General features: G+C 45.2%; 2 protein-coding genes and 2 pseudogenes across 2 annotated transcripts; 2 read left to right on the forward strand and 2 right to left on the reverse strand.

Moving 5' to 3' along the window:
- Window positions 1-3,714: 3,714 nt before the first annotated feature.
- Window positions 3,715-6,536, reverse strand: LOC143398925 (aftiphilin-like; annotated as a pseudogene).
- A 21,612-nt stretch (window positions 6,537-28,148) lies between these two features.
- LOC143398926 (olfactory receptor 2T29-like) lies at window positions 28,149-29,111 on the forward strand. The gene has a single exon (XM_076855634.1). The coding sequence runs from the start codon at window positions 28,149-28,151 to the stop codon at window positions 29,109-29,111; it is 963 nt and encodes a 320-aa protein (XP_076711749.1).
- Window positions 29,112-35,783: 6,672 nt separating this feature from the next.
- On the forward strand, window positions 35,784-36,737 carry LOC143398928 (olfactory receptor 2T29-like). Its single transcript, XM_076855635.1, has one exon. It carries the CDS (start codon window positions 35,784-35,786, stop codon window positions 36,735-36,737), a length of 954 nt encoding a protein of 317 aa, XP_076711750.1.
- Window positions 36,738-44,719: 7,982 nt separating this feature from the next.
- LOC143398929 (olfactory receptor 2T1-like) lies at window positions 44,720-45,639 on the reverse strand (annotated as a pseudogene).
- Window positions 45,640-72,089: the final 26,450 nt, after the last annotated feature.

Genomic DNA, 72,089 nt, shown 5'->3' on the forward strand with positions numbered 1-72,089 from the left:
TGGGGAGGTGCTGGGGGAGCCATGCTTTCTGCGTTGTGAGTACCTGTTGACATTATTCTCACCCAGGCAGACTACTGAAGAAGAGTAAGAAGATATAAAGGATAGATCATGCCTCCATAATAGCACTACCTTGACCACATGAAGATTTGACATCACCATCAGTCCCATCGTTTTTGCAAGAATCACAAATCTAAGTTATGATTTCGTCACTATCTTTTCCAACTTTCTTTCTCAAGTAGGCAGGCTAATGTCGGGCCAGGGCTGGGCTGAAGAGGATGCAACAGAGACAGACCCAGGGCTCACTTCCACTTTGGCTGTGCACTTGCTGCTCTACCCCTGGTGGCTCAGTTTAAAACTGGCATGCCTCTTTCCTTCTTCTTGTCCCTCTCCATCACCATGTGGGAGGTGATGCTAACTTTCTTCCCTCCAGCTCAAGGACCACCACAGTGAAGAGACACAGACTCTGGGGCTGGCACCAGCAGATCTGACCAACAGCTATGTCTCAAGGCTACAAATGAAGTCTGTCACCTGGCAGGAACTCAGGTTTTATATCTCCTGTAAATAGTGCACTGCCCACCCCCCTTGCAGAATCTCAGCATTTGGGGAGGGAGTCCTCTGTGACATCATCTTTGCTAGCAAGGCAATAAAACTTCTTTTTCCTATTTCTCAATTACCTTATTCTCGTTACTGGTTTGGCATCTGGGACAAGGACCAAGCTTCTGGGGTCATATTTGCTGAACTAGGTGAGACCTGAGTGTGTCCCTGTTCTGACTTTTCTGGGCATGTATGGCACTCTAGGTGACCCTCTCCTTCTATGAGGAGGATGCATGTGGCGGGTGAGCTTGCTGAGAGACATCTGCTAGAGAAATGGGAGGGCAGTTTCCCTGGGTCTGGCTGGAGGAGCTGTTCCCATGGGGAGGAACTGAGGGACTATTCCAGCAGGTATGGTTCACTCCATCATTTGGTCTACTTTGAATAAATCGAAACTGAATATCGTAAACTTGTGTCATCTTGGTCATCTGGTAACCCCCTCCCCCACTCTGCATTGTTGGAAAATCTGGTTCCCCTCCCTCTATGGGATCTTCTGGTAGTTCTTTCTGGAGTATCTGTGGCTCCAGTGTGTAGAAGTTATGATAAAATGGGAGTAGAGGATCTAGAGGATTCTTCCCCATCCATAAAGCTAACCTATTACAGAGGTTTCCATTGTATCAGCCTTGTTTTGAGAATTCACCCTGCTTTCCTGTCTTCATGTGCTTTTTTTTTTCTGGTTATTTTTATCTCTGTTACTGGTTCCTTAAGACACAGGCAATGATGCACTGATCCCTAGTCTCTCAGAAAAGATCTTGGCTAATTGGGTAATATAGAGCTATAAGCCTATAACTAATAAAAATATAACACATTACTCTAAAACAGTCTGGTCACTGAATGATATTCTGAATTTTTTATGTTCTTGCAATTAGTGTTAGTCTGTCAGAGCTTAAATGGATGGAAGAGATTGAGTAGGTGCAGGTATTTATGCAATTGCATGAAAGGGAGTCTGAACAGCTAGGATCTAAGTGGATTGTGCAAGAAAGTCTGGTGTGCAAGGACAGTGGAAGGAAAGTTGAGACATTTCCATTCTCTCAATAATGGTGCTGGCTGGCCCACCACTGGGTTTCAGCTTGATCCAAGCCACACAGACCTTCCTACAGGTCAGGGATACCAGCCATTGGCTGGAGAACAAATCCCAGGAAGCTGCCTGGGCTGCAGAGAAATGGGTGAACCTGAGACTGAGACCCAGAGCAATTGGTCACTGCCCCACCTTCCAGCCTTTTTTGCTTAATGGAGGAAGAGGGCTGCTGGCCAAAAAGGACATGTCAGTGGGTGTTGGAATGGCTAGATTGTGACCTAGGGAGGGGACTGGTCTCCCCTTTGAAGATCTGACAGGATCCACCATTTGGTCAAGGCTGCTGGAGTGGAGCCAGCATTCCACTGATAATTATGAACAAGAGGACTGGCAGGAGTGCAAAAGGGGCAAAACGACCCAGCTATGGCTTGGAAACCAGTAAGTAAAGAGAAAGAAAATTTTTTAAAACCTGGAGCTTCTTCCATTCGATTTTGAGACTTGGGACAAAGAAGTGACTGTGAAGCCAGCTGGGTAGCCACAGGGCCCCAAGTATACATGTTGAAAGCCACAGCCCTGGGCTGCAGAAGCACTGCAAGAAGTGAGGTCCAGACTGCGGGAAGATGTTGAGGAGCACCTGCATGGCCTTCTCATCCGAGACACATACCAGGCCTGGGCTGTAACCAGAGCACAGTGCAGCCAGGGAGTGGGGAGGGCCCCTGAGCATGCTCCTCCTGCACTCACTGCTCCCCAACCTCACAGCTCCAAACCAACAAGCTCTTCTCCTGCCTGTGGGCACTTCCAGTGGAGCCCTGCCTGCTGCCAGAACTCAGGAGGCACCAGGGCCTCCTGGAGTCCCTGTGCCTACAGGTTATCTGCCTCTTGGTCTCGCTGGTTTCTGCAGACAATGATCCCTTAATCTCTCAACATGGTCAATGTGATATTCATCAGACACAGTGTCTTGACATAAGAAGAGAGCCTCAGCAGGTGGAGGGGCTGTTGATAGAAACCCCACACAGCTGGTTGATTTTCTCTCTAAGGTATGTAATCCCTGGGAGGATCAAAGATAAGAGCCCACACGTTTTGTTGCAGCCCTTGCCAAAGGATCTTCCAGGAAGCCTCAAGCAAAGGATGGCAGGTCACCCTCTTTCAAAAGTCAATGTTCCTCCTGTAGGGAAAAACTGAGGGGGACCCCGAGTACAATGAGAGTGGGGACTCACTGAGTTGATAGCATCACGATTATAAGAGTGACCTGATAGACTCAGCAACAACCTTTGCTCCAAATCTTGAATGCAAACAGGCAGAAGAGAGATTGAGACACAGTTTCATGGATACAAGAAACCCATCTGCAGTGCTCCCAGTGGCTCTCCTCCAAAGTGGGTGGAGAACAGGCTTAACCTGAGCCCAGGAAAAAACACAGTATGTGGGAGACCCTTCCTGGTGCCCCCAGGGAGAGGGAAACTGTGGCTACAACCAAAGAATCTAGAATAAAAGTGTGCCAGTATTGGGGCAAAGTTTAAATACTGTACATGAGTGTGCTTCTCCCAGGTCACCAACAAGGTGAGAATCACGTGTCTGTGCATTTTAGGAAGAGTCCAGAAGATGATAAAGGACAACAGGTAAATCTTCCATTCCAGGACCCCTGTCATTGTCCATTTCCAGCAGGAAGCAACTTGGAGATGTTGTCATGCAGTTTTCCTCAGAAATGGAAAGTAGCAATTGACAGAAAATGTAATGGGAGTCCACTTCATTCTCTTAGTGCAGACCTTGCTGCTCTGCCACTGAGGTTATTTTACTTTATTTTTATTTTAAAAGTTTTGTAAAAAGGACACCACCAGTGTATTTCACAAAGATATCAATGTATATACCCCAGCAACACAAAAAGAATAAATTCTCAAAAATATTCACCCCCGATTATTCACATGTTTTCTAATATAAATTTAGGACTTCAGTATGTAAATAAATATACATTACTATGTATACCTTTTTAGTGTGGCTTACCAACAAATCAGCTGAACTTGAATTTTCTTTAATTAAAGCAGGTATGCTTTTGATGGTAGGGAAGGCAGAAGGAGAGAAAGCATTTGAAACTGTCCAGTTCACGTCAGTTATCAGTCTGCTTGATCCTGGGAGCTGGTGGAAGGTGTTAACGTGGCTGGGAACATCAACACCTTGGCATGCATAAATGTCAAGTCAGGAAGGCTGGCAATCACCTTGATAGCTTCTTCACTCAAGTGCTCTTCTCTTTTTGGTTTCCTGGTAGATGTGCTTGTCTTCTCTACTGTGGACATGAGTCTTGCAAATGCATCAGTCACTTTGAGGCTTGAGGTGGAGTTTCCAGCTTAGAAGTTGTTAATTCATACAACTCTGGATCCACACCTGGGATTGTGTTTCTGCTGCTAGAGCTACTGTCATCCACGGGCCCAAAGAAATCAAGGTTCAGAAGAGTGGAACCTCCACTAACATCTAAAGGGTAAGTAAGGCCACTGCTACTCCAGTCACACTGGACGGGTGGTAGAGACTCCTGGAATTGATCAGATGTACATGTGTTCATCTCTGGTGTCAGGGTGGTTGTCTGACCAATGGAAGCAATTTTTTTCTGTGGCAGAGAGGGTTTCAGTAGTTCCTTGGTGGGGCTCTAACATGCCCAATCCTGTTTCATACATGGGCACTATAACAGGCTGCTTCTTATTGCCCGTGAAGAGAATGTTTCGGGTGTCTATTCCTAAGGAGCACAAAAGCTTCTTGTTGCTATGGGAGCCGCCCCACTGATATCTCAAGCCATGTGCATCAGGGATATCCTGTAGATTGGTCCACACATCCAGCAGTTCTCTGCTTTCAGCTAAGGCCTCTCTTGTTTTTATTGGCAAGGTGCTTGTTTCCAGCAAGTGCTTCAGGAAAGAAACATCCTCTTTAGCATCAGGGACATATATGGAAGGAAAACATGCTTTGAAAATTTGTTCCAGGTGGTTTAGTAAAGCTGTCTGAATGGAAGTGGCTGATTCCTGTAAATGGCCACTAGCAACTGCTCCTTTGGGAGTTGCTAAAGGGATACTGTGCATTTTGGGGGTTCCTGGAGTATCAACATTTCCATCTGTCCTATGTGACTGCCAGACTTCCTTTCATTGATGAGCTTCAGTGGCCTGCTGATCTCCAAAAGCAGACCAGGAACAACCATCTATTTGTTCATCCCCAAAAGCATTCCAATCTACAACTTGGCTAGGATCAGCTGAACTGAAGTCCGCAAAGTCATCAGAGTCTTGAAAAGCACTGCAGTCATCTTGAATATTTGGCACTGAATCAAAATCTCCAAACTCACTGTCTTGCCCATTTTTCAGTTCTGAAACAGGTTCAGGGCCTGTTCCACTAGACTTTCTTGCCAATTGACATTTCTCTGATAAACTATCAGAAGTATGTTTCAGGTCTGAATCAGTAAATACCATTTCCTCCGGGTAAGAAGCAGCATTTGTATCTCCAAATTCTCCAAAGTCATCACTTAATTCACTAAAATGTGGAGAGTGCTCTGAGGACTCTTCAAAAGTGACATCACTCATTCACTTGAGTACCAATGATGAAAGGTGGAGTGGTGCCACTGGCTGTGCCAAAGTTACCAAAATCATCCTCATTGGTATCATCGCAAGTCACAAAATCATTACTACTATCGCCATTTTTTACACTTACAGAATCATCCAAAACATTTTCTTCTGTAGGACCAATGTTTGGGATTTGGGAATTAGTAAACTTTCTACTTTCTTCTTTGGAAGAACCAAGTTCTTCATCAGCATCAAAAGTTTGAATAGAATCCATGCATAGGTCAGCACATTTTGAAGTAACTAAATGAAGTTTTTCCTCAGTTTTACATTGTTCTTTCCTAATGAATTATCAGTCGAATCTACCAAATTCCAAGCCTTTGATTGATTATTTGAATTTAAAAATTCATCCTGTTGCAGCATTGGAAGGCCGTGTTTAAAAACATCCAAACTTGTGTTAGGTGCTGTGCTTATTTCTGAAACACAAACTGATCCTCTCCATCAGTGTCTCATTTTTCATCAAAACTTTTAACCAAAGTCACTTCTTTTACAGAATTCAGTTCATTGACTCTGTTATTTTTTTTTTTCCTGAATGGTTAGTGCATCTCTCTCATTTAAAACTGCACATCTTATTTCTTCTAGTTGTATCCTTTTGGGAAAATGTGGCAAAATCTGCAAATTCCTCAGCAGGACTAGGTGCAAAGTCTAAATTATACTCAATGCTATGAGTGCTCAGAGGCTTTTGTCCCTTTGAATCAGCTACACTGTCCAGGTCTGTTCCCTGAGGATTCACAGTTTCCAACCCTGCAAACCCATTTGTTAGAATCTCCAGACAAGGAGATTCTCTAACTGCTAGTTTTGATGAACAATGTTCATATCAGTTCTAAAATCCAGCTCTCTAACTGCTAGTTTTGATGAACAATGTTCATATCAGTTCTAAAATCTCCTGGAGTGAAACTTTCAGGTGTTCCAACATTCTGTCTCTGCTCTATTACTTTGTTTAAATCTCCTGGATTTTCCATGTCATCAGTAGAAATATCTAAAGTTTTAGATGAAATAATTTCTTTGCTAATGGTACAAAGTAAAACATCAGACTGACCTTTCATGGGAGTACAAAGTTCAGCAGTGATGTCCTTATTATTACCATGTTTAATGGACTTAAAGCTTGTAAGGCTATCTAATTTTCTGAGAAATCATGAATTGGCATAAAATGGTTTGAAGATACAAACTCTTCCTTAGGACGAGTATAATCTGGTGTATCAAAATCGACAAACCATATGCCAGAAGGGCTGACTTCTGAAAATCCACCAAATTCCCCCAAATTCATCATCATCATCATCCTCTGCTCTATTGCCTAGTGGTGGTGGGCATGAAGAGTACATTCGAATGATGTCTGGCTCCATTGTTCAGTTGCTTTCTAAGGATTAATTGGTCCGGGGCGGCTGCGACGGGCACGGCTCAGGGGCCCTGGGAGGTACTGGCTCCCAGGGAAGGACTGGCTATTCGGAGCTGGTGAGAGCAGAAGGCAGGCTGCTCCCAGCCCTGTCAACGCAGCAGCGCCATGGACGCCCTCCAGGAGTTTTAGTGCTGCCGCGGGACCCCCTGTCCCACTACCCTCCGCCCTCTGCCACCGCCCTCTCCTCCTCCGCCCCCTCCTCCTCCGCGGAGACCCTTGCCCACTCCACACACTTTCTCTATTTTAAAACCAAAATTTTATTCTTTCATTCTTGTCCATGTCCTCCTCCCTAATCACAGGAGAAGCCAGGTAAACATTTTCCCATCCTAGACTGTGTTCTGTCCTTAGCTCACCCACCACAGGCATGAAGGAAGCCAGACCCCGGACTGGCACCGGTGGGTCTCAGGAACAGCACTCTCAAGGCTATGGATGAGTGGATGAGTGTTGACTCCTGACAGGGCACAGCTGCATACAGCCTAGTTGTCCCCTCTTCAAAATCCTAGTGTGTTCCCCCTGGCAGAATCTCAACCCCCGGAACAGGAGTCCTCTGTGTGTGCTCCTTTCCAGGCAAAGCAATAAAACCTTGTTTTCCTTTTTCTCAGAACCTTGTCCTCATCACTGGATTGGAATTAGGGACCTACTTTTCAATATCAACCTCTTGAAAATTTCCCCAGCAGAAAGAGGCCAAGCAGGTTCCAGAGGAACTTCTCTTGAGGTTATTCAACTCATACCAGGGCTTTAGTGCACATCATGGTGTCCACCCATGATGGTCCTCTCTGAGACTAAAAATGTCTTCCTAAAGGGATGAAGTTTTATTAGTCAAAAAGTGTCAGCTAAGACCCATTATGGATCCTTCCCTTAGGTACCAAATGACACAAGATCACAAATCCCTTCTGGGGACAGTAGCATTTAGTGCCTGAAGTGTACAGAGTCAGGCAACCCCAGTCCTCTCACCCCACCAGGAGCAAGTCTAGTCCAGAGCTCACCATAGAAGAGGTTCAATTTGTTACCAATGCATCAAACTGAGCTGGTTAAGTCACCAACATGAGGATTGTCATGCCACCAAGGGTGAACTATGAGGACAGAAATGTGAAGTTATTAGGGGATCTGACATTCCAGTAGAGAGAGGGATGGCTTCCCATCCACCATTGCAGCTAGGAGAGCTTGGTCTCCAGGATCAAGTGTTAAATGCCTTGAATGGTCTTGTCTACCAAACATCCAGCACTGGAGGTCAACACCAAGCCAAACCAACGTTTCCTGCTCTGGCCTTAACAAACAAGCCCAGGACTGAGGCGAGTATGAGGTAAATTCAGGAGACAGCTGATCTTGTGGGGAAGACCTTGACAGCAAAGCAAAGCAAGATGGCTGGGAATCAAGCACTCAAAGCCCATAGACATCACAGCTCTTTTATTACACCATTAGCTGGTGAAGGTGAAAATACATATTTCTTTTTTCTTTCTGATTTCACACCCTCTTGCTCTGTCTCCAGCTGAGCAGTTACAACTCAGTAATTCCCAGGAACGCCCTTCTCTTGGGTCCTGTCTCATTGTTGGAATCTACCTGGAGTTTCTTCATGGTCACTAGATTATCTTCTATTGACAGAGGAGCCTTTAGAGACGCAGTGAGAAACTCGTTAGCTGCAGGGAGGACACACACACTGTCCACACCTAGCCCTGCTCCTCCCCTGGCTTCTCAGAACTCACCTGAGCTCTGTGTAGTCAGAGATTCAGCAATCAAGGCTCAAGGAGGATGGGTCACACTTGCTACATGCCTAGGATCATTGCAGCCCTCAGAGCCAGTCCTGTGAGCTGGAGCTGCAGCTTTAATGGACACACTGTGTTAATGACTCCAAGGAATGGACCCAGGCCAGACCCAGACCTCTGCCCACCAAGCTGGTTGTGCTTGGTAGATGGCACTAAAGGGAACCTAGCATATACCTGGTGTGATTAGGGACTGCATGCTCAACTGTGTTTACTAAATTGATTCAAATATGAAGAGACATATTGGGCTATTGTCACCAGAGAGGAGAATGTAATCCAAGAAAGAAAAACTTCAGGAACATGTAACCTTCCTTCCCCAGGTTTTTCCTTATGGGAAATTATTAATGACCTAGTGCAAGTCATATAATAGGTAGATATTTAATGAGAGCCTTGATAATTTCCTAGCACACCCAAGACCCTGAAGACACTAAAAATGTAAGGCCAACATCAAGGTCCTAGAGTAATTCTCAGCAGGGGGCACATTTCTACACAGAAGAGCTGTGCTCAGCCACCCCAGTGCTACACAGGATCAGAGAGCAGGCGAAGGAGGATGTGTCACATTGCTCTGTTCAGGAGTCCCCTCACCACCCCTGACCCTGGATCAGGCTCCTGGATTAGTTGAGCAGCATCCTTTTCACACCCAAACTGGACCAGATATTAACAGATTGTGTCATCAGTGCAAGATGGGCTGCTCAGGGCTGAGCTCTGGATGACAGGAATGATGAGGACATAGTATCTGCCTATGCAGTGACTACCATGGCCAGAGTTCCTCTATCCAGCAGAGGGAGGACTCAGAGTCTGGACCCAAGAAATTCAAGATGATTCATAGAAACCTTCAAACTGATGAACTCTATGCCAAGAGCAGCACCAGAACCAGCTTCACCCTGGGGTCTACCCTGTCTTGCTGAGCTCACCCAGCACTGGGTCCCTGCCTTCCCCACCTGCTTGAAAACTAGAATTTGCTGGGGCTGCCCTGGGTGAGCCCAGGAGGAAAAGGACTAGGTCTCTGTCTCTATCCCACCCTGTGATAAATCTCTTCTTGCCCTTTGGCCAGAGAATTACCCATCTGACCTGCATCCCCTGCCTCTGCCAATGGCCCTGAGGGGAGGAGCAGGAAGCAAGCTCCAGCCTCCAGGCTTCAAGGGAGACTTGCACAAGTGCTCACTGCAGACACAGGGCTGCCCCTGCTCCCTGTGCCTAGGGAGGGACCCAGTGTCCAGGCACCAACAGCCTGGGCTGGGGCAGGCCATGCTGTGCTCACCTCCTCCTCTTAGCACAGGGAACCCCCGCCTCCTCTCCCAGGCCAAGTGTCCTGCTGTCTTCCTGCTGCCCCTAGAAATCCTCCCTCTGCAGCCCAAGGCCAGGGAATGCCTGCAGGGGCCTCCATTTACATATCAATCCCACACAGCAGGGCCCCCCTCTGTGCCTCTGGGAACCTAGGATCCAGAGGAAAAGGATTTCCAGGGCAGTGTGGCCATGAGAAGGGAGCTGCAGATCTGGGCCAACGGGAGGCATTTCCGAGTCCAGTGGTCTCAGCTTGTGCTGACCCCTGCAGGCCATCGGGTGCTAATTACTATAATGTACTCCCCCAGGAATTGGCAATACAAAGGGAAAACCAAACCTGAGTCCACTTATATCTACATTTACCTGAAACACCCACAGTTCTTTGTTCAGTCCTTCAGAAGAGCCCAGGATGCACTTCCCCAGGGAGGCTGGACAGGGACACTGGGGACTGTCCTATCACAGGCTGAGGTCACCCTCCCTCCTACACAGAGCCTGCCTTTCCTTTCCTCCTCCCAGGCAGGAGGCCATGTCCCACCCTGACCCTCAGCCCCTGAAGGAGGCCTCTCTCCTCTGCTGGCCACAGTGTTTCTGGCACCACACAGACACCACGGTGGGTACCAGACATGGAAGAAACATTATCCACATGTGGTGACATTTCTATTTGGGGCAACATGAAGTGAAGAGTCACAGCTCAGGTGGGGAGGCCTGGAGTTAGCCTCCTCAGTCCTCCTCAGGCTCTTCCTCTCTCAGGTCCCCACCAGGGCTGGGTGGCAGGTGCTGCTCTGGATCTAACTGCAGAAGGAAGGAGCCCTGCCTAGCTCTCCAGGTGTTCAAGACCAGGTCAGGGCATTCTGATCCCTCCTGCAAAGCCACATTCAGGGAAAGAGGGATGAGACAGGTGTGAAGCCCCAGGGGACCCCACCACTGGATGCCAAGACTCAGTCTTGGTCCACGCCCCACATGGGGGGCCAGGCCACAGGGGTAAACATCCTAATGGGTGCTGAGCCCACAGCAGAGGTTAAAGTCTCCCCAGGAAGTTGGTTGTGGCAGAATGTGTAGGACTTGGAGGTTAAGACCTGACTGCAGCACAGTTCCCCACCCAGGTCCTGTGGGCAGCAGAATCCTCCAGCTCCCCTGGGCTTTGCTGTACCCTCTGAAGTAAAGCCTGATGTGGTGGCATACAGTGAACTCGTGATTTGAGTGTGAACTATGTGTATTGAAGTATGAAAGTCATCTGAAGTATGAAGTTAATTTGAAGTATACACACTCACTACACACCCACATTGTAATCAGGAAATCAGGATGTGGGATTTGCTTGTTTTACTTCAGGAGGAGAGTCTACCAATTTTGCTGTTAAAGTGAGATCTGAGCCTAGAGCATGTGCTGCTCAGGAGACACCACACAGATCCATCAGTGGAAATGGCAGGCAAACCCACATGCCTGAGGACTAATGGTCTGTTCATAGGGGCCCAAGGTTCCTCACCCACAAGGTGAGTTTTGTCCTCACATCTCGAGTCCTCCCCAGCTACAGCAAGCAGGAGGGAGGCTCCCAGGTCAGAACCAGCAGGAAAGCCCACCTTTCTCCTCACCTAGGGCTTCCCTCAGTGAGGATGGTTCTAGATCCTTCTTGCTTACAGTTGATCCTGAGACCAAGGCAGTTATAGGTAACACTGAGACTCAGGGGAGGCTGGGCACGGTGGGCCTAGGCCTGTGTTCTCTTGTCCAGTGAAAGGTCCCAAGGCAGGTGCAATGCCCCCAAAGAAAGACAGGGATGTCACCCTTTCTCATGTGTCTTGATGGAAAATTACAAGCCCCTTGATCCAGGAGAAAGATGGGGGCTCAGGACACATCCCTCCCACACAGCTGACAGGCTGGTGCTGCCATTGGCATGTCCCCTTGGCCCAGTGTCACATGATGAGAGAGGCAGTCCACTCCACCAAGGAAACCTCCATGTCATCTCTCATGTGTGATGTCAGATTTCCGTATGAGTTCATTTGAAAATAAGATAAACCAAGAAACAATTTCCCATCTTACCTCGGCATTAGAGGGGCCTCTTCCTGCAGCCGGGCCCCAGGAGGCCAGGAGGACACAGAGTACCTGTCAGCAAGCACATTGGTGAGGCTGATCATGAATTCCTCAGGGAGTTGCCTTCATGTGGACACAGGACCAGAGTAGACAGAGGAGTTTGCTTCACCAGCCTGGACGGAGCTGCTGCTGGGCCACTTTCCTGGGCAGAAGAAGCCTGAAGAGGGAGGAGAGAACAGGAACAGGGCTCAGGTCCTCAGCTGTGCAGCTAAAGGACACTCGGGTCAGCCTGAAATGTTGAGTCCACAGATGGCGCTGGCCTGTTAGCTGTGTTTTCCTGGATGCTCATGGCTCCCATTCCTCCTGGTGGCCCATACAAAGTTCCTAGTCCAGTGTTCACTGGTGCCCCATAGAGCCTCCTGAGTCAGAGTGGGGCTTCAGGGAGTTTATGGAGAGAGGCCCTCAGCACACCTGCGGATTGGGGTAAGTGGGGACCGTGTTCCTGTAGATGAGCCAGTGCAGAGCCAGAAGAAGAGCAGAGGGCCTGAGTGCCTGGGGGCTGGTGCAGAGGGCCTGGGCTTAGAGCAGCCTGGAGCCACATGGACGTATACATGTCATGCAATCCTGTGTCCTGGGTCCTCTGCATTGTCATTTGAGCACTGAAATGTGCCTCCTTATTGATATCATGAGGCTGAATGTAACCAGATGCAGGTGAAGCTTTAGCATAAAATGGCTGGCTCAGCATAAATGTGCATGGCCTTTCAATTTTAAATATCTGGGAGGAAAAGCCACACACTGATAGTGGCTGCCTCCAGGGAGGGAGTGGGTGGTTAAAGGCAGGGGATAGGGAAGGGCTCCTCTCCACTGTTGGGTGAGGTGATTGCAGCTTCTGGGAGCTTTTGCATCATGGCTTGTGATCTCCAAGTCGACCTGTGACATGGTCTGAGTAAAAATGCTGACACCTGCCTTACAGTTAAGGAGAGTGATATTTAGAGGAAAGAAGTGACATGGTACAGTAACAACATTAATAATCAATGGATCTGAGACAGTTAAGTTTTTGCTTCCCTGGATTGAGAGACCCCCAAACCCGAGACTCCTTTTGTCTTGCTATCAGCTCCCCCTACTCACTCAAACATTGTGACCAAAGATTTCTGCAGGGACAACAGCTGTCACCTTAGAATAGGTGGCTGAGCCATGAGGACTCAGGTCTTTGAATAGCCTCTGTCTCTATTTTCAGTCCCTGACCCCAAATGGGATGCATACATCAATGGAAGCTCCTCTGGAGGACCAGTTCACAGTGCCAGCTGCCTCACAGTAGACCTTCTTGGTGATGAGGACAGCACTCAGGGACCAGTGTCCACTGGGCTCCAACTGAATCAGAACACAGGACATTCCAAACCAACTGTCACTGCCAAGAGTCACTTCCGTTCAACTAACAAGGCTGGGCAAGCAGTTCCTGGTGACTCCTCTATAAGTAGCACTGGGCTGGTGTTTCTGTGGCTACTGAAGTAGGTCTGAGGTCCTCACTGAGTCACTTAACCTGGATTGAGAGCTGTCTGTGCACCCTGGACCAAGTCCTGCTGTTGACAGACACAGGCTGTGGCTGCTCTGAGTGTGCCGTGCTCACTTTTTCCCCACCATAGGTGTGCCTGCACACTCTCATCCCTCCTGAGACCCCTCAGTGGCAGGAGACCCAATCTAATCTTCTCCTGGAGGGGTCTCTCAGCAGCCTTAGCCTGAGACCTCACCCCAGGACAGGTTCTGGGGACCACCCTGTTCTTCCCTGTCTGTCTCCAAAAGTCTACTTAACTGGGAAGCACTGTCCCTTCTCTCTAATGGAAGCATCCTGGTCTCAAATAGTGGTGATCCTGTCCTTACAATTCTGTGAAGTTCCCATGATAAAAACATAGTTTTTAAATTTTAGTCTGTGTTTCATGATCATGCCTGTTTGGAACTGGACTTTGGCCTCATCCTTTAGAGGAGTCTAGGTTTCAGTTGTCATTTCTTCATCATATTTGGTACCACGAATCTCCTGACCCAGTGGAGCAGCGCAATTATTTGTCCTCTGTATCAAATCCCTGGAGCATCTACATGCCAGAGAAACATACTTTACATTTACAATATTTGGTGGAAGATGAGTGAGGGGTTGGATATCAACATGATTACACTCTTGCAATTATTTGTGTTATTCTTATTTTCTGGTTCATTGCACATGACTTAGAGTACATATTTTAATGAGAGTTTGCTGTCTTTTGAAATTTTTTTAAAAATTTCTTTCTTACATGACAATAGTGGAATGCATTACATTCATAATTATCCATTCACAGCACAATTTTTTGTAACTTGTATATAAAGTATGTTCACGCCAAATTATGCCATTATACATGAGCTCTCTTTTTTGCATTACAATTCTTAATACACCTTTATACCACAATTTATCATATCTCTGTTTGTATATAAAGTATGTTGACATCAAATTCACATCTTCATATGTGTATTTTTTATAATGATGAGGGTCTCCTTCAACCATCCATGCTATTCCCCTTCTCCCTCCCTTTCCCTCCCACCCCTATTCCCTATCTAGAGAGTTTGCTGTCTTATAAACTATGTATATTTCTATAAAAGTATAAGTGGACATAGACAAGAGTGATAATAGTAGATTACTTAATTCAGTTTCAAAACACTATGAATTTCCTTAATGAGAAAACAGTTTTTTGATTTTATTAATATATTAAAATATTATAATTTATTCATTTTTTTAAAAAGTTATAACTTTATATAAATCCATATAAAACCATCATTCAGAATGGTAAAACAAAATATAACAATAAAGACAAAGACATGTAAAACATTTTAATATGATAATAAGATATTTATTTCTACCTAATATTTAAATAGGGTGCACAAATTATGTCAGTGACTGATATTAAACTATAATTTTTGCACTACTCTGTGAACACCTTGGGGACCCTGGGACATGTCGTGGACATGGGGCTTGGTGGCTATGAATGACATCTCCATGGTGCAGCTTAACTCTGCCTGCAGTTCTGGAGTTGAGCCTGGGTGGCTTCATTCACGTTAAGCAGGATCATTGATTTCCACGGGGTTCCTGAAACAGAATCCAGCAGGGATCTCTGGAGCTTACCAATCCTATTTGTTCATATTTTTCTTCTATCTCTAAAAGGCTTGAATCCAGTTGAAGATGTAAGAAAAAGATAAAGCCACTGTTTTGTGGCTGGGAGGGTTGGTGGGTGGGCCAAGCTGGGAGAGATGCTTCTTCTACCTAGGGGTCTCTGCCAACTTCAGAGAGCAACCGCAGTGCAAGGTGACCTTCCCAAGGGCCTCTCAGTGAAAGAGTGGGCTCAAAGTTCCAATTTAATGTGCACACACAGGACATTTCTCTGAGAGAACGATCAACATACAGCATTGGAGCAACTCTATCTATAAAAGTAAACCAATAAAATTATACTATGCTTAATAAATTCCCTCAGTGACTTTGATAAGACTTCATGCAAATTCCCTATCGATGAGAGCCACCAGCCAGGGGAGGGTAGCTTGGTGCTCCTCACTGTCTCCATGGGGCTTATGGGCATGTCCATCAGCTTCTGGCTCAGGTGAGCTGGAGGTCTTGCCTTTGTGATGGAAGGTGGGCTTCCTGAGCAGCTTTGGATCCCTCAGTGTAGTGGCACCTTTCTCCACAGAAAAGTCTTAACTGGGCTTCTCCAGAAATCTACACCATGGCTGATTTTAGGACTATCTGCAAAAGAGTCTCTACAAAAGGGTTCAGTGTATATAAACTTCCTATTTTCATGTTGCCCAATCTTGCTTGGCCACTGGCCAGAAAGAAATCAGCACTTCAGGTTCTGGACACCTCCTTACTAGTTTTTCACAAACGTATCCAGTATAGTAGTTTGTAGAAATGTGCAAACAAAGCCTCTGGCCTTGAGCTAGGCTTCACAGAAATGTCTACATTTTTAAGATAAGAGAAGTTAGCAGCAGTCTGATTTTACCTGCTGGAGTTCCCTCATCTTCAGCCTGTAGCATCTAAATCGTAATCCTTAGGATGGAGTAGGTGCACTTACCTGGTTCAAATAGACCAAGTGAGTGAAAATGGAGTTTCCAAAATGACTCTTCTGATTTTAAAATCAAAGCAGAGTAAATGGTCTTCCTTTCAGAATAAATCTCAGTCTATTTCGGGTTCTTACATCTTCTTCTGTATTTGTAAGGCTCACAGGTAGGTAAGATCCAGGTGTGGACACACTTGGTAACTGCTTGTCTTCTTGCTGGATTTGACCCATTCCTCCTGTGTTCAACCTTGGACTATTCTCCTACACCAAGTTTTAATACATTGACTTTAAACTCTGATGTTTAAATGCTTCTCAATATCTTCCTAAACCATCAGTGTGGTCCCTGGCCCTGCAGTGTCAGCGTCACACATTAGCTTGTAGAGTCCTCATTTTTAGGACCATCTTGGACCTGCTGAACCAGAAGTTGGCATAGGGCTCAGCTCTCTGCACTTTTAACAGCTGAACCTGTGGCACCCCCAAGTTGGAGACCCTATGCTCTATGGGGTCTTCAAAGAAGACTTGCTAGGCATTGTGGTATGGTGATTCTGCCTGGGTTCTCTGGAACTACCAAAGCACAGCTGCCACTTAGAGATGTTGCTGGAAGTGTGCACACAGGCATGTTAAGCTAGGCAGGTGGCCTGTCCTCACCCATGCTTTCCCCTGATCTGCTGCTAACACGGATGGCCTGATTTCCTTGGAACCTTCCGAGCTCTCCTACTTCCCACACCATTTCATGCTGGACAATGTGTTCCAGAGACCTAATGGGGGATGAGGTTCTGTGAGTTAAAACTAAGCCAACTCACCATGCTTTGTCTTGAGTAGACCTAAGAAAAGAAAGATGGATTGATTGGTAAGACTCACTGGGCCTGGGGGAGATGCCTTTCAGCTCACAAGAGCTCTGCAGACCCAGTTAGATATCAGGTCCCCACAGAGTTTCTTTCTGTAGTTGAAGGAGCCCAGAAATGTCCACATTCCTGTCTTCCCCAACTACAGAGACAGGGTGCAGGAAAAAAAAAGAAGGCAAAAGAAAAAAAGGAACGCTTTAATCCAGGAGTGGAGTTCAGGGCTTTTACCTCCAAGCTCGATGTTAGGAGAAAAGCAGCTTTGCCTGCTCTGGTGCGGACTCTTTGGTGCTTTAACCATTGTGAAGTGAGTGGCCCAGTGGCAACAGCTCTATTCCACAGCTGTGCCTTCCTCACCTCCGCTTCCCAGGCTCTGCTTCACACCAAATGGAACCTAAGCCTAGGCAGAGGCTCCCATGCCTCCACCCCAACTCCAGCTGATTCCTAATCCACTTCCTCCTCCTGGGAATGGACATCTGACAATGTTGCATATTAATGAGTTACACACAGTTTGTCTGTTTATGTTTGGCTCATTTTCTATGTAGTATTTTGAAAGTTTATCTCTATTAGAGAATATAACAGGACTTGTTTTTTGTGTCTGAATACTATGCCATATTTGTTCATCCATTCATATGACCGTGGATGCCTGGGATGTTGATGCCTGTGGCTCTTGTGAGTAATGCCACAATGGACGCTCAAGGGCAAGTGACTCCTGTTGTTGACTCTGTGGGTGCACACACTGAGGAGGGTGCTTGGTCCTGGATAATTCTGTGCACAGCTTTTTGAGGAAATTCCAGGCTGCTTTTCACCAAGACTGCAGCATTTTAAATCCCATTAGCAATGTGCAGGACACAGAGGGAGGAGGAGGAGCCAGGCCTGATCCCTCTTTAGAAACCTTCTCAAGGGAACTAGCAATGGGTGGCGTGAGAATCACCTCACACCCTCAGTGACCTAAGATCCTCCCATTAGCCCAGCTAAGAAGTCTGACCGCCTTTCTGTTGTACAACCCTGGGGACCAAGCAGAGCACAATGGGCCCTGGTGGTAACCAGACCAGGTTCCAACCACTGCAGCATCCCTGGACTGGACCTCACACAAGCCACCAGGAAATTTAGAAAGTGGGAAACATTACTTCCCCCATGGGAACTAGAGTCACACCTGTGTTGATTGTGCCCTTGACTTCTCCAGACACCTTGACACATGGACGCTTCTCAATTAATGCACGCTAACGGATAAACGCCCACATTTCAGCATGAATATAGATGTTCCTTGATAAATCAGTCATTTTTTACTTCAAGGTCTCACTGTGTTGCCAGGTTGGTTGAGCCATCCTCCCTCCTTAGCCTGCCAAGCTGGGACCACAGATGTGTACCACCACACCTGGCTCAAATCATTCTTTTTTATTTTCTAAGTTTTATTTCTGATTGTTTTCAATAGGTAATGCATGATAGATAGACAGACAGATACATGCATCCATAAGGGGTTCTAGTTTCTGAATGCAACTATTTAAGTGACAAATCTGAAAACAATCCCACAAACACACACGTTCCTTTCATGACAAGGTGGCTGCCTCGACCAGAAAACCTGCCATCTGAGAAAGACGCAGGCCAGAAGGTGAAGGTGAATTCTGTTTCCTGTTCAGGTTGTTATTCTTTCTCAGTTTTAATTCTGAAGACTGCCCCTCATCCACTCCTGACTTTCTTGCAAACCTTCCACAGCAGTCCTTTGGTCTGTCCCCACTCACCTTTGTCTTTCCTGGTGAGCAGGAACACAGCACAGATGGCTGCTGCGAGGACCAGGACAGAGATGAGCATGGCCAGCACCACCATCCAGGTGCAGGAGCTGGGGAACAAGCCCTTTGCAAAACAGGACACCTCTCTCAGGGTCCCTGGACCATGTGTCCTTCTAGGGACACTGTCAGGAAGGGCCGATTTTCCAGTCCAGGCCCCTCTCCTGGTAATCCCGAGGAATCGGGGACCCTGAAGAGACTCCTGCTGCCCTGTGTCTCCAGAGGTATGAAGACACAGAGGATTTATTTTTAAAATTGTAAGAAATTTTAAACACAGTGAAGATACAAAACCAATTCATCAGCCACCTATGTATTAAGAACATTTCTTAAAATCAACACAAAATTCTACATATCTATGGGGTGCCATGTGAAGTTTTGATACACATATGCAGTGTTTAGTGTTCAAATTGGGTTAACATTCATCTCTCTTCAAATAGTATTTCTTCTTGGTGAAAACATACAAAAACCTTTCTGCTAGTTTTTTAAAACTACCGTGTACTTCATCATTATCTATCGTCACTCTCCTGGACAACAGAACACCCAGACCAATTCTTTCTGACTTCTTCCCCATTGACCACCTTTCCATTATTATTTAACTAACATTAGCATCTCTGTGTCTGTGACTTGTAATTATTTTTTAATAAGTAATATCTTCAAAAGCACCATGTTTCTTCTTCTGTCCACGTCTCTCCCTCTACTATGTCATCCCTAAGGGACTTTGTCACGAGTCCTCTCTATGCAATTAACTTTTACATATATGTATTTGTGATCCTAGTAAAAATGCAGAGGAGTCCTGGGAGCTTCTCTAGGATCAGGGAGGGGTTGTAATGGTTTTGACAAATAGGTTTCCTGTTCAAGGCTCTAGAAATAGAATTCTACTTCTCCTCAGGGCCTCTTCTGGAATGGCCATGGCCAGCAGTTCAAAGATACTATAGTGACTATTGGGCAAATATTTTAACAATGGGTCGGTTCAAGAGAGGCATCAAGGCCACTCATTGAAGGACTCTATTTAACTATAAAGCCCTGTATACTTGGAATTCTGTAAGAGAGTACATCACTAACTACACACCAAATATAATAAATATGTGAGTTGATGAATGTTAATTAGCTTGATTAAGGCAATACTTCACAATGCATGTGCATATCGATGTCACCTGTCATACCTTACATAGGTGACCTTTACTGCAAACATCTTTTATTTAATAAGATTGGTTCAAAAAAGGCCTTAGGACAAATTGTTGATGGATTACCTTGATCTAAATCTTAGCAAAAGGCTTATAAATGAATAAATTGTGAAACTATTACTCATAAATTAATTGTTTCCAACATATAAAGAACTATATTCTTTTTCTGTTTTATCTTCCACATTTTCATTTTCAAAAATTCTATAGTACTATAATTTTTGCTGCTCTAATCCCAGCTCATCATTTCCTGTTAAATGTCTATTCCTTTCTCCACTGTATAGTTCTGAGCAGGAGGCTCTATCCCTTTGCTCTCCTCTGAATTTATGTTATTAAGATTAATACTTTTTTAAAAAGTAATTTACTCCTCTGACATTAGTGCTTGTCTTCTTCATGATTCCAACTTTTCAAACAAATGTGACTTCCCAGACTAAGGCACAAAAGAGTGTTGACCCAAAGTCCTTCCTTAGTGCTGAGCTAAGGAGGAGGAATATGAAAGAGGAATATGAAATAAGCCCAGTGTCTTCAGGGGCTTACCCTCCCATGATGATGCACATGACCAAAAACACACACAGTAAGTGGGACACTTAGTACAAATGCCTCAGGCATGGCTTCCCAGAGAGGAAGAAGCTACTGTCTGAACATGCAGGTGTGGCACCCAGCTGAGTACAGGGAGGAGGAGGGAACAGGAGGCTGAATGTCCAGAGTCCTGCTGTGGACCTGCAGGTGGGCAGAGAGGAGGTAGCAAAAGGTAACCCTGCAGGGGCCAAAGCAGATGGGGTGTCAGGAGCACCTTCTGCAAACTTGCAGACCTCAAATCCAGACATTTCCTATTAAGGGACTGTGCACTGAACCATCTGGGCAGACTTCATGCCTGCACAGTCGCTGTGGGAGGGCATAGAGCCTATGGAGTCTTTCTGCACTGGTGGCATGACTACATCAGCTAACCTCATAACACTCTCTGGGGAAACACTCTTATTCCTGCTCCCCAACACCTGGGCACTGGGAACAGGAAGGTCAGTCTCACCCAAGTCTGCAAAACTGGAAAGCAACATGGAGAGGATACCCTCAACTCGTCAGATGTCATCTGCACTGCACTTGTTGGCAGTGGTTTCCCTGGGCAAAGGGCTGGGTGCTCAGAGGAGAGCACCTGTCCTACAATGAGAGAGCAGTGTCCTACAATGCTCCCTTACTCTCTAAATGCTTTTGCACAGACAGGCATTCATATTCTTGTAAAATAAACCAATGACATTTCTTTGCCATGGAGAGAATTATAAAACAGGACAGAAGACATGTTTTCCTAGCTCTCTGGGTAGGAGGAGTTGCAAACTGGTGAATGGCTGCATCCTTCTGGGTTGTCTGTGGCGAGCCTTTGCTAGCCACACCCTCTCTCTCAATAGCCAGATCTCAAGAATGTGACATGGAGGGCACTGACCTGCTAAGGAGACACATGCTCCCTTCTGAGTGCTGAGGACTGTGTTCCTTGTGAAGCAGGACATGTTTGCCCTTGAGCTCTTGTCCACTGTGATAAAGGTTTGCATTCTAAACAAGCCATCTCCATCTGTCATCTTAGTATCTGAAGCTGGGGTCAGGTGCTGGTTCATAACTAATCACCACAAACGAGTTTGCTTGAAACAACAGAGTTGTTTATTTATCTAGATTTATTTACATTTCTGGAGGCCTTCAGTTCATATCGAAGAGTTAGAGCTGTGTCCTGATGAGTTTAATAAAAATGGGCTTGTGTTTAGGTATATTCTTAAAATACAGAGCTCAGTTAGCAGGACTTTATAGAAACTTGGCATCAAGGTGCCAGATTTTCTGGGGATAAGAGAGTAAGGTGGTGCTCTGAGTCAGGCCATTGTCCCCTGTGTTATATATTTTGAGAATCTGAGATATTAACTCTGAGATCATCCAGGGAGGAAACCCATGGTTTTTGCTAGTACAAAGAGACTGAGGATATGACTTGACACCAAGGCTTTAAATGATATTTCCTATCTCGTAGAGGAGAATTTCAACATCTGCCTGCGGCTCCCGCAACATGTTAGTCCCACTCCCCAACGTGTTAACTCCTGTTAAGCTGGTTGGGGAGTGGGACAGGGATGAGCTTCAGAATTCACTGAAAGCTGGAGTTCTGCAAAGATTTGTACCAGCAGCACCCACGATGGTTAAAGATGGGGGACCGCGTGGGGTCTATCTAAACTCAAGTTGTGGGAGAACCTTTTCTCTAAGACACACAGTACACTGGGGCTGCACAAATGGATGACATCTCCAGCAGGCACTGATTTCTGACCCTGAACCAAACTTCACTCCTCTAGGAGGGAGGAGCAGGTGAAGATATGTGAGCCAGAAACCACACAACCTAGACCACTACAGGACACCGAGGCCTTCTGGAGAAGAGGGCCACAGGCTGAATCCAAGGGCCTGCTGTTCGCCTGGAGCTGGGCTCTGGGGAGGCTCCTAACCTGGCACAGCAGCCAGCACCATGCTACATGGTGTGGAGTCCAGTGGGTGTGACCCAGAGGCTCAACCCAGGACACCAGGTCTAGACAGGCTAAACGACGTGCTCACTGGGAGGAGGTGAAGAAACAGGCTATTTCATTTTCCTGGCTTAAGTAAAGAGAACAGCAGGTTCTCAGAGTGATGGTTCCCACTGTTTTCACCAGGACATGACGGAAACCTGCAGCCTGCTGGAGGTGTGCCAAGGGACGCTGCCTCAAGTAGGCAGCAGAGAAGCCTTTCTTTGGAAAAACATCTCATGTTTAGAAACATATTTTGTCACTTACTGTTCCAGTATTTATACCATGATGGCCCTGAAGGCCTGTGATAATTTGGGAAGGCCTGGCCCTTCATGAATTCTGGCTTCACCATGTGCGTGCTGTGAAAGTCGAATCCTCAACTCTATATCTACTGAAATACCAAGCACTCCACCCGCAGAGGGGAAGTCAGTAACCCTCTTTGGGCACAGTGGGGACCCAGAGCATGATAAGGAGCCCAGTGGAACTCATTGCTATAGCTAGTGCTCCATGCCAACAGTGCCCCAGGGGAGGCTGACATGAGTTCCACCTCATTTTCCTCAGCATTCTACCTGCTCTTTGTGCTTGAGTGGAAAGCTCAGTTGCACTTGCCCTGACTTGGGGAAGCCGTGGGAGTGGGGCATCGGTGCTGCCCCCTGTTTGATACAGGAGATGAGCAGGTCCAATCTGCCCTGACTTCGGAAGCTCAGTAGGCTCAACGCCCTCCAATGGCGGTGGCTGCTTTCTCATGAGGCCCCCTGTAAGGAGGGAGATACAGAAACTCTTTCTGAGGCCTTAAGACTTGTGTGAAGGGGGCTAATGCAGGCTCAGCCTCTCACTGAAGCTGGGCCCTTCCTTCCTCCTTCACCTGGCAGAACAGATACTTTCCTGGGGTTCCTATCTGAGCAGGAGCAATACAGAAAGGCATGAACTTATGCAGGACCCAAGTAAACCAGAAGGCAAGGGTGGGCAGCACCACATGTCTGGCTGTTTCCTTGGTTTTTAATGAGCCCTTCGTTTATCCCTCTGCCATTCTGGAAAACAGCATGAAAAGGAAAACTGAAGTCTTTATTGAAGTTGGGACCCTAGTATTTAGATGGAGATGGGAGATGGGAGGATTCCCAGCCACTCTCTGGGTTCCAACCACTGATATTTGACTAATGAAGAGCCTTGTGACTGAGTGCCTGCCTGAGCCTGCCACTTCCTTCACATTACTTTTAACACTAGGAAGAGAATCTTCCCAGTCAGGATCCCTGAGGAGGAAGTGGGGCAGCTGCCCAGGAGGCCTGAGCCCCCTCTGCCCTGGAATACCTGACCTTAGGCACCAACCCCATGTCAATCAAATAGGTGGGAGTCCGTGGCCACTGTGCGTGGTCCATTGGGATCTGCTTTTCCTAGCTCTGCTCTGGATTTTCTGCAGTTGATCCCTGTTGTAAGTTTCATGGACTTATTGGCTTTTATGTGTAGGATTGAATTGCCTAACCACATCATTATTTATTAATACCTTCTACTGTTGATGAACACACATGTTGCATTCCATGACTAAACACTCAGGTGAACTGGGTGAAGTGGGCTGCACAAAATAATCACACAGAGACAGAGTCCACAGGGTTCTGCGGAGCCCAGAGTCCAAAGGGCCCCTTTTGCCTTCAGATGCTTCAGCTGCCAGTGACCACCTCCAGAAACAGGAGAAAAGACCCAACTTGTTTATTCCACACATCCCACAATGGTCCTTAGGCTGTAACTCACAGCCTTACAGGAAACCAGGTGACCCAGGAGGCAGGACAGGCCATCTGCAGGCTGAAGACCTACAGGTCAGGTGGCTGCAGGAAGCAGCCTGACCAACAGACAGTGTGGTAGAACAAGGCCATCACAAAACCTCCAGCTCAGGGGAAATGACTAACATGGCTCCAGAATGTACACAGGAACAAAGCTGAGAGGGAATTGGTGGCAAAGTCCAAGATGGTGGGCCTGCTTCTGACTTCCTGTTTTATCTCAGCTGCTACGACATGGTGTACACTCAACAGATGCTTGAAACACCTTCAGTTTGTAGGACTTTATTTTATTTTACTGCATTGAACTCAGTACTTCAGGCATGCTAGGCAGTAGCTCTACCACTGAGCTACATGTCCACTCTAGGGATTTAACATTTAAAGGACAATTTTTATCTAGGTGACTATTTAAATTCTCATTAAACCAGTTTGTGCTTTGAGACTTTTCAATAATTTTCATGTCAGTAATTAAAATTTTATAAAGATTAAAATTAAATTCTAAACTAGAGTGACCTAGAAAGCCAGGGAACGACATGAAACAAGGAGCACAAGCAGTGAGGTCATAGAGTGGGGGGAAGTTCAGAGGGGGACCCACGGCACTGACCTGGGTGATGGTTTTGACACATCAGTTGAACTCTGAGCTTCAGGTTACATCCCCATGAATGATAGTGTCTCACAGAATCCACCTGAAGATCACACGAGTACACACACACACACACACACTCACACACACACACACACACACTCTCTTTCTCTCTCTTTCTCTCTCTCTCTCTCTCTCTCTCTCTCTCTCTCTCTCTCTTTCTCTCTCTTTCTCTCTCTCTCTCTCTCTCTCTCTCTCTCTCTCTCAAACACACACACACACACACACACACACACACACACACACACGGGTGTTTGATAAACCAATCCAGAATAAATCCTCCTACATGTCACTGATCAGGTGTTGTAGACAGGGTGAGAGTGGAAAGGATTGTCAACATTGGTGAAGCCTAGAGTTGAACAAAGAGGGAGACAGGACAGGATGAGGATGACCCAGAGCTGTGCCCCAGAGAGCTCTGCTGCTTTCTTAGCTCTAACTGCAGTGTCCTCAAGACCCCAGAGGATCTGTGAACAGACATGTCTCATCCAGTCCCCTGTGAGCATCCTAAACCAGGGGTGACGCCACCCTCCTCTTCCTGGTGACTTAGCCAGGCCACACTCCCTGGCCATCTGGGTGAGGCGCAGCGTGCTCTGAGGTGAGTTCAGCCAGGCAGGCGGCCCTGGAGCTCAGGGCCATGGCTGTGCTGGGCTTGCTGTCCTGCTGTTGAGGTGCTCTGTTATGTCCTCACAGCATTTCCTCATCTTTCTCTATCACCTGTTTTTCTGGGAAAAATGTTTTCACCATAAAACTTTCATATACATTTTTTTACTGTAACATCTTAAATTTTGAGTTTTTATTTCCAATTATTTATGAACATATAATGTTATATATTCCTTCTTATGCTTCAGATGGTGGTAGGAAGCTGCATTACTTGTCCTGAGACTGCAAATTTGCAGAGGGAGAAGGGCTGACCTTGCTTCAGGTGGAGGGAACTCCTGAGGTCGCAGCAATGATGGAAGCAAGTGTCCTGAGCATCTTCATTTTTCCCTGATGACACACGGTGAGTTGACCATACCCAAGTTGTCCATGGCAGAGGGAGGACACTGCTTTCCAAGTACACTGAGGCAGTGAGGCGCTCTGCTGCACCCTGGGGTGGGACACTGCCCACCCTGGGATCACTTGTGTGATATTAGGCAGAGACCCTGAGACCCTGGATTGTCAGTCTGTACTAGGAGGAAATAAGAAGAGTAGGACCTCAGAGGCTCTGGGGAAGGCAGAGTGTGGTCAGCAATTCCTGGGTGCTGTTGGCTAATAAGTTGGCTGTGTGTTTGTCTACCAAAATTGTCACCAATTCCCCAAGTTAAACATGTCTCAGGCTGTTCCATTCAAACGTATGCAGGTGCCTAGAGAAGAGTAAGAGAGCAGGTGGGACAGGCACAGGATGTGGAGCAGACTATGTCCCTGGTCCTCTGTGTTCTTCGGGTTCTGGGCTCTGGAACAGTGGCAGAGCTTCTCCCTCACTGCCCCCTCTCTCCTCTGTCCTCTCAGAAAATTCGCCCCTGTCTTCAATGCAGCTGTTTGTGACCATTCCTTGCTCCACTTTGTCCACAGAAGCTGACAGGACAGAAGGTGTGATTTTAGTTCATGGGAAAGATCTCAAATTCTCCAAAGAGCTCAGCCTTCATCTGCCAACAGGTTAGGATTTCATGGACAGGAAGTCTATCTGTCGATCATGTCTCTCTCCTCTGTCTATCATCCACCTACTACCCCCTACCCACCTACCATCTCTGTCCCTGTGCCTGCACCTCTCCTGCTGTCCACCTCTGCAGTGGGTCTCAGTCATGCTGGACCCTAGGGCTACAGAATCAGAATCCGTGTAGTGTGTCCACTGCTTCAGTGCCTCCCAGCAGGGGCTGTCAAAAGTGGACTATCACATCTGATTTAGGAAATACTACAAGGGAGAAAATGTGCTTCAACTTTCCTTTCTTAAAAAAAAAAATAACCTCTGAATTGTAGCTATTGCTAGTCTTTCTAGAGAGAAGAGACATCAGACCATTAGGCTGATAGAAAATCAAATTTAACAGTTAAATTTTCAGAGACAGAAGATTGGAAAGATTCAATCTCTTTAATAGTTCATGGAAGAAGCCATTATTGATTTTCTTAAGAAAGGTGGAAATGTTCATTGCCCTTTTTACTTATTTTGTCACTATATAAAAATCCTGCCTCAAATATTTTGGGTGGTGTTTTCCCTGTAGAGAAGTAGAATGACCCCAGAAGTGCAGGCCAGGATAACAAGCCCTTTAACATTGTCCAGCATCTACAGAGAGGTGGCTGAGCATCAAGACAGAGCAGACAAATGTGACCTACCTCTGAGATCTATCTGTGTGGTTTTGTTAACTCACTGTCTCTCAATTTCCATGAAAATTGATTGTGGCTATTGATAAAGCAGATGGTGTTGGCAAAACAGCCAAAGCCTTTTTTGTGAATAGCAGTGATCCTTGAATGCTTGTTCTCCACCTGAGATTGAGTGCAAATGACAGAGCTTGAAGATGGACCAGGAGGAGCCCTGGCTGTGCTCAAGCAGATGCGCCTTTCCACAAAGCTGTGTTTAGTCAGGGTCAAACTGATAACTATCTCAGACCATTGTTTATATTTGCCTTTATTTAAATATATATTTAAACTTTATTCATTTTATATAAATAACAACACAAAAATTGTCAAATCCAAATATTTTCCTTTACAGTTGATTGCAAGATTTACTTGCATGTCTTTTCTCATGCAATCTTGAAAATCAAGTATTGGAGATATAAATAGGTACCCAAATTGGAGAAATGAAGGATGGTATCTCATAGTATAATAGCAGTGACCGCCAGGTCTAGGACAGGTTCTGAACAGTGGGTAGTGCAGATGTCAATCAACAGCATGCCTGTTTCTTCATTTTTGGAAGTCAGAATTCAGGAAACTTTCATTTCTTTGCCTTACTTCAAACTCAACACACCTGGGGTCAGGTATCATTCTTATTATGTCTCAGGCAGAGTGGACGAGGAAGGGGAGGTCAGAAGTAGCAAGAGTAAAGGTTGGAAACCAGTCATGACCTTGGATCTTTATGGGTGGGTGCCCCTCAGGTCTCAAAAGATTTGGTCCTGTGTGTAGACTGCAGTGTGCTGGAGAGAATAGCAGAGTCATTCCAGACTCACAGAACCTCCCCACATGTCCTGGTCCTATAGGTTTGGGGGTCCAAATGTTAAATATGCATTCCACAAATTATGTCTCAGCAACTTTTTAAACATTTCGAATATACCATAAAGATCTGAGAGTCTTTGGATGCCAGCTAAAACCAGATTGTTAAACCAGAAATATTAACACTTATTTCACACTTGAATAACTTAAACTCAGGAATTAGTGATTCCCCTTGTTTGCAAATGTCCCCTACTTTTTTGAACAATGATTCTGAAAATATGCATTTGGTAGTAACAAACTACTTTCTTCAGGAATCTCATGAACTTGAACTGTTGCAACCTCACTACAAGTTACCAACTCACTTCACCCACAGGTGAGCTTTCAGATACTTTTAAAAAAATCTTGTTTACTACAGGTCATCTGAACTCCTAGGATCTACAGACTCTGGAACATCCTCTGGTTGGCACAATCAGGCTGGTTCACAGGTGTATGGCAGCTAAGAAGTCACTTCAGCCCTCTGTACAACATTAACTCAAAGCTTTCTTAGTGGCCAAAGTGGAGCCTCATGGACTTCACCACCTGGATGACCAACCACACAGGGTGGGCAGATTTCATTCTGGTGGGACTCTTCAGGCAATCCCAACACCCAGCTCTTCTTTGTATGGTCATTTTTCTGGTTTTCCTGATGGCCTTGTCTGGAAACGCTGTCCTGATCATCCTGATACACTCCAGTGCCAAACTCCACACCCCCATGTACTTCTTCATCAGCCAGCTATCCCTCATGGACATGATGTCCATCTCCATCACCGTGCCCAAGATGCTCCTGGACCAGGTGCTGGGTGTGAGTACAATCTCAGTCCCTGAATGTGGGATACAGATGTTCCTCTATGTGACACTAGTAGGTTCTGAGTTTTTCCTTCTGGCAGCCATGGCCTATGACCGCTACACGGCCATCTGCCATCCACTTCGCTATCCAGTCCTCATTAACCACAGAGTGTGTCTCCTCCTAGCATCTGCCTGCTGGTTCCTGGGATCAGTGGATGGCTTCATGCTGACTCCTGTCACCTTGACCTACCCATTCTGCAGATCCCAGGAGATCCAGCACTTCTTCTGTGAAGTCCCCGCTGTACTGAAGCTCTCCTGCTCAGACACCTCACTCTATGAGACACTCATGTACCTCTGCTGTGTCCTCATGATCCTCATCCCTGTGACAGTCATTTCAGGATCCTATTCCTGCATCCTCCTCACCATCCACAGAATGAACTCAGCAGAGGGCAGGAGGAAGGCCCTGGCCACCTGCTCCTCACACATGATGGTGGTCACACTCTTCTATGGTGCTGCCGTCTACACCTACATGCTCCCCAGCTCCTACCACACCCCTCAGAAGGACATGGTGGTGTCTGTGTTTTACACCATTCTCACCCCTGTGCTGAACCCCTTAATCTACAGTTTCAGGAACAAGGATGTCACTGGGGCTCTGAGGAAAATGTTGAATGTGGGACCTGTCTTTCAGGAAACAGTAAAGTAGGGGATTTGGGTTCCATGGTTTCTCCTTCTCTCCACATCAGATGATGAAGATCTCCTGGTGCCGTCTCCTGGGCTCCTACTCCATAGTGCTGCACCCCTTTGCTCCTCTCAGTGGTGAACCTCCTCTGTCCTCTGCTTGTGCATTCAGGGTCCTCATGCAGCTCCCCGATCCACCTTATATATCTAAGTTGACAAGGATTTTCTTCCTCACTAGGAGAAAAATCATATTATTAGGAAACACATTGTTGATATTTAGAGGATGTGGTTATGAGTGTTCAACTGATGAGGTGGAGACAGAAAAATATCTTGTGAAGCAAAAGGAGTTACAGGGTTCCTCATAGATGTGTAGAAGTTAAGGGTACATGGGAATTAGTAGAAGTCATCTTTATCCTGCTAATTCTCTGTAAATTTGAAATACTGTAAAAATAAATAGTTATATAACAATCTAAGAGTCATTCTGTTTAGCTATAGTCCACTGATTCTTATCAAATATAGAGAGGTATGAATGAAGAGAAAAACTTGTATATGTGTAGGTATAAAATGTAAAGTTGTAGAATTTGGTATGCTGAATGTGATTACTGGAATGAGTGAACTAACACATTCATTACCTCACATCTTTACTCACATCTTTGCACTGAGCACAGTTAAAATATGCTCTCATGAATAATTTCACACATACCACATGGTACTCTTAACCAAAGTCCTTGTCCTATGTTTTATAATTCCAGATGTATTTGCATTGTAATTGAAAACTTGTCCTCCCTGTCAACATGTCCCTACCACCCCAGCCCTTGGCAACCATCACCTACTCTCTGCATCTGTCCCTCCTACTTAGACTCCACATAGACCTGAGGCCATGCACCGCTTGTCTTTCTGTATCTGCCTTCATTTACTTCTCCTGGAGTTCTCCACCCATGGGATCTCAGTGGCAGTATCTCCTTCTGTGGACTGAGTGGCACCCATTCTATATGTCTATATGCCTGTAGATATAGACAGCTACATGCCACGTCTTCCTCATCTATCCACCTCTGCCAGACAAGAAGTTGGCTTCCATGTCTTGCCTCCTCTGGGCATCAGCACAATAAATATGGAGAACATGTTCTTGAGGAGCTTATTTCACTACATTGGATACAGACTCAGAAATGGGTTCACCAAGTCCCTTAGGAGTCCCATTTTTTAGTAGATGTCAATGTCTCAGGCAGCTTTCAATTATAGCTGCCAGAATATATGATTCCTCCACATGGTGCAAGCGTTCTTTGTTCTCCACATGTTCTGCAATGCCTGACTTCGTGGTTTTGTCAATAACCACCCTGACGTGTGTGAACTGGTATCTCAAGCTGGTTTTAATCCCCTCTTCTTGATCATCCAAGATGCTCAGCAGCTTTCCATAAACCTTTGGCCACTTGTCTGTCCAATTCAGAAAAATGCCTATTTTTAAATTGAATTATTTGATTTTTGCTGTCATGTTGCTTGAGTTGCTCTTGTAGTGTAGATTTTAAACCCTCATGTGGTATACAGTTGGCCAATATTGTTTTCTGTTGGGTAGGCTGCCTGTGCATCTGGTTGATGTCTTTCTTTGCTGTGCAGAAACTTTCTAGCATCTTGTATTCATTCATTTTAATTTTTACATGTTGTAGATTGTGTTTTCTGGTGTTGTCCAGAATCAAGACCAGTGGGAAGGACTGTTTCCCTTTGTTATTTATTTATTTAGAGATGTTTTTTAGCATAGAACAACCGTGCACCTTTAGAAAAGGACTGTATTTCTGTTTAAATCACCTGATACATAGTAACCACATTAAATCAGTTTAATAAAAGAAAACATCCCAAATTTCAAGCCGAAGAGACTTCATGCAAGGAGTTGGATACAAAGTGGCCATGACCTAAGTGAGGCTGGTGGAACAGAAGGGAGCTTGTCAGCTAAGGACCCCATTCCTCCCTCTGCATCTGCTGTGCGCTCTCTACTGAGTGTGGAGACTGTAGCCCAGCCACAGGCCGGACGCCTTAGCAACCCAGGTCCCCACGTCCTGCAGTGCTGCTGGAACACAAAATGCCTTCTGGATGCTGGAGCCTGGAACCAACAGGGTTCCTGTTGTGCCCAGGTGCTTCAGCTGCCACGGACCATCTCCAGACAGGGAGAAAAGTCCCAGCTTCTTAGTTTCTCCCATACTGGAGGTGACCCCAGGACTGAATCCCACAGCGTAACAGGAAACCAGGGGAACAAGGAGGCAGGATAAGCCATCGACAGGCTGAAGCCCTGCAGGTCACAGGTAGGTACAGCTCAGGAGGCAGCCTGACCAACAGTGTGTGTGTGTGTGTGTGTGGAACCAGGCTGTCACAAGACCTCCATGTGAGGGTGAATGGTAAGCATTGTTTCAGACATACATAGAAAAAAAGTTGAGAAGAATTTCACTGCAAATTTTGAGAGGGAACTGTTAAAAAATAGATGTTGAAGGATCTTGCTTCTGTCTTCCTCTATTTCACTGTAGCTGCTACAACAGGTGTATACTCAACGATGTTTGAAACACTTGTAGTTTGTAGGCAGGATAGGATTTATTTCATTTTACTGCATAGCTAGTTATTGAACTCAGGTCTTCATGCATGCTCAGCAGGAGCCATAATCCCTGAACTACACCTCCACTCTTAACATTTAAAGAATGATTTTTATCGGGGTGGATATATTAAAATAAACATTTAAATTTTCAATGAAACAGTTTGTGCTTTGGGACTTCTCAATAATTTGCATGTCAGTAGTTGAAATAAAAACAAATAGATTAAAATTAAATTCTTTTTTTTATTGGTTGTTCATAACATTACAAAGCTCATGACATATCATCTTTCATACATTTGATTCACGTGGGTTATGAACTCCCATTTTTACCACAAATACAAATTGCAGAATCACATCGGTTACACATCCACGTTTTTACATAATGCCATATTAGTGACTGTTGTATTCTGCTACCTTTCCTATCCCCTACTATCCCCCCTCCCCTCCCCTCCCATCTTCTCTCTCTACCCCATCTGCTGTTATTCGATTCTCTCCCTTGTTTTTTTTTTTTTTCTAAAATTAAATTCTACAATGACCTAGATGGCCAATGAATGACAGGAAACAAGAAGCAGAAGCAGAGAGGTAAGAGAGTGAGGTGGACCTGTGAGGAGGACTCTTTCCAGGATTCCAGGATTGTGATGGTGATGCTTTTCTAACACACACAAACACACACACACACATACAGGGTGTGTTTGATAAACCAATCCAGACTAACTCCTCCTACATGTCACTGGTCAGGCGTTGTGGACAGTGTGAGAGTGGAGAGGATTGTTAACATTGGTGAACTCTGGAGTTGAACAAAGTGGGAGACAGGACAGGATGAGGATGACCCAGAGCTGTGCCCCCAGAGAGATCTGCTGCTTCCTTAGCTCTAACTGCAGTGTCCTCCAGGCCCCAGAGGATGTGTGAACAAACATGTCTCATCCAGTCCCTTGTGAGCATCCTAATCCAGGAGTGACGCCACCCTCCTCTTCCTGGTGTCTTAGCCAGGCCACACTCCCTGACCATGTGGGTGAGGTACAGCCTCCTCTGAGGTAAGTTCAGCCAGGCAGGTGGCCAGGGCCATGACTGTGCTGGGCTTGCTGACCTGCTGTTGAGGTGCTCTATTAGGTCCTCACGGCATTTCCTCATCTTTCTTTATCACCTGTTTTTCTGACAAATAGAAATGTGTTCTCATCTTCAAATTTTCATATAGAATTTATTTGCTGCAACATCTTAAGAAATATGTTTTTATTTTGGATTATTTATGGACATAGGAGTATATATTCCTTCTTATGCTTCAGATGATGGTAGAAAGCTGCATTAGTTGTCCCAAGACTGCAACTTTGCAGAGGGAGAAGGGTTGCCCTTGCTTCACATGGGGGTCACTCCTGAGGTCGCAGCAATGCTAGAAGCAAGTGTTCTGAGCATCTTCATTTTTCCCGGATGACACACACAATGGGTGGACCAGACCCGAGCTGTCCATGGCAAAGGGAGGACACTGCATTCCAAGGACACTGAGGGAGGTGCTCTGCTGCACCCTAGGGTAGGACATGGCCCTCTCTTGAGTCACTTGTATGATGTTAGGCAGAGACCCTGAGACCCTGGATTGTCAGTCTGTACTAGGAGGAAATAAGAAGAGTAGGACCTCAGAGGCTCTGGGGAAGGCAGAGTGTGGTCAGCAATTCCTGGGTGCTGCTGGCTAATAGGTGGCTGTGTGTTTGTCTACCAAAATTGTCACCAATTCCCCAAGTTAAACATGAGCCAGGCTGTTCCCATGAAACGTACGCAGGTGCCTAGAGAAGAGTAAGAGAGCAGGTGGGACAGGCACAGGATGTGGAGCAGACTATGTCCCTGGTCTTCTGTGTTCTTCGGGTTCTGGGCTCTGGAACAGTGACAGAGCCTCTCCCTCACTGCCTCTCTCTCCTCTGTTCTCTCAGAAAATTCTGTCCCTGTCTTTACTGCAGCTGTTTGTGTCCATTCCTTGCTCCACTTTGTCCACAGAGGCTGACAGGACAGAAGGTGTGATTTCAGTTCATGGGAAAGATCTCAAATTCTCCAAAGAGCTCAGCCTTCATCTGCCAACAGGTCAGGATTTCATGGACAGGAAGTCTATCTGTTGATCATGTCTCTCTCCTCTGTCTATCATCCATCTACTACCCGCTACTCACCTACCATCTCTGTTCCTGTGCCTGCACCTCTCCTACTGTCCACCTCTGCAGTGGGTCTCAGTCATGGTGGACCCTAGGGCTACAGCATCAGAAGCTGTGTAGTGTGTCCACTGCTTCAGTGCCTCCCAGCAGGGGCTGTCAAAAGTGGACTATCACATCTGATTTAGGAAATACTACAGTGGAGAAAATGTGCTTCAACTTTCCTTTCTTAAAAAAAAAAAACAAAACACCTTTTTATTTTAGCTACTGCTAGTCTTTCTAGAGAGAAGAGACATCAGACCCTTAGGCTGATAGAGAATCAAATTTAACAGTTAAGCTTTCAGAGGCAGAAGATTGGAAAGATTTAATCTCTTTAAACGTGGAAGAAGCCATCATTGATTTCCTTAAGAAAGTTGGGGCACATTTTATGTTCATTGCCCTTTTAATTTATTTTGTCACTATACAAAAATCCTGCCTCAAATATTATGGATGCTGTTTTCCCTGTAGAGACTGAAAATGACTTCTAGAAGTGCAGACAAGGTTAACAAGCCCTTGACCTGTATTCAGCATCTACACAGAGGTGGCTAAGCATCAATACAAAGCAGGGAACAGTGCGCTGCCCCTGAGACCTCTCCGTGCGGTTCTGTTAACTCTCTGTCTCTCAGTGTCCGTGAAAACTGATTGTGGTTGTCCATGAAGCAGATGGTGTTGGCAAAACAGTCAAAGCCTTTCTGGTGAATAGCAGTGATCCCCGAATGCTTGTTCTGTACCTGAGATTGAGTGCAAATGTCAGAGCTTGAAGATAGACCAGGAAGAGCCCTGGCTGGGCTGAATTTTCATAAGAGCTTTTCCAGGAAGCTGTGTATAGTGAGGGTCATACCAATAACTATCTCAGACTGTTGTTCATATTTACATTTATTTAAATATATATTTAAAGCTTCTTTATTTTATATAAAATAAATAACACAACATAAAAATTGTCAAATCCAAATACTTTCTTTTAAAGTTGATTGTAAGCTTTACTTGCATGTCTTTTCTCATGTAATCCTGAAAACCAAGTATTGGAGATATAAATAGGTACCCAAATTGGAGAAATGAAGTATGAAATCTCACAGTATAATAGCAGTGACAGCCAGGTCTAGGACAGGTTCTGAAGGGTGAGTGGTGCAGATGTCAATCAGCAGCATGCCTGTTTCTTCATTTGTCAAAGTCAGAATTCAGGGAACTTTCATTTCTTTGCCTCACTTTATCCTCACCACACCTGGTGTCAGGTGTCATTCTCATCATCTCTCAGGCAGAGTGGACAAAGAAGGGGAGGTCAGGGGTAGCAAGAGTCAAGGTAGGAAACCAGTCATGACCTTGGATCTTTATGGGTGGGTGCCCCTCAGGTCTCAAAAGGTTTGGTCCTGTGTGAAGACTGCAGTGTGCTGGAGAGAATAGCAGAGTCATTCCAGACTCACAGAACCTCCCCACATGTCCTGGTCCTATAGACTTGGGGGTTCAAATGTTAAATGTGCATTCCACAAATTATGTCTCAGCAACTTTTTAAACATTTCAAATATACCATATAGATCTGAGAGTCCTTAGATGCCAGCTAAAACCAGATTGTGAAACCAGAAATATTAACACTCATTTCACACTTGAATAACTTAAACTCAGGAATTAGTGATTCCCCTTGTTTGCAAATGTCCCCTACTTTTTTGAGCAATGATTCTGAAAATATGCACTTGTCATTGACAAACTGCTTTTTTCAGGAAGCTCATGAACTTGAACTCACTACAAGTTACCAACTCACTTCACCCACAGGTGAGCTTTCAGATACTTTTTAAAAATATTGTTTACTACAGGTCATCTGAACTGCTACAATCTACAGGCTCTGGTACGTCCTCTGGTTGGCACAATCAGATTGTGCACAGGTGTGTGGCAGCTAAGAAGTCACTTCAGCCCTCTGTACAACATTAACCCAGAGCTTTCTTGGTGGCCAAGGTGGAACCTCATGGACATCACCACCTGGATGACCAACCACACAGGGTGGGCAGATTTCATCCTGGTGGGACTCTTCAGTCAATCCCAACACCCAACTCTGCTTTGTGTGGTCATCTTCATGGTTTTCCTGATGGCCTTGTCTGGAAATGCTGTCCTGATCATCCTGATACACTCCAGTGCCAAACTCCACACCCCCATGTACTTCTTCATCAGCCAGCTGTCCCTCATGGACATGATGTACATCTCCATCACTGTGCCCAAGATGCTTCTGGACCAGGTGCTGGGTGTGAGTACCATCTCAGTCCCTGAATGTGGGATGCAAATGTTCCTCTACTTGACACTTGGTGGTTCAGAATATTTCCTTCTGGCAGCCATGGCCTATGACCGCTACATGGCCATCTGCCATGCGCTCCATTATCCTATGCTCATGAACCACAGGGTGTGTCTCCTTCTGGCGTCTGGCTGCTGGTTCCTGGGATCAGTGGATGGCTTCATGCTGACTCCTGTCACCATGACTTTCCCATTCTGCAGATCCCGGGAGATCCAGCACTTCTTCTGTGAAGTCCCTGCTGTGATGAAGCTCTCCTGCTCAGACACCTCACTCTATGAGACACTCATGTACCTGTGCTGTGTCCTCATGCTTCTCATCCCTGTAACAGTCATTTCAGGCTCCTATTCCTGCATCCTCCTCACCATCCACAGAATGAACTCAGCAGAGGGCAGGAGTAAGGCCCTGGCCACCTGCTCCTCACACATGATGGTGGTCACACTCTTCTATGGCGCTGCCGTCTACACCTACATGCTCCCCAGCTCCTACCACACCCCTCAGAAGGACATGGTGGTGTCTGTGTTTTACACCATATTCACCCCTGTGCTGAACCCCTTAATCTACAGTTTCAGGAACAAGGATGTCACTGGGGCTCTGAGGAAAATGTTGAGTGTTGAGTCTTTCAGGAAACAGTAAAGTAGGGGATTTGGTTTCCATGGTTTCTTCTTCTCTCCCCGTCAGATGATGAAGATCTCCTGGTGCCGTCTCCTGGGCTCCTACTCCACAACATTGCACCCCTATGCTCCTCTCAGGGGTGAGCCCCCTCTGTCCACTGCTTGTGCATTCAGGGTCCTCATGCAGCTCCCCTGGATCCACCTTATATACCTAAGTTGACAAGGACTTTCTCCTTCTAAGGGAAAATATTCATATCATTACAAAATACATAGTGGATATTTAGAGGAAATGGTCACGAGGTGTTCTGGTGTAGTGGAGAGAGAGGATATAAAAGAAAAGGTGCAGGGTTAATCAGAGGTTAGTCTAGTTTTAGGGTTCATTGGAATTAGTTGTATTATTGTTTTTCATTCTAATTATCTGCCAAGTTGAAGTGATGTATGAATAAAGAGTTAAATAACAGGCTCTTTCTTCCTTTTTATAAAAAAAAAGCAAACTTATACTTTCTGCTTGGGGGCAGTGTGACATAGTATCTAGGAGACCATGCTCTTATCATTGTGTCTAATCTTTATTAAGACAGTGCAGCTGTTTCTCCACATTCCTTGGGGAACATTCTCAAGGTCCAATCATGATAGTGTCCAGTGGATGATGCTGTCTGAGATCATTAGGATGGAGTTGTGTGATGAAGAATCAAGACCACATGGATGACCATGAGGGGGATGCCAGTTCTGGGTGGAAGGAGGGTTTGGGGTAGGCTCCCTACCTGAGATGCATCTGAGGTGGCCCTTAAAACACGGAGCTTATTAAGGGATGTGGTTTGGATGTGAGGTGTCCTCAGAGCTCCTGTGCCAATGCAGGGGTACTCAGGAGGGAAATGACTGGGCTATGGGTGGTGTAACTCTGTCAGTCCATCTTACTGTGAATGGACTGACTGGGAGTTAAGTGTAGGCAGGTGGGTTTTGGTGGGAGTGTAGGTGGGTCCCTGCAGGTGAGCTCTGAAGAGTGCATCTTCCCTTTGGTTTAAATAACAGACATTTATAGCAGAGAGAGTACATCCTCCTGGCCACAATCCTGGCACTTACCCTCAGGACAGCTGACCTAGGCAGGAGGGTTCCTGGGGAGTTGAGGAAAAGGGTTTAACCTGCAAACTTGGGAGACCTAGGGTGCACACTGGCTTTCGGCAAGGAGAGCTTCCCTGTGTTTTAAATGCACCTGCACGCAGTGCCTCCCTACCAAAGGGCAGGTTGTTCATCTCGCTGGGAGAGTGACACACCCCTGCTCCAGGCAGTCCAGCGTTGTCTTCTCCAGGTCCCTTCTAGTGGCACCCCTGAAGACAACTACCTGCTGTTGTATATTTTTGCTTCCTTTTGTATTCCCTGAAGCCTGCTTACAGAAGTTGGTTTTCCATATCCGTGATTTTGTGCTGGGTTTCAGGAGTGCACCTGTTGAGTCAGAATGGCTACCGCATTTTGTGCATTTGGGGTTTCCGCTCACTGGAAGTGGAAGTCAGCAAAACCTGTCCTGAGTTGGGGTCCACGCTGGAGCCCCAAGGCTGAGGCCTGGTCCCTGCTGTGCTGCTCATCTGCCCTCGATTGCTCTCTGCCATTAACATGACCACAGTGTTATGGCCAGCACAGAAGCCCCTTTGAGAAATTGGTATGAAAGGAACATGGAGCCGAGGTCTCTGGACACATTGGGCTTTTGAGCTGCTGTTATTCCTCCACAGTGGTGAGAACATTTGGGGCATCAGAGGTTAGCAGGGCAATCTGGTCACTTCCCTTGAGGTCAGGTCCACTGTCCTGCAGTCAAACCTGTGCTGCAAAGGGAGCTTAGGCCTTAGTATGGGCTGCTCCAGGCACTTGGCTACCAGTTCTCCCAGGACAGCCTGGGGCTAGAGCTGAGGGAGGACCCCTATGGACGCTGTTCAGCACGCTGGGCTTTGGGTCCTCTATGGGGTCTTTCCGGCTGACACCTGGAGTCTCTGAAATTTTGTGGCTGGGTACTGGCCACAGCACAGAGGGACAGCCTAGCTGCTGTCCAGAAGTTGTTCAGCCACGGCCTTGGCAGCCTCCCTGAGGGGATATTAAGCCTCCTCTCACAAGAAGAAGCCCTGGGCCAACCAGGTCTTTGAGTCTTGCATTTATTTATCTACAGTGTTACTGATCCTTCATGTTTATGAGTAACTGAAGAGGGTCAATAAATTCCTGGAGTTGGAGAGGAAAATATATAGCAGTATTAAAATTCCCTTGAAAAAAAAATTTCATAAATTCTCATGATTTTTCTCTTAGGTAATGAACATATGCACCTCTTGGACATGTTCAGAGATTGTGTAGGATGACCTGTCAGTTTTTATTAGATCATAGTATGTCTTTCTCCATTTCAGTGACAGGGTTGCAGAAAAGGCATATCTCTGTCAAATGTGTTGGCCACCAATGATAAAAATGTGTTTTAGCAACAAGAATAACGTGACAGCAGCTGTCATGCAGTTATGCCACGAGGAGTGGATCCAACCTAGGGATGGCAACAGGGATGGCCTTCTCTGCTCCTCAGGTTCCTTCAGTAAGAGATGATATCATACTACTAACCAACAAGTCAAGGGTTACTTCTGAATGAGGAAAAGTTGGGCAAGGACAGCATATTGGGATGCAGCCACTCTGGGTAAATTTTGTATAAAAAGACAAAGATGTGAAGAAAGACCAAGAATTGTGACATTGTGTTCCCTGAACCAGAAAGAACAAATGGGTTGGTGTCATGAGCAAGCTGTGCCCTTAACAACACATTTGCATCTCTCCACAGTGTCAGAATTTACTGAATAACTATAAATTCACACCCCCCTTTTGGCAGTAGCAGGTCACTGGATACTCATGGGTCACCTGGTAGTCACAAGCTGGGCAATTCTGAGCTCTTTCATTCCAGTCTTAATACTAATGTCTGGAACACTCAAGTCACTCATCACACTTCACACAATGATAAACAGAGGTGACAGAAAGGAGAAGAGAGGGTTAAGGTGGCCACAGGGGTCCAGGAGGCTGAGCTGAGAGCAAAGGCAGAGGGCAGATACAGATGCAAAGAGTCACCACAGGTGGTCAGGTAAGATTAGGAACTAGCCAAGAACTTGTTCTGGCACAGAGCTGCGAAGCCCAGAGCTTATTCTAGGCCAGGGTTCACAGGGCAGAGGTTCCACAGGGCCCACTGGAGATGTCAGCTTGGAGTGGGTTGTAGGTGGTCACACAGGCAGAAGAAACCATGCTGTGCTGAAACAGAGATCCAGAGGTCTGTCTCTGTGGCAAATGTCCTGGGCAAGTCTCCTGAGGAGCAACCAGGTCAGGGTGCTTCCCTATCCAGTCTTGGGATGCCCCTCCTTTTATAAGCCTCAAGTTAGGTGTTACAGCATTTGGTGCTCTGATGTTTTTGATGAGCATGTGGCCTGGGTTTCCTGGTACGAGTCTGACATGCCCATGCACCCCTTGCTTATAAAAAATTCACAAGTGGTGCACAGGTGGTCATTCTTATTAGCATGGTTTCTTTATCAGTTTGTGCATCATGGCTGTGCTAGGCAGGTGGTGATTGCTTACTTGTACAAATAAGGTGTGAAGTCATTCTTAAACTAAAAATAGAATTGCTCATGGCAAACTGCTTTGCAAAATGAAGTAACCCGGGTTTAGGCCTGAAAAATCCTGTTCTGTACTTCAGCAATAACCAGAAGAGTTCTCTACAGCTGGGCACACACCAGCACTTCAGGTGCCTCACATAGGCTAAGGGGTAGCAAACAGGAAGATGCCCTGCATCTGCTCCAGCCGTATCTGCCAGAATGCTAGACCTGAATGGCCCCGAGGGCTGGAGAACAAAATGCCTTTAAAGTGCAAGACTCACTTAAGCAATATGAAAACCAGCATGGAGGTGCCTCACAAGACTAGGAAGGGTGTCACCACATGACCAAAATATGCTACTTCTCAGCATTGTCCTAGAGAGGATAATTAAAGTTGGCATGTTCTAGTGAGACATGCATACCCACGTTTTAGCAGCACAATTCAAAATAATCAAAATATAGAACCTGCCTAGGTGTTTGTCAGTGGCTGAGAGGCTCAAGAAAATGTGCTCTATATACACAGAGGTTCTAGTTAGTCAAAGAAAAGCATACAGTTGTGTCATTTGCAGAAAAATGGATGGAACTTGAGAGCATTACGTTAAGATAAATAAGCTAAATGCAGAAGGTCAAGAGTGGTGTGTTTTCTTTCATATGCAGCAGTTAGAGAGGAAAGAGAAAGTGGGGGTAAAGATCTCATGAAAATCAAAAGGCGTTCAGTAGGGGAAAGGGACCAGGGGGAAGGGTGCTAGGAGGGGAAAGTGCTGGGGAGGATACTGGCCTAGTTATGTCGCTCCCACTGCCCCATTGTGGGAAGTATAATGTAATACAAAAAGTATTAAACATACAAAAATTTGAACTTTTATCACTTTTCTGAAACTGAACTCTGGGTGTGAAATCAGCTTTCCCATTAAAGAACAGAAATTAACAGTTCCCACCAGACACCTGCCTATGTACTGTCCAGCTGCTGACCCTCCTAAAATGTGGGCAGTTTTGTTAGCTCTCTTTGACACAGGTATACTGTCTGTGACTGAAGTTCACCCAGCGTTCATGAAATTAATCCCTGTGATTGCAGGCAGTATTAGAACATTTCTGCAAATTATGTAAACATGTCCCACGTGTTGCTATGGTAGCAGGTGCAAATATCCATGAGAGACACATCTCTGAGTCAAGCAAAGGTTTATTGACAGAGGATATCTCTCAGGCTGCCCTTTGCAAGGCGCAACAGTCTGCTAGAACAAACTTTCTAAGTGTATATTCATGTATAATGAAGTAATAAAAAAATAACCTCTCTGGTTCTGTGATTATTAATTGTTACTTGGCATCTTTATTGTGGTTTTGATCGTTAGGAACTCTTTGGGGGCCAGCCTAACGAGAAGGTCATGCCTTTGTGAACAGGTGCTGATTTTCAAAATGGAGTTATTTTGCCCTAAGGACCTAACACATGCATTTATACATTTCACTCTCCTTGGGCTCTGGGCGGCTTCCATATTTGGTGGGCTATTGTACATCCTTTTATGAACATCATGCACAGGTGTCTATTAGGAATTCACCCAAGGGTGGCCATGCTGGGTTCAGGGCACAGATATGTTCAGCTCTCTTCACAACTACTGTTAGGTAGGAGCTATCAGTGGGCAGTGAGATGCATGGTAAGGTCACAAAGTGTTCTTTAACTTGCCTCAAGTCCTACTTTAAACTATCTTAAGATATCAAATGGTAGCAGTTTATCTGTAGAAAACAAACAAAAGCAAGAGAGCTCTTTGTAAAAGACAACAAGAGAAAAGGATTAATGGCACTAATTATTGACAGGGTCCACTGAGGTTGATGTGAACCTAGGAATTATGGCCATAAGTGTCTTCAATTTTCTGAGATTGAAGATTCCATTAGTAGCGCAGGCACATTAAGATGACTTCTGACCAGCTATTGACCCCAGTGTCCACATTAACATGGGATTGACTTAAAATCAAAAAAGAATGGCCACTATGACAGTTCCAAAGAGGACCAAGTAAGATCCATAACTCCACCACCCAACATGAAGGAAAAGTTGAACACCGGACTGGAAAAAAGTACAGAAGAGTGCCCCCAGCTCTCCTAGTGAACATCAAACAGTAGTAAAATTGGGAACAGCATTGTCTTCTCTGTCATTCTCTGCTTGGAGACAGCCCACTCTCTCCCTTGAGAGTGCTCTCGGCTCAAGCTTCACTTTTGTTTTACTGTCACCTATAATAAAGTTCTCCTGAATGACTTTTGATGTCTGACTTTAAATTTTCTTTTGTCAGAACGTAAAACTGAGATTGGGAGTTTTAGCTCCCTGCTTTCCTGGGATGCTACCACATACAAACTGGCTGGGGTACTAAGTTACTCCCCTTGCTTTCCTGTTTGGGTTGCTCTCTTTTCATAGTTTTTACTATAACAAAATTTCCTTAGTGCAGGTGCTTTGTCTTGCTCACAGCCATAAAGAATGTGAATAAATGCCTGACTCAGGGAACTACCTCTGCACACATGGTTCTATCATTCAAAGTCCTTTAGAGGCAGCAAGGTGTGGGTCCCCCCCACACACACATCACCCCAGAGAAGTCCCTTCCTTGCTTGACACACACTGTACTACACGTGCCTGCAAATGAGAACTCATGATCATGAAGCTGGGGGACAAAAGGCAGTCAATATAGATAAGAAATAATTGGGTTCGATCAGGAAAGTTGGGGCTAGTTGGAAAGAAAATCAAATGCTGCCTTTTCCCCCTCCTCTTTCCAAGGCCCTTCCCCCAGCTCCTGCTCCAACCTGTTGCTGAGGTAAATGTCCCAGGAGTGGCTGTTCCTTGCAGAGAATCCTAAGAGTTGGCTGTTACCTTAATGCCTGAATCACTTCACCATTTGGCCCTCCTCTTGCCCATCTGGCCCTCACCATTTGGCTCATCCTGGCCACTGGTCATGGATGCAGGCTGGTGAGAGATAAGGAGGAAGGAAGGCATGAGAGCAGAGAAAATATAAGATGTACAAAGGGGCAGGACACTCCCACTTCTTTGGATCCCATCTATGTCCCCCTTCTCCCTCCAAGGAGAAGTCTGTTTCTGTCCTTGAAATAAACCTTGCTCTCTATACTCCCCTTGGCATTTCTCCAGTAACCAGAAGAATCAATGCAGAGCTTAGAGGATGATGAACTGACAGGCATGTGAATCATTACCTTTCACAGAGAGCCTGACCAATGTGCTTCTAGCTATGCCCTTGGTTAAGTTCTTATGACGACATTTCCACCTGGACACTGGAAACTGAGCAAAGTCACCCCTTTTCCCCCAGAGTGAACTCCTTGTATAGGCACATGATGCACTTCTCATGGCCTGCCACATGTTTTTCGGGGCATGCTGAAATGGAACCTAGGTATACTAGCTGAGCACCCCACCACTGAGCCATTTCCCAGTCCCTGCCACAGGCCTTCTGTCCTCAATTCCAGCATCAGTGGGGGATGGAGAGGAACTCAGCTGACCTCTATCACCTGGGCAGGTTAACTGGGGATCACTTAATGCACTTGAAATGTGATTTGCCAAATCCCCAGCCCAGGTTTGCATGTTTCTCCAGTGTTTTGAGACCCTCCCACAGTGTGCTCATGTGCCCTCTGGGCAGTGCCCTTTGGGTTCATCCATCAGCTGTAACTTATTAGATAAAGCGTTTTCACTCATGTGCTGCAAACAAAAATTAAGTGCTGAAATTTACTGGAAATAACGAGCAACTAGTGATTGTGGTGCAGACAATGACCCCTGGAGAAAACTGCCCATGGCCCTTCTTACCACCTATGAATGAGCCCAGAAAGTTCTCAGAAGATGATGCTCCTCTTCTCTTTCAACAGTGAACTAGATTTACACCCGAGTGTCCTAAATCCCAAAAAACCATCTTCCCTCCTGTACTCCCTTTATTTATTTAGTACCAGGGATTAAAGCCAGGGCCACTTAACCACTGAACCACTCCCTAGAACTTTTTTATTTTTTTCATTTTGAGACAGGGTCTCACTAGGCTGTTTAGGGGCTCTCTTAGTTGCTGAGACTGGCCTGGAACTTTCCATCCTCCAGCCTCAGCCTCCGTAGTTGCTGGGATTACAGGAAGTGCACTCCTCGCTACTGCCCATGCCATTGACGATTCTGAGTGGTTTAATATACCTCTAGAAGGTAAAACCCCAGGGGAAATTTTCCAACTTTTGTTTCTGGAAACCACTGGGTATTTATTTTGCATAAATGTGAACCTAGCCGGACAAAAAGGAGGTGTAAGAACAGAAAAAGAGCTGAGAGAAGGAAGTACAGGGAACACACTTTAAAGTTAGCTGCTTTCCTCCTGCACAGCTGAACCCTTCCCTCCAGTTCATTCCTGCAGGGGGAGCGCGGCCACCAAGCCAGGGTTCCCATTGCCATCCACACGATCAGAGTCGGCTGTCAGAAGGCCTCTAGGGACACTCTTTGAGAGCCCCGAGTCTCCGCAGGGCCCTCTGCAGAGCGCCGGCCACGTCCTTGTTCCTCAGGCTGTAGATGAGCGGGTTCAGCATGGGCTTGAGGATGGCGTAGAAGACTTTGTCCTCCGCTGGCTGGTGGTAAGCCTGGGGCACCATGTAGGTGTACATGGCGGCCCCGTAGAACAAGGTCACCAGGATCATGTGGGAAGAGCAGGTAGCGAAGGCCTTCTTCCTCCCCTCGGCTGAGCTCATGCGGTGGACGGCGGCTAGGATCCGCGCGTAGGAGGCGACCACCACCGAGGACGGCGTCAGCAGCATCAGCACGCAGCACGCGTACATCACGGTCTGGTAGAGCGCCGTGTCCGCGCACGCCAGCCTCAGCACCGCTGGCGCCTTGCCAAAGAAGCGGTCGCTCATGGTGATGGGCGTGAGCAGGAAGCCGTCCAGCGAGCCCCCCAGCCAGGAGCCCGCGACGATCAGCCAGCAGACGCGGCGGCTCATGAGCACCGGGTAGCGCAGCGGGCTGCAGATGGCCACGTAGCGGTCGTAGGCCATGAGGCCCAGCAGGAAGAACTCGGCGCCCACCAGCGTCAGGCAGAGGAAGTGCTGCGCCGTGCAGCCCGCGAAGGAGATGGTCCTCTGGCCCCGCAGGTAGTCCACCAGCATCTTGGGCACGATGGTGGAGATGTACAGCATGTCGATGAGCGACAGGTGGCTGAGCAGGAAATACATGGGCGTGTGCAGGCGCGCGTCGGCGCGGATCAGCAGGACCATGACCCCGTTGGCGGTCAGAGCCGTGAAGAAGACGACACAGACGATGGCGAAGACGAGGCCCCCAGTCTCCTCGGTGCTGAACAGCCCCCCTAGGGTGAAGTCCGCGGAGGACGCGTTGTCCCCTGCCATTGAGGCTGCGGTGGCGGGAGTAGCCCAGCGTCTTCCAGATAGAAGGATGGCATTTCCCAGGGGATTAAACAAGAACTTTCGGATTAGTGGTCAAGCATCGGACTTCTAAGAGATGGAAGAAACAGTCTAAAATGGCTTTCTTAATAGTTCATAACTGATAAGCAACAACTAATCTGTATCAGAATGTTAATCTATACCGATTTTAAGTAAATTTGATCATTATTAATCCATAATTCATTAACTATATTGGACAAGATGTCAGCAGATACTACTGTATGACGATAATACTTGTGGAACAGTACATAAAGATGTAACCCATGCTCTGCGGCAACTGAGTGTACCATGGTTGTCGCTCCCTCTCTCTCTGTGTGTGTGTGTATGTGTACACATGGGTGTGAGCTCATGTTAATGCAGATCAACTGGGACTGTTGTTAATGTCCCTCAGTCATGGTCAGCATAACCATCATCTTCAAATCATCTTTACCTGCCTGTGAGTTGTCTGCCATTCAGCCACATGGGTGGTAATCTCCCACTCAGTCCAGGAGTCATGGTGTACATCTTGAGGGTAACAGGAGTCACAGCCTACATCTTGAGGGTCACGGGAGTCACAGGCTACATGTTGAGGGTCAAGGAGTCACAGGCTACATCTTGAGGGTCACAGGAGTCACAGGCTCCATCTTGAGAATACACTTAGTGTCAGTTCACCCATGTTGTGGGCAAATTGTGTGGGATGAGTGAATGGGGAATGTGAACCACTCTTGCAAATTCAGATGCAAAAGGATCATCTACTATAGGAGACTATTGTTAACTTTTCTTTGTTTATTTTTAAGACAGAAATGTTAATGTTAATTTCAGGATAATGAGGAATTGATATTAGGATTGAGAAGCCTGAGAATTAGCAATTAGTGTTATCAAGAACAATTCAGAGTAAATACACAGGGAAATACACATTGAGCTATAAAGCACATGCACTTTTGGAAATTTTAATATTTTCAGTATTTCTTGGTTAGGAAAAACTGAGTGTGTCTCTTGTAATTTCAGGTTTTGATGAAGAAAAACAAAGAAATCCCTACAAACTTTATGAAAGTAAAGAATGGCCTTCCATATGTTTTTTTTTTTTTTAAGAGAGAGAGAGAGAAAGAGAGAGAGAATTTTAATATTTATTTTTTAGTTTTCGGCGGACACAACATCTTTGTTTGTATGTGGTGCTGAGGATGGAACCCCGGGCTGCACGCGTGACAGGTGAGTGCTCTACCGCTTAAGCCACATCCCCAGCCCGCCTTCCATGTGTTTTAAGGCTCAAAGCATGACAGATACTTTTCTGAACTGAGTTAATTTGACCAAATTAATCCATGGCTCCTCTAAACACTCCAAACCTGTGAACCTCCGAGTCAGTGGCACAGAAGCACACCACTGAACAGTATCGACACAATTGTGAAATCACCCTGTGCCAAGCTGAGCTGAAGGATCTCCACACCTATTGGCTCTTTGGTCTGCAGTCAACCCAGGAATCGAGGAGCTGTAAAGCCCCTCTTCCACCAGTGACCAAGTGTCAATGGCAAACCATCAGTTAGTGGGGGAAGGGTGCCCTGAGAGGTCTCAGTTCCCTCGGTGTTCTCACCCATCACACAGGACAATAGCTAGATAGTGACTGCAGCTATCAAGTAAAACATGACAGCCAAGTGGTCTATTACATTTTTAGCTATATGCAATTGAATCAGAGTCCCTTTAATTTTTTTTTTCTTTTTTGGTACTGGGGATTGAACCCAGGGACACTTTACCACTAGGCTGCATCCCCAGCCCATTTTAACTTTTATTTTGAGACAAGGACTCACTGAGTTAGTAGGCTGGTCTTGAACTTGCCTTCCTCCTGCCTCAGCCTCCCAAGTTTGGGGGATTATAGGCATGCACCACTGCGCCCAGCTAAAAGTAAAAGCAGTTTCTGACAATTGTTTCTCTGTGTCTGCTAAATTCCTCATGCTGAGAGCCAAAGACTGATAAACTAACTATGGTCCCAGGCGGGTGTCCAGGAAACTGAGACTGCCGTGATCTCTGGCCAGCTCAGCCTAACTAAATCTCTGCACCTGGAACTCCTGGCTTTGGTTCTATTAAGTTATGCTTCTATGGGACCAGGGAGAAATGACAGAGATGCTTCTCCCCAGCTTTGTCAAGGTGCATAAAATTATTTTTTTTTCCTTTTGTAACATTTTCTTATGCAGATGGATAATTGAATCCTGCCAGCTAGGATCCAGGCAGGGTCCCTGGCTGGGCTCCAGATAACATAATCATTCACTTGATCAGTGAAAATTATTCATAATTGAGAGATACCATAAGTTATTTTATTCAGAACTGCTGTTTCTTAAGAGTGCATACAATGTTGACCACATTTATTTAATTTTTCTAATTTTATAATCTTTAGTGCCAGGTTTCATAAATTTCCTTGATACTAGGTACAGTTTCATAATTACTTTCAACTGGCCTTATTTTCTTTTTGCATTCTCTAGTCATCATTAATGGAGCCCATTATAATACATATGTGAAGGGAAATGCTGTCCATTCATGGGATGTCCTAGGCAGAAGTCTTGGTTCACTTAACTCCTATCATACACTAAAACCTCAATAACACAGAGAACTGAGTGTTGTAGTATAGTCAAATGCCATTCTCTGCTCTGTTCCTACTCACTCCTAAATATTCTTTAAAACTTTGTCAGCTGTGCCTCCTTTTTATTTGTCAGCTTGCTGTATGTGCCTAGAGGTGAAATGCCAGGGCTAATTCTAAGGGCTGGTCCTTCCTCCAGCTTGGCAGTCTGCTGCTTGCTCACAGAGGTCTAACTTGTCAGACAGCAGTCTTCCTCAGTGTGAACTGGGACTCTAAATCAAACACCTGGTTAGATATTACACTCTGGGGGAGCATAGGATCTGCACTGGTTGAATAGCTGGGTGTCAGTTGCATCTTTTGATGTGGCTTAGTACTTAATAATGTATCAGGAAGCATCTGGAGTGAGCCCCTTTACACAGGGATCCACTCCTGCAGTCAGGGAGCAGGCGTGCAGTGAGACAGAGTCACATTAGATGAACCAAGTTCTTCTGTTGTGACACTGATGAATCCTGTGGCCTTGGACTCCCCTCAAGCACTATGAACCTGGTACCTGCTCCTATTAGGTTGGGATCACAAAATATTCAGGCTGCTTTAGAATTAAATTAAGAAATTTTTAGCTACAGGTGAAAATATTTCCTACAGTGGAAAGTAAAATGTCAGTGTCATACATATATGTCATACATATATTTCAAAACTATTAGTAAATATGTGAGAGTCCCCAGTCTCTTCATTGAAGCAATCAACATATGCTACTAAGATGCATGGATTTGAATTGCAAATACCTGCTGTTCTTCAAGTATGTAAACCCAGACAATCCAGAGAGTGAAGAAACGTCCACAGTCAGATCCTGTAACCTTTTCCACAGGATATTTCCTTACTTGAAGAAAATGGCATTTCACAGAAATTCTCAGGAAACGGCATATATTGTTATTAAGCCTGAAGAAAATCTAAATGTCTTTCAGAGGCATAGATATGTTCAGCCTGCAAATAACAAGAACAAGAGAAAAAACCTACAGGACAACATTGGCAAGAATTTATCTGATAAACCTCTCAGGATGACTTCAATTACCTCTCATCACACAGTGCCACACACTGGGGAAGGGAATGCATGTGTTCCACCCCCGACACCCATAGATGGCCACTCCTGCTTCACAAGGGGCACATGGCTGCTTGAGCACCTGTGCCAAAAATTTCTTCCTCCCACGTTGCTGCAATTGGAAGTTATAAGGTCAGGCACGGGTGACCAAAAGGAGGCAGATTAAAAGGCTGCTGAATGAGGCTTTATTGAGATTCACTCCCGGGTGAGACCCTCCTGTCCAACAGAGTGGGTCTGGGGAATAGCGCATGGGCTCAGCCCAGTTGGAATTTTTATTGTGCTTAGGGCAGGAAGGGAGGGCTTGGGACAGGAAAAGGAGGTTAATTTTGGAGCCCTTTGACCTACAGGGGTTGGTCTGGGGAGCTTACAGATTTCTTCCCTTTGAATGTTGAACCTTCACTGCAGTCACACTGTGTTCTTTGGCAGGCACCCCCAATTCTCACGTGCATTCGTCTATGGCCTCTTTGCCAAAGTCCTCAAGTCCTGGTACTTAGAATGGTGTTTCTGCAATGTTCAGTTTAAGATGCAATTACAACAGTTAACTGTAGGTGCAGTTTTCCAGTACTGAAAATTTTCCTTGATTCTAGGTATGGTTTCATAATTACTGTCAACCGGACTTATTTTCTTTTTGCATTTTCTAGATGTCATTAATGGAGCCCATTATAATACATAGGTGAAGAGAAATGCTGTCCGCTCATGGACAGCATGAGAACACTATATTCTGTTTTGATGTAGACACATCACATCGTTGACTCATTATATGCACATGAAAACAGTTATCTTCACAGAACAGTTGCTCAAGCCAAATCAACAGAGTTGTGTAATTTTGAGACAAAATATAAATAAATGTTGCTCAGGTTACAAAGGACTCCGTAAAACAAAACTTACCAGCAAAACACAGGAACCTCATGCAACTACACAAGGGTCAGAGAATGAAGAGACTTTTCAAAACGTAGAGGGAGTTCTTTGGTTAGAGGAGAAAATGATACACTCAGAGGTCATAGTTTGTCCTCCATTTTATACTAAGAGGAATTCACAGTTGTGAGAGTCCTTCAAGGTCTGGTTCATCCAGTGTTGTCAGGGTGCAGGACAAAACAGGAGAAGTCTCCAGCCTCCTAAGAATGTTGATACACTTGCTTCTCATCTTCACAAGGAAATAGCACATAAAGGGATGGAGGATGGTAAAAGAAAAAAAGAATTAAAAAGCAGGAAAAAAAGTCTCACTTATAAATGCTAAATTCACCTGGGTTTTCAGCATTAGGGGACCCTGGCATGACAGGGAGTGCTCAGAGTGAGAGGGGACAGGAGTTTACATAGGTTTCTGAGAAGACAGGGAGAGCTCCTGGGCCGAGCAATTCTCTCCCTGCTGACCTCAGGAGCCTGAGACACACTTGTCACAGTTAATGAGCCTGGCACCCCTGGGAGTGCACAAGTGGCCTCAGAGTCACACGGGCTTTGAGAACAGCACTTCTTCTGGGCTCCAAAGTATCAGACTCTGTTTCCTGAGCACTTCATCAGAATGTTCCCTGGCAGCTCTTCCTCAAAGAGAAATGTGAACAAAGGTGCTACTTAAACATGCAAATAAAGACTTAAGACTGAAAATATCCCAAATTGGTTGGAAAAATACTAACCTACATATCCAGAAAATGGAATAAACTCCAAGTAGGATAAATGCAAACAAATATCTACATCCAGACACATTAGAGTCAAGGTGTTGAAAGCCAAAGGTAAGAAAATCTTGGAACCTGTCAGGGAAAAACAATTCATCACACACAAGTGAAACCCAGTAAGATTGACATCTGACTTCCCATAACCCACAGGAGACAAGATCAAAGTATTGACAGCAAAAACCCTTGACTCCACAAAAATACTTCCATATTTCTAACATGAAGGGCAAATAAAGATATTTTCCAGGAAAACAAAAACTGATAGCATTGTTTGTTGTGACCTCTCTTTTAATAAATACCAAAGGAAGCTCTTTGGACTGGGAGTAGGTGGCCTCAGACAGTGATCTGAACTCATACCAAAGAAAACAAAGTAGGCAATTTCATAAGTAATCAGGAGATGATCTATCTGCATATTGCATTTTTTGTGTTCTCCAAGATGCCATGAAAGCAATTGCAATAGAAATGTTCAAATTTACACTTGCTCATTGTGTCTCCTAGTTTCTTTAAAATACATTATAGGGTATTATAGGGTAATACCCAAAACAATGCTTTGTTGTGCTTATAGTATATAAAGATGCAATATGCACAACATGCTAGCCCGGGAAAGGGCCAGACTGCATGGACCCAGGGAGGGCCAGGTTTCTCTCCTGGAACCAATTGGGATCACAGTTGGAGCTGGTATTTTATTTTTCTTTCCGAAGTTGGTTTCCTTTGTAGTCTGTTAATTTGGTGGAATACATTGGTTGAATTCCAGATGCTGAACCAGCTTTGCATTCTTAGAATAAACCCCACTTGGTCATGATGTATAATTATTTATACATATAGCTGGACTCAGTTTGCTCATATTTTGCTGAGATTTTTGAGTCTGGGTTCAGGGGGTTATTGATCCATAGTTTTCTTTTCTCTTTTTATATTGCTTTTATCTGGTTTTGGTCTCCTGGTAATCTTGGTCTCATAAAATGAGTTAGGATGTGTTACCTCTCTTAATATCTGGAAGAAATTGTGTGGGATTTCTTTTAATTCCTCTTTAAATGTGTGTGTGTGTGTGTGTGTGTGTGTGTGTGTACCTAATTCGTAACTATTATATATCTAACGACCTCTGTCTATTAAAAACCACAAATTCATACTGATGCCTCTAATTTAAACCCAACCACAAGATTTATTCTGGCCTTCCCCCCTTTCCGAATAGTAACTCCCCTCACCAACAGTGAGAGACCTGCCTCTCAATGCACTAGCTTCTCTTACTTTCCCAGTAAGTAACCCCTCTCCTGACACCCCTGGCTACCTCCAAGGGCACCTCCATGACCTCTACTCTCTCAGCCAGATCTTTATCCATCTGTTCAACCCCATCTCTATCCCTTAAATTACATTTTAGATAAAAATACACTTAAAATATAGTGGCCAGCAGCATCTCTACAATTACTAATTTTAATAGTTTATTTGAATATTCTTTGAATCTTCTTCATGTGCAATCATGTTTTATTTCTTCATTTATTTTTTTTTTATTTTTCTTGTCAGGATGCTGTAAAAGGTCAATGGAAGGCATAGGTTTGTTCTCTAGCACAGAGGAAAAGTGTTCCTAGTTCATTGATTAGATATACTGCTTGTTGTAAATTTTCTGTCAATATTTTATATATGATTTAAGAAGAACTGTTTTTTTTCTAGATGGTAAAGAACTTTTAAAATCCTGAATGGAGGTTAATTTTATGGATTTTACTGTGTCCACATTTCTAAAGGTGAGCTGGTGGACTTTCTTATTTTGTTAATGTGTATGGTACCTTAATTAATTTTAAAATCTATAACAACCTTGCATCCCTGAATAAACCCAACTTGCTGATGGTGTATTCTTCTTTTTACATGTTGCTGCACTAGTTTGATAATTTTAAGGACTTTAATATCTCTGTTCATCAAAAAGAGTGGCTTATTGTTTTTCTTTCTTGTGGTGCCTGACAGGTTTTGGAATCACAACTAGGCTGGCCTCACAGACCAGTACTGGGAAGTGCTCCCTCTTTTTCAGTTCACTACAATACTTTTTGATGTTGTTTTTAAGGTTAGTGTTATTTTCTCTTAAATGTTGAAATAATTCTCCAAAGATCTGCTCTGGGTCTAGCGTATTCTTTGTGGAAGGTTTTCAATTACAGATTCAATTATTATAGGAATTTGTCAGTTTTAGGATAAATTACAATTTACTTGCATACAGTCATTCAAAATATGCTCCTGTGATACTCTTAAGAGAAGGTTAGTTATACCTTCTCTCCTATTGGTTATTTGTGTTTTCTTTCCTATTAGTTATTTGTGCCTTCTCTCTTACTGGCTATTAGTACCTTCTCTCCTATTTGTTATTTGTTCTTTTTTGATATTTGTTACTTGTATCTTCTCTTTATTTTGGACAATTCTAAGGCACTGTCTATTTTGTGTTTTCAAAGAGTTGAGTGTAGGTTTGGATCATATCTTTTGTATATTTGGGAACACACCCACAATACCCTCCCTACCATCTCCATCCTCATTTCCTTCAACAACTTCTTCACCTGTGGAATACAAATCAGGTCACATCATTCCCTGCCCTGACAGTCATCAGAGATGGTGATCCACAAGGAGGGTGGAGAGTGAGGTATTTGAAAGGCCTTCAGGTTTTCCTGTGACTGGGCCCCTGTGAGCCTCTCCAGTCTCAGCTCATCTGTTGCTCCCTCCTGATGCCTGTATCCATCCCAGAGCCTACTCAGTTCCTCTGGCCTCCCTTGCCCTCCCCTGTCTCTGGGTCTCTGTATGCTACAGTGATTGTCCTACTCACTGCTCCAGGATCAAGCCACTGCAAACTCCCAACCTCTTAAGCCAAAGCCTTCATTATGCTCTGTTCTGAGAGCCTTGTGTTTTCATTTTGTAGACTGCATTGCAATTAGTAATTAATTTGTCTGCACATTTGTTTTATTGTTTCTTTCCCCAAGGAGGTAAAGAACACCATGAAGAAAGGATCACTTATCCTATGTCCAGGCACAGTGGCCCCTGACCCTTGTCCCTGGACACCCTCCTCTCACACACCATCCCTGTATGCACTCTCAGACTGTGATGTCCTCCAGGCTTGTAATGGTAGAATTGACTGCAGTGAACAGTTGGCCTCCACAGGGTCACAGCAAGAGAGGGGCAGGCTAACCAGAGGCCACAGCCAAGTTTAGCTTTCCCAAAAGAGTGCAGGTGGGGAATGCATGTGGGTGGTGGGGTGTGCCAGGGGACTAAGAGTGGCTGATACTTCAGATGCTGTCCCTGTTGTGTAGGTGACACCAGCCAAGATGCTGACACTGGTCCCCAAGATGCTTCAATCACAGAGCCTCAATCACAGAGCATTGTTCCATGTGTAGAAGCAGCACTTCAGAATGGGAGGGTGGGGAGTGAGTCCTGACATCACCATCTTGTTCTGCAAGTCATTTGGGGGCCTTGTGGCCTTTGTACCACCTCTCGTTGAATTTTAATGCTTTCATTAGTGCATTAAAGTTGTGCATAGTGGGGTTCATTTCCACCATTCATAAGTGCATGTAACATAATGTGCTCCATTTCAGTCCCCACAGTTCCTCTTTCCCTTCTCTCTTCCCTCTCCATCCTCTTCCCCTCTCTGTAGGTCTTCCTTTTGTATATTTTTGTTTGTTTTTAACTGTTGCATTGTGGGTATGCATAAATTGCAGCTCATTGTGGGTATATTTGAACATATACACAGCATTATTTGAACATACACACAGCATTATTTGAACATATACACAACATTATCAATTCCCAGCTCCTTCCAATCTCCATTTTCACCATCCCAGCTGGGACTTTCATTCTGAGAGTCTCTGTTTCAATATTTGTCAAGACTCCATGATCACAGAGCAGACTTGTCACAGATTCTAGACTCAATGACATATTTTGGGAGGCATGAGAACACAGGGATAGGACCACACACCTAGGAGTCAGTGGGAGAAATGTTACATTTCTGAGCCTCTGGAGTTCTGTAAGACAGGCTTTGCTCCCAGGTGTTAGTTCTTGATATTTCACCCCTGGCTTTCTAGAAAACTGGACCTTTAACTCCAGGAGTCTTTACCTCTGAGTCACCCCACAGAGTTCTTTGAAAGAAGCTTATGACCTACAAGTAGATTCACAGGGCAGTTTGTCAGCAAATCCCACTGCAGTGAAGTTCAGATGGACAAAGGCTGATTGGACCTGCCTCTGTGGTGTTCCTTAAGTACTTCAGAGAGCTGCAAAAATCTGTTACTGAAAGAAGAGGAAGATCCCTTAATCCCTCAAGTCCCCCTCTGTGCATGGGTATTCTGCTACCACAGCATTTGAGGTACTTCTCTGCCTACAATTACTGGATGCTCTTTCCTAGGTTCTGGTAACTTGAGGGTAATGTCCAGCACTGCATGTGGCCACTGGGGAAATGGTCAGGGGATTGTGCAGTGACACTGAAAACACAGCTCTGTTGATGTTCCAAGAATCACAAATATTACAGGAGTGTTTTTCCAGCAGTTCCAATGACTGTGTGCAGGAGCAAAGCAGTACAGGTCCAATCCAGAGCCTCAGGAAGCTTCACCAGAAGAAGTGAGGGTGTTTGGGGGAGTGATGAGAAAGAGGAGGAGCAAAGGGTCTAGAGAGCCCCATGAAGCTAAAAGAAACCTGGGTGATGGGGGAGAGGTTGTTGTAGGGACAGATGAGGCAAGGCACCGAAGACAGCAGGAAACAGTTTTATTTGGCTGCAGCCAGGTTCAGAGGGCACAGCTTTTGCTGTAATCAATCAATCCCCTGAACCCCGAGTTCAGGGAGTTTCAGAGTTTTATACCCAGCATATAAGGGAAGGGACTCAGAAGTTCACAGTCTGCAGAAGTTCACATAAAGCAGCTTTTTCTTTCATTGTTCTGGGCATGTTAACTCTTCAAGGACAACACCTGAGAAGGGGAGAGCTTCTTCTCCCCTTTCTTTCCTCCCCCTGCCAGCTGTTACCATGGAGCCTAGTTGGTAACTTATCTTAAAAATGTAGACATCTCTGTGAAGCCCAGCTCAAGGCCAGAGGCCATGTTTGCATATTTCTACAAACTACTATACTGGATACATGTTAATGAAAAACTAGTAAGGGGGTGTCCAGCACCTGGAGTGCTGATTTATTCCTGGCCAGTGGCCAAGTAAACAGGGCAGCACGAAAATAGGAAGTTTATGTATATTGAACTCTTTTGCAGAGACTCTTTTTCTGACAATCTTAAAATCAGCCATGGTGAAGATTTCTGGAGAAGCCCAGTTAAGACTTTTCTGTGGAGAAAGGGGGTGCCACTTCAATTGGTGACTCCACCAGGACCAAACCTGGAATCTTTGAATTAGAAATCCAATGTGCTATCCATTGCACAAGATGAGTTGGACATAAACTAGGTTTATGTGACAAGATGAGGTATTGAGGTGCAATCTTTACACCCCTTCTGTCTAGCATGTGTCTGGCACATAGTGAACATTTAATAAGACACAAAGTAATTTTCTAGCCCCCTGCAAGAGTGAGAAACTATCAGGTTGACTGGTTTGATTAAAAACAACAATAACAACATGTTTCCAACTGAAAGCTTCTAAAGAATTAGAACTCATGTAAACAAATTTACATAAACAAGTTTACCAACTGAAATTCCATGTTCTATAGCAGCAAATGCTCTCACTCACAATTCCAGAGGCAAACGGATCAATCCAGACAACAGGTGGCATTGAGGGGCCTGCAGGTGTTGGTGGCTGCACCAGGGATGGATGGATGTAGTGAGTACATCAGGTGCTCAGGTGACACCCTGAAGAATGCAGGCCAGTAGGCAAGCATGAGACTGGATACATACTACAGCGCTAGTTAGTACCAGGGCATTAACCAGCCTGTGTGCATAGAAGTCAGGCAGTGACAGGCAGTTTTCAAGTTATATACACTTTCCTAAATTGCCTTTAATTTAAGGAGTTATTTTAATGGCAAGAGAAAGTTTTAATCTATAAGTATCCTGGAATTTAATTTAACCATTTCTCTACTGACATTCCAATGACTTCCAATTTTTGCTCATTGGGAATTACACTAGACTACATCCCTTTGCATCTGAGTCACTGGGCACCTCTCTGATTACTTCCTTAGGACATAGTTCCAAAACTGGAGTACTGGGTCTAGTGGTACAATGCTTGTGGAAGTTTTGAGGAGTGCTGCCAAGCTTCTATCCTTGGAGACTATGCTGGAGACTCCACCCATGGTGGTAGATGAGGATTGGGTGAATGATTTATATTGAAATACATCCTCCTACATGGATTGTGTCAAGTTCCAGGTGTCTGCTGTTGGAGGCGTTGTCCCTGGGACAGCTGAATGAGTTGAGAATTTAAGAGGTGCATACACTTTTGGTCTGTTCTCAAGCCAAGACAAAGGCTGAGATAGGAATTCCCTCAAATTCTGGCCTTCCCCATTTAGATAAGGGTCCATGTGTCCACTCTGTCCCTCTTGCTCTCAGAAAGAGGTGCTGTGCTGGGTGTGGGGCAGATGACTACTTCCATTCTTTTCCATATGTTGTCTCTTTTTTTCTCCAATATCTTCAAAGTCCCTGTCTCTACTAGTGCACTCCCATTAGCTTTTAAACACACTTGATTCTTGCTTGCCTTAGAAATTAAAGTAATTCCTAAAAAACTAAAGTAATGCCTAAGTTGTTGTGTGGTGAAGGAGAATCAGATAAAAAGGCCTATTGTTTTGCTCAGAATCTATGACCACAAGCCACTGTTGGCCACTGAATACTGTCTGGTAATGTTTGTCAATCAGTTTGCTTTCAGAATCTCCAAGATAGCTATTCCACGCCATTTAATTCTTTCTCAAGATGCTTTTTGATACTTAGAATCATCAAAAGAAGAATGACTTTTTTCTTACAAGGGAGCCCTGATAAGATTAAAAACAGACTCCTTGGCAAAGTCAATGGAAGCCAGAGGGAGTGGGATGTGTTATAATTTCTGGGGATGGGGAATGAAATCCTAGAATCCTATATCTAGCAAAGGTAACTTTGAAAAACGAAGGTGAAATAAAAAGTTTCCATCAAACACTGAAAGAAACTGTTGCTATCTGTGCTCATCAGTCTTGGTCACTATCAAATACCCAAGATAAGTAACTTGCAAAGAAAAAGTCAGGTGTGAAGGGACATATCTATAATCCCAGCAACTAAGGAGGCTGAGACAGGAGGAGTACAAGTTTAAACCAGCATCATTAACTTAGCAAGACCCTCAAAATTAAAATTAAATAAATAAACAACTCAAAATTAAATAAATAAACAACAAACAAATAAATGGGTTGGGGATATAATTTAGGGGTTAAGCACCCTGTGTTCCATCCCCAGTACACACCCCAGAAACACTCATTTTGGGTTACAGTCTTGGAGGTTCCAGACAATGACTGGTTGTCCCCATTGCTCTAAGCCTGTAGTGAGGCAGCACAACATGGGAGAAGCACGTGGTGGAGCTAAGCTGCTCACCTGTGGCTGGGAAGTGAGAGGTGGGGGAGAGCAGGTCCCACAATCCCCTTGGAGGCCATATGTCCAATGACCTAAAGACCTCCCATTAGGGCACACCTCATAGAGGCTTCACAGCCTTCCAAGAGTGCCACAGAAGGGCCCAAGCCTTTACATGTGCACTTGGGGACAGTTCAAGTCCAGCCTCTCTCTGACACTAACAGACATTCTTTGCAGGAAGTACTGAGGGAAATCCTTCAGGCTGAAAGGAAGTGACCCCAGACAGTAACCTGGATCCAACCCAAACACAGGAGCACCAGGAAAACTAACTAGGCCATGTAAAAGGCACTGCTAATGCCCTAAATGTTTTAATTTGTGTTATTTTACTTATAATAAACCATCTTTCTTGTTTTAACTGATTCAAAATTAATGGCATAAAACAACATGTGTGTGGCGTGTAGCTTATAGAAATGTAACACAGTTCCCAGAAGCTCACACAGATGGGTGGGTAAGAACCAGAAATGGTGAAGAGGGTTAGAATAAAACAGCTTTAGTATGCACTTGCTCCACACTCTTCCCTTGGCTTCTGGAAAAGACAAAAGTTTATAAGGTATATAATTATAACAGCACATTTTTGTAGGTTTATACAATTCTTAGGTGTAACTCCTTCAATTGTAACACCATTAAAAGAGGAAAAGTAATGAAGTCATAGGAATGACATTTCTGTCCTTCTAGCATGAAGTATAAATATAAATAGCATTATGACAAGGTAAAATGCATATGGCCAACCCTGCAAGATGAATAAACATACATAGTGAAAGACAGCTGTGGAAATTAAAATAGTACATCAAAATTTACTTAATGTGGAAGGAAGTAGTTAAGGGGGAATAAAGGAACAACAATAATAAAAATGACACAGGAGAATAGGTAAAAGGCAGAAAGAAATCCCACTGTACCATGATAACATCACAAGTGGATGGAATATGAAGAGGATCCAGGACTCAGCACGGGAGGTCCTGGGCTCCATCCCCAACACAAACAAAACCAACACAAAGAAGAAAAACCTCCACAGACCCATTGAATGCAGTGTGTAGAAGAGACAGTTTAGAATCAAAACCCATTTGGATAGTAGAAGGATGGAAGAATATGTGTTGTGCCCCCAGCAACCACAGACAGCTAGATCAGCAGTAGTAACGGGAGACAGAATAGAGTTCAAAAAAAAGTAAAACTAGAGAAGCATTTCCAGATGAGTAAAGGGCTGATGGACCAGGAAGATACTTTGCTATAAACATGTACACCCAGCAACAGCTCCAGAACATGTGAAGTAAAACCCTCAGGAATGGAGGGGAAAGGGCAATTCAACAGTAAGAGTTGGAATCTTCAATACCCACATTCAATGTGGAACAGGTGATCGTGCAGCACTACTGACCAGCTGGATGTGATGGGCATGGGCAGAGGACACGCCCAGCCCCAGGGCTCAGGGAACAGCCTCTCCAGTAGCTGCAAGGTAGATTAAAAAAAAATAGTAAGTATTTTTCTTCTGGAATGAAACTGCAGAAGACTGGAGGTGTTCGGGTGGACACATATGTCCCAGGCAAGAGTCAGCACAACCACAGACGTGTGCTCCAGGTGGTCTTCACGGAGCCAGCCTGCCAAGGCTCAGGAGGATGAAGCTTCAGCTGGGACCCAGGCAGAGGTCGCAGCTCAGTCCAACCCCAGTCGCCAACTCATAGAGACAAATAAGGTGATAGTTTTTCAAAATAAATTTTGGGTCATTCATACATATAAAATGCTAACCAGTGTCTCTAATTCCCCAGTTTTCAATGTTTTTACCATATTAAAGATTAGGAGAGAAATAATTGAATGTTGTATCGAACAAAATCAATAGAACTGCACAGGCACATATAGAAGCTTTCATAAACACAGGAAGTGAGAACCAGGTGACCCTCACAAGGTCACGGGCACCAAGAGAGGCTGTGTGAGCCCCCCAAAAGTGGTCTGAAGAGCAGAAGGCTGCATTGACTGTTCCCACAGCAAGACCCGGCCACCTACACAGGGGCATTCCAGTGTGTTTCATTTATATTCACATAGACTAGTTAGTAGCAATTGGGGAATTCAGTTTAATTGCTCCCAATTGTTTTTGGCAGGGAACTTGGGATTGAAGCTTCACTAGTGGTACTTAACCACTGAGCCTCATCCCCAGCCCTTTTCTATATTTTATTTAGATACAGAGTCTCACTAAGTTGCTTAGGGCTTCACTAAGGCTGGCTTTGAGCTCATGATCCTTAGCCTCCTGAGCCAATGGGATTACAGGCTGTGCCACCGGGATTACAGGCATGTGCCACCACACCCAGTGATTTCCAAAATTTTATATTTTATATTTATTATTATTATTATTATTATTACTATTTTGTAGATGGACACAATACCTTTATTTATTTATTTTTATGTGGTGCTGAGGATCAAACCCAGGGCCTCAATGTGCTAGGCAAGCACTCTACCCCTGAGCCACAACCCAGCCCCTCCCAAATTTTACATAATAGAAAATAATTTCCTTCTAATTGGCTTTAGAATTTATGGTTTTCCAAGGACAGATTACAGATATTAAGTGGGAAAAGCTGATGTTATTAACTCCCTGGTCATACCAGCCACAGAAAACACTGGGGGGAAAGGAACAGGCATATTCAGTCAGTCTGATGAAGCAACTTTTCTCCCAAATTGACTGTACTTCCTAAAATTGATCTGAAAACACAGAGGGGTTTTCACTTAAGTGAACAAAACAGATAGCACTGAGCCAGATGTCGGGATGCCTGACATCGACAAATTATGTGACCTGGACGTTCTCACTCATCTCTTCAAGTCCAGTGCTTTCCTTCTGTCATATGGCCCCAAAGATGTGACACAGCTCCTGGGCCACCAGGAAAGGCCATCTGGACAGGTCTCCAGACACCAAATGGGGTGATACGCTACGCTGGAGAAAGCCCCAATTCTGGATACAGAGGGAGCTGTCCCTCACCCTGGCCACTTCTCCTGACTTCTCCAATAAACAACACCCCCCCAGACTGATGCCTGTCTTCACTGGCCCAACTCTCATCCTCCTGAGCACTGGTCTACACCTTCTGACCTCATGGATTCCATGCTGGCTCCTGGACGAGATGCTGCCACTCAGATTTCCCTCACTCTGGGCAGTGGCAGCACTGGTTGCTTGGGCCTTTCAAGCCCAGGATGTTCATCTGTCTGTAGCCTTTCTGCTGGTCACTGGGTAGATGGTCATCTGTCTGTAGCCTTTCTGCTGGTCACTGGGTAGATGGTCATCTGTCTGTAGCCTTTCTGCTGGTCACTGGGTAGATGGTCATCTGTCTGTAGCCTTTCTGCTGGTCACTGGGTAGATGGTCATCTGTAGCCTTTCTGCTGGTCACTGGCATGTTCTTTTCGGTGCAATTCATTTTCAAGAAGGTTCCTCTTTCATATTCCTAAGGACTACTTTGATCCAAAGAAAACAGGACCTTCATCCTGTCCCTGAGTGTCCCTGGTAGAACTTCTTGTCCCAGGAACAAGGTCTTGTATCAAGTTCTGCAAACTCAAGCCAGGAGTGCTAGGTAGGTAGAACATGCTGGGTGGGGCAGAAAGGTCACTAGCTCTAGAGATGTCAAGAAGTCACCCTAGTGTACCTGCCTTGAGGCCAGGCTCAGTGGGCACGAGCTTCACTCTTCAGTCTCTCCTAATATGAAAGCTCTTCTCCATCCTGGGAGGGAACATGATTAACAGCTGGGGAATCCAGTGCTGGCTAGGACATGAGGATGCTTCAGTGACATCAGGGATACACACCTCGGCACACACCTCCCAGGACCACAGCACAGCACACACCTCAGCACACACCTCCCAGGATCACACCACAGCACACATCTCAGCACACACCTCCTCAAACCACACCACAGCACACACCACAGCAAACACCTCCCAAGACCACACCACAGCACACAGCTCAGCACACACCTCCCAAGACCACACCACTGCACACACCACAGCACACACCTCAGTACACAACTCAGCACACACCTCAGCACACACCTCCCAATCCAGTGCTGGCTGGGACATGAGGATGCTTCAGTGACATCAGGGACACACACCACAGCACACACTTCCCAGGACCACAGCACAGCACACACCTTAGCACACACCTACTCAAACCATACCACAGCACACACCACAGTACACACCTCCCAAGACCACACCACAGCACACAGCTCAGCACACACCTCCCAGAACCACACCACAGCACACGCCTCAGCACACATCACAGCACACACCTCAGCATACACCTCAGCACCCACCACAGCACCCTCCTCATCACCCACCTCCCAGGACCACAGCACCCACCACAGCACACGCCTCCCAGGACCCCATGGTGTGCACGCCCAACACTGCCTTCCTGCTGCCTTTGCCTAAAGCACACATTCTTCTGGGGCTTCCGTAACCAGCTTCCATATCATGGAACTACTGTTCATTAAGAAAAAGGAAAATGGGGTAGGAATGCAAAATAAAGTTTAAAGTGTCCAAAGTGTGAATGTGGAGAAGCAGGAGAGATGGAGCCTGAGACAGCTATGAATGGGGGAGGGTAAAAGAAACAGAGGGAGGAAGAACAAGAGAACTTGGTCGTCTGAGGGAGGAGAAAGGAGAGAAAGAGAAACAAACACAAACCCTCAGAAGTAGACAGATGACAAAGAGACACATGGAAAAATAAGGTGACCAGATAGGATCCAATTCACACAGCAAGAAAGGCCAAGATTAAAAAGAAACTAAGAGAAAAAAGAAAGGAAAACACATTGATGAAAAATGAACGAATGGTCGCCCCTGCAGTGGTCAGAATATGGACAGCAGGACGTGAAGGTCTGGGCCAGTAATGCTTCCCTGCCTTGCCAGGCTCTGTCCCTTGGAGACAAGCCAGGGGACCTTAGCCCCTTCCTCTTTTTCTGATGCTCAACAGCTGCCAGCCTTAGTGGCCTGGAACCAGACTGGAGGAAACAGCTCTCAGCCTCCCTTCTCACTGGGGACAGGTAGGACAGAGTGGGAAGGGCTGTCGATGGGAGCTTGTCTGGGAGACCAGACAGATGTACTCCCAGGGCAGGACAGACACAGTTCTAAATGGGAAGTCCCAGCAGTTGTGCTCAGCTCAGATGTGATCTGCAGAACTTGGAGGCATGGCAAGTGCTCTGGGGAGATTAGATCAGCCTTAACCCAGAGGCCAGTCAATGAGAGTCTCCACCAGAGGTCTGCAGACCCACTCAGCGTGGGGTGGCCAAACTTGCTGAGGTGTCACACTCCCTTCCCCACAAACATGGCCTCCCTGTTCCTGAGTTCAATAGCACTTTATAGACCCTCTTCAGCTGGTTGTGTGGGCCACCAGACTATTCAGGTCATTTGCTCATTTTTCCATTGAAATATTTAGGTTGTTAAGGTTTGTGAGCTCTTTGTGTATTCTGGATATTATTTGTCGTCTATCAGATAAATATCTGACATTTTGTCCAATATTCAGGTTTTAGCTTCATTTTAATGATTATTTCTTTTTTGTGGTGCTGGGAATTGAACTGGGGGCCTTACGCATGCGAGGCAAGCACTCTACCAACTGAGCTATATCCCCAGCCTCCCAGCCCCTAATAACTATTTCTTTTTCTGTACAGAGCTTTTTAATTTGAACAAAACACCCTGTTTCAATTCCTCATTGTTCTTTCTGAGCAGCTGGGGCTGAGGGCAGGCCATCAGTGCCCACACCAATATCTAGAAGTGACCTCTGGGGTTCCATCTGCTTTCCCACCAATGTCAGGATTTCAGGCTGCTTCATGACTCTTCTGAAAGAGACTCCCTTGATCAGAAACAGTGCCATAGTTAAGAGTGATGTCTTAATACCAGAATTCAATGTGGGACAGTCTGTGGCATCCACTGGAAGGCACCAAGCACCTGGCAGGTTCTGTGGACTGATGCTCACCCTCTGGCTGTCAATCTTCAGGTGCCCTGTTTTATTATCATAGAGGGGAGGCAGCAGGTGGACTTTAAGATAGAGTCATAGCAATTTTCCAGTAGGAAGAAAATTGGTGAAGAGCTTGAAGAGTACACTTCAGAGGCCTGTGGACTGCTAGATTCCCAGAAGGAGAGAGGAGAGAAAAATTAATGTGGAGAAAAGAAAAGAAAAGGAAATAAATGATAGCATGCAAAAATGGTAGAAAGCTTACACATCTGCACCTGGCAGAGCCAACATTCCCAAAGAAAACAAACAGAAACAGACAGGCACATCATAGACTGGAAAATCTAGTGATGGACGTCATGTGAGTTGTGTAAAGGGAAAAATAACATGAATGGTGGGGCGTCTTCAAAACTAGGCACACAGTTCAAAATGTGGTTATACCTTCCAGAGGCAGAGAGAAAGCTAATGCCAATACAGGAATCTCTCTTCCACCTGTGATTGTTCAAACATGAAGCAAAATTCATGATGAGATAGCAGTTAACAATGGGAATGGTATAAATGAAATTGTGTCATTCTCAAAATGAGTAAACCATCCTGTCTCTGAAATGCCCCTGCAGTTGCCCAGAACTTAGCCGAGTCAAGGGGACAATGAAGGCTGACGTGGGCTGGAATGCCTAGACACGCACTGTCTTGCAGGAAAGGGCTTTCCCTCACACGTGTGGGGAATTCAGGCTGCTTTTTGGCACGCACTGCAGGACAGATGCTCCGTGGGATGCTGGTCATACAAGGAGCAAAGCAGACTAAGCAGACTAATGACGTCACTGCTTCTGCAGCCTCGCTTACGGAACTCCTCTCTGCAGAGACCAGTGAAGAAGTGCACACTGTGGAGGCTAAGGGCTCATCCAGTCTGCTGCCAGGGACAGAGTGCCATGAGGGGTGGCGGTGCTGTTCTCTGGTGAACCGCCACAGGCAGTGTGAGAAATGAAGGTGCCACCTGTCATCCGTCACCGCTGCACCTTCTGCAACATGGCCTCCCATTCCTGCCATAGCACAAGGGAACTCAGATGCCATATATCCACACCCAGGATGGCCTTCTGCCTCCATGTGGGGGTACAGCAGTGATTATGGAAGTTAGGGACAACTGTGGGTACAGTGACACCATAATCCCCATATTGGGGAGGGTTACTGTCACTCAATAGTTAGCAATGAGCTTTACAGGAAGGGAGAGAGCTAAGATCCTGCAGCCACAGGCAGCCCCTTCCTGCAGCAGCACAGTGGGCTAGAGGAGGCTGAGCTGTGGGGAGGTGCGCAGCACTCTGCCTCCCTCCCTCCTGCCACCGTGGCTGACTCCTGGCGCAGGACTGTGTCAGGCCAGGCAGACTCCTGCACATGCTGCCTGGGTGGGGTAAAGAGTCAAGGCTCCCCCTGCCGCTTCTTCACCCTGCTTGGAATCCACAGCTGTGGCTGAGAGAACAGCTGGACTTGGCCCTGCCCAACTGTCCATCCCCATGGAGGCAAATTGGCTGTGGTGATGGTAGCAGTGGCCGAGAAATGAATGGGCTAGTGCCAGGTTTGCAGGGGCAGAGAAGAGGAGACCAATGGCCCATGCTGCCCCAGGCCTGGGCAGCAATCTCCATAAATGCAGAGCTGTCTGAAGGGTGCTTACTATTGGGCCTACCGTCCACCTCCATTCTGTGTGGCATTAAGAAAGGCATCACTAACTACCACACCCCCCCAGGGGACACGGCAAGGAATCCAGCTGGATCTTACAGGCCTTGCTATGTTGCTATCTTAGTCTTCTCACCTAGAGAAAGCAGTTTAAATGCTGGTGACACATCCCCAAGAGAGAGGACAACTCACCAACACCTCTAATTGCAATGACCTGGGCTTTCTGCCAACCACATTGATTGGTTAAAGATAAGGCAGAGCCCGGTGCTGCTGTAGGTGAAGCCCAAGCTTTCCCTTCCCTTCAGGACTACTCCCACATGGTGCAGACCTCCCTATGCCAAGGTCCTGGCATCTCCCAGTTCCACACTCTGAAAGCAGAGGCTGGTGGGCCTGGGAGCCTGGGCACCATGAGGCTTATTCCCAAATGCACACAGATAGAAAGCAATTGTGAGCCATGGAAACATTAATCAGTCCAAGAATAATCTTGTGAATTGGGTGATTCTAGCCACCCAGTGGGTTTGGGAGGAGACCATGGCAGTGATAAGGTAATAAATGAGCTATTCCCTTAGGATCAGGGTCACAGCTATGGAGGAGGCAGAGACATGGTTCAGGGTCTTAGAAAAGGTGAGTGCTATATAGCTGGTGGTACAAGTTGAGATCACCACTAAGACTATTGCCAGCAGTGTGAGCACATATCTGCTATCTTTAGATGGTTGCTGGATTCTTTCAAAAAGTCTAATTCTGGATCACCACCAACAGGCACAGCTGCCCAATGGTGAGTGTATTTAAGCAGGCAGGGAAACCACACTAATTTCCAGCCCTGTAAGTGCAAAGATATATAGTATACCACGCAGGTATACCAGTGCAAAAAAGGAGATGTTAGATGACATGCTGGAATCCACCCCTCTACCCAAGGTAAGAGGAAACAGAGACCAGAACTTACCTGGTCTGTGGATGGTTTGACCAGAGGAATGGCTCTGAATTGGATGGTGCTGGTGGTCTTCTACTGCCACCGTGTGGTTGAATTTGAAAAGTGCATGGAGTAGTCCTCTGTACAGAAGCAAGACTGCAAACCCAGCAGCTTGGCCCTTGGCAATTTGGGATTGGGTTTTGTTTGTTTGTTTCAAGAGCCTTATAGTTATACACAGCAGTTGGTTTCATTTTGACAAAATCACACATTCAAGAAATTTGGTTTCAGTCCCCATTCTCTCCCCTTCGTCCTATACTGATTTCCTTTGGCTCTTTTACTTTCTTGTTTTTTACTGGTACTTTCTGCATATGCATAAAGATGAAATTCCACATGTTATGTTTACGTATGCATGTTTTATGAAATGCATTCTGTGTCCTCCACTTTCCCATCTCCCTCTGGTCTCCTCCTACTCCAGTCATCTTTCCTACATTTTATATTTGAACCCCCACTACCTTTATTTCCTTATTTTGTTCTAACTTCTACATATGAAAGAAATGATGAAGTCATATAATCCCTGCAGCAACTAGTGAAAGTAGGCAAGGAGCTGACCTTTAAAGGCTAATAAAAGAATGAAAATGAATAACTAGTTTCAAGTTTCAAGCCAATCTGGGCACCTGTACGAGACCCTGTCTCAAAATAAAAAAATAAAAAGGGCTAGGGTTGTACTCAGTGGTAGAGCACCTGCCTAGCATTTACTAGGTCCTGGTTCAATCCCTGAAGAGAAAAGGGGGAATGGAGAGCTTATGCCATGTGCACATCTGACATCCCAGAGGCTCAGAGGCTGAGGCAGGAGGATCACAAGTTCAAAACAAGTTTCAGCATAAGTGAGGTGCTAAGCAACTCAGTATCACCCTGTCTCTAAATAAAATGCAAAATAGGACTGGGGATGTGGCTCAGTGGTCAAGTGCCCTTGAGTTCAATCCCCACTACACCCCCCCCCACACACACACACACACAAAAGAAAATGAATACAAGAATTACTTGTTGAAGAATATTCATGGTCCTTTAGACATAATAACCCCATATAGCTAACAACCCAAATGCATATCAATAGGAAAATAGATAAAGAAAGATAAATGCATTATGCGTCATGACTTCCTGATGTCAAAATCTGTTTGGGATTAATATCATAGTTTTAAAAAATAGAAAGATAAAAATATTGCTACAGCACAACTGTTTTTTTCTCCTCCTGTCCTTTAGGGTACTGTTGCAAATCTGACATATACACAATAGAAATGTCCAATGCAGTGCAGAAAACATTTGTTTTTGTGGTTAGAGGTCTTCAAAGAAATTAAGAGGAGAAAAGCAACTATGAATGTTTAAGAGAAGACAATTCAAGGTTATAAATATTCACCGTTTCTCTCTTAAACTTCCCTACAGCTTTTGGAGTGGTGATTATTCCTCTGGGTCCCTATGGATATTATCTATTTATGATCCACATACATTCATAACAGGGGGATTTTCTGTGGAGAGAACTTGTCCCTTCTTTACTTCCTCCTCCCCATTGTCTTTTTTTCCTAAAGTATGTAATCTTTTTCTGTCACAATGGTCTGGAGGACATATGGTTTATTCCCTGGGTTATCATCCAGAGATAATGTGATTCCATTTGGGGCTTGTAGAGGTCTTTCACTTGTCTCCTTTAGATTCCTCCAGCGTTTAATTCTTTCTGAGCCATTCTTCACCCCACCCCCCGACACACACACACTGTGACTTAATGCATGAACACGTGATAGACATGTATGTGTGGTCTGTCATGTGGACCATGAATGACCATGGAAGGGTGGATGCTGAGTTCCCAGATGCTGAGTCAGAGCGTAGGTAGAGAAATGAGGACGAGTCAGAGTCACTGCGGTGGCCAGACACAGGCACCTGTGGACCCGTCCTGCAGCTGTCAAGGCAGAAAGTCCACACACATGGCAGTCTCAGCTCCAGGTGTCAGCTTGGAGTGGGCCATGGTGGTCATCATGGCAGAAGTTGTGTTCTTCCGAAGCCCAATGGGACTGGAAGTTGTAACATATAACGGGGACACAGCTCATGAGGATGGCCAGGTGATGGGGCCAGGGAGCCATCGTGTCCAGTTGGGGTACCCCTCCTGTTACACCTGAGGGGGCTGCTTCATTTGGTGTTCTGATGAGTTCATGGGCCTGGTGTTTCTAATATGCGTTGGATACGCCCAGGCATCTCTGTGTTTCTGATTAACTTGGTATGTTCACAGTGATCCTCTTTATTAGCATGGTTAACTTGTTCACTTGTTCCCTGTGGTTGTGCTGGGCAGATGGTGGCTGTTTATGTGGACAACAAACGGTGACAATTTAGTTCTGAGGGAGGCAGGACCTCTGGGTCATCCAGAGCCAGATGTTTCATGTAGATGCTGCATTTTGGATAAAGGTAAGAGAACACACAGCGGAAAATGGAAGGGACACGATCACGGCAAGAACAAGTGAAGGTGTGGAGCACTCAGACTCAAAACACTTTGGCAAAATCCTGCTGTACAATGTTAACAGGTTTGGGCACATCCTGGAAACTGCCGTCATACCCACCAAGGAGCACCTCAGAGGAGGCAGAACCTGTCCTTTAAGTTCTGTCCTTTGGGTTGATAAATAGCATGCTTGGCTGGGGGGTGGGGTGGAGATGTCTTTCTTATCTTTTTTTTTTTTTTTTAATTGAATCCTGGGGTAGTCTACCACTGAGTTATATCTCCACCCATTTTTACTTTTTATTTTGAGAGAAGTCTCCCTAAATTGCTGAGATTGGCTTCAAACTTGTGATCCTCCAGCTTTAGTCTCCAGAGTTGTTGGAATTACTGTCCACTAGCACTGAGCCCAGCAGGGTTGTGGTCTTCTTTTCCTTTGTCAGTCAAAACTTTTTTAAAAAATGAGAGAGGGTTCCCAAAGGTAAACAGCAGATTAGCATTGCAAAGGGAATACACCTGGTGGTAACTTATGGCCATATTCAAAGATAATGAGCAAGGAGACGTTTTCAAAGGCAAACTGAGCAGGATGATGCAAGTTGCTTAGAAATGATATCACTTGACTATATAAAAAAAAAATAACAAAGGGGGCATCTGTCCAAGGTTGTGCATGCACTTGCTGAACAAAATCTTTAATTTTTAGAAAACAGTCTAAGCTTGGGGAAGACTATGTGTAGGTTGTGTTCCTGGAAGGCTCATGATGTCCTTGTCACCAGGCATGAGTGCTCCAGGTTTCCTCTTTCACAGCATCCTGATGCTGTTTATTAATTTATTTTTATTAATGACAATAACCCACACGTTTTAACAACAAATTTTGATTAGTTCCTTATAGTCATATGTGATACCAGGGTTCATTATGACATAATCACATAAGCATGGAATACAGTATGTTGTAATTCAGTCCCCAGTACTTCCCCCTTCCCTCCTCTCCTCCCTCCCTGTTGCTTTTCCTCAACTCTATTGCTCTTTCTTCTATTTATAGATTTTTTAAAAATTATTGCCTTTTGATATACATGAAGGAGAGATTCACTGTGTTTAGGGTTGAGACAAGTGACTTCTTTTTTGTTTTTTGTTTTGGTACCAGGGATTGAAAACAGGGGTGTTTAACCACTGAGCCACCTCCCTAGTCCCCCTGCCCTTTTTAAATTGTTATTTTAAAATTTTGGTTATGGTGAAACACATATAAAATAAAATTTACCACCTTGATCATTTTAAGTGCACAGTGCAGTGTCATGAAGTCTATTTACACTGGGTTGCTATTATCACATACCATCCATCTACATCATTCTTTTCTCTTGCAAAATGAAGCTCTGTACCTACTAAGCAAGAACTTCCCATTCCCCTCCATCTCTGCAACCACCATTCCACTCTTTGTCTTTATTAAGAAAGACTCTAGGCATCTCATATTAAGTCAATCATATAATATTTGCCTTTTATTACTGGCTTATTTTCCATGCACAATGTCCTCAAGTTCATCCATGTTGTAACATGTGTCTGAATGTCTTTCATTTTTAAGACTGAATACCATTTCATTAAATGTGTTTACCAAAATTTGTGTATATATTCATCAACTGATAAACACGTGGGTTGTGGTATGAGCCCAACTTTCTTTTATATTTTATTTTGAAACAGGGTCTCACTGAGTTGCTCAGAGTCTCACTAAGTTGCTGAGGCTGACTTTGAACTTGCAGTCCTCTTGCCTCAGCCTCCTGAGCCACTGGGTTTACAAACATGGCTGCCACGCCCGGCAAGTGACTCCATTTTTAAGGGAAAACATTCAGATATCCCCTCTTTGGTAAAGACCTTCTACAAGATGACTGCCCACCAGCTGGACTGCTGTTAAGTTTGGTAGCCCCTCAGGGCCAGGATGGACCTACCCAGATGCTGGTGTGGTCCCAATCAAAGGGAAGCGACTCATAATAGGCTTTGAAGGGGCTACTCACACTCTTCACCTGCAACCAATAGGAGACTCAGCTCTGGCTCCTTGGAAGATACTGCCTGTCATCTCACAGAACTGGGCCAGCATGGTGCTGTTATCAGTTGAACTTTTGCAGAATTTTGATAGGGAACAAATACAAAGTTTAAAAGAAAAAAATATATACAACAAAACAAAAAGGAGTATATGAGACCAGTTTGTGTGATTGTTCTGAGTCAGAAATGTAACCTCAAATAACAGAACAAACATAAAGGTATAAGAGCACAAAGTGAGACTTTTGATAACTACATGTTAGAGGAAATTAATAAATTTAGCAGCTGAATGAATTTTCAAAAAAGGAGCAGTGCACAATCTAATATTAGGCATATTACAGTTTGTCTTTAGAAACATAACTTTTCTCTCTACCATCATCCTAATACTTTACAAAAGATAATCAGAAAAAAAAAACAATTTGTTTGCAAAATTAGTTGTTTTATCAGGTTTTACCTGATCATTTACATAAATGCTTGGAGAATACTGACTTACTGTATAATAACAATACATTAATGTTGAAAACATTTCTTCAGCCCAGAGAGCAATACCAAGGCACACGTCAGACTTATCCTCAATATGTATAAAAAATGTAACA

This window comes from Callospermophilus lateralis, chromosome 5 (assembly GCF_048772815.1).
Source record: "Callospermophilus lateralis isolate mCalLat2 chromosome 5, mCalLat2.hap1, whole genome shotgun sequence".
Lineage (NCBI taxonomy): Eukaryota > Metazoa > Chordata > Mammalia > Rodentia > Sciuridae > Callospermophilus > Callospermophilus lateralis.

Coding starts and splice junctions, on each gene's coding strand:
- LOC143398926 (XM_076855634.1), top strand. CDS start 28,149: ATGGACTTCACCACCTGGATGACCAACCACACAGGGTGGGCAGATTTC.
- LOC143398928 (XM_076855635.1), top strand. CDS start 35,784: ATGGACATCACCACCTGGATGACCAACCACACAGGGTGGGCAGATTTC.